The sequence below is a fragment of the Myotis myotis genome, unplaced genomic scaffold, assembly GCF_014108235.1.
Source record: "Myotis myotis isolate mMyoMyo1 unplaced genomic scaffold, mMyoMyo1.p scaffold_m19_p_4, whole genome shotgun sequence".
NCBI lineage: Eukaryota > Metazoa > Chordata > Mammalia > Chiroptera > Vespertilionidae > Myotis > Myotis myotis.
Window position 1 is genome coordinate 78,970,338 of NW_023416346.1, and position 72,089 is coordinate 79,042,426.

General features: G+C 42.7%; 1 protein-coding gene, 1 non-coding gene and 1 pseudogene across 3 annotated transcripts; 1 reads left to right on the forward strand and 2 right to left on the reverse strand.

The window, feature by feature from the left end:
• Positions 1–19,937: 19,937 nt before the first annotated feature.
• Positions 19,938–52,043, reverse strand: PBDC1 (polysaccharide biosynthesis domain containing 1). Of its 2 annotated transcripts, XM_036305693.1 has the most exons (7): positions 51,929–51,967; positions 51,773–51,838; positions 34,928–34,964; positions 34,393–34,452; positions 33,753–33,893; positions 21,763–21,874; positions 19,938–20,424 (listed from the first exon to the last, which is right to left on the reverse strand). In XM_036305693.1, exons 4-7 carry the CDS (start codon positions 34,438–34,440, stop codon positions 20,240–20,242), a joined length of 486 nt encoding a protein of 161 aa, XP_036161586.1. In that variant the 5' UTR covers positions 34,441–34,452; positions 34,928–34,964; positions 51,773–51,838; positions 51,929–51,967; the 3' UTR covers positions 19,938–20,239. The 2 variants fall into 2 exon arrangements, with proteins under 2 accessions (XP_036161586.1, XP_036161584.1); XM_036305691.1 differs by lacking the exon at positions 34,928–34,964 and having other exon boundaries at positions 51,929–52,043.
• Positions 52,044–59,627: 7,584 nt separating this feature from the next.
• LOC118654914 lies at positions 59,628–59,791 on the forward strand. Its single transcript, XR_004967156.1, has one exon. It is a non-coding gene; the product is annotated as a U1 spliceosomal RNA (small nuclear RNA).
• Positions 59,792–62,505: 2,714 nt separating this feature from the next.
• On the reverse strand, positions 62,506–65,181 carry LOC118654768 (annotated as a pseudogene).
• Between the last annotated feature and the right edge of the window lie 6,908 nt (positions 65,182–72,089).

Below are 72,089 nucleotides of genomic sequence, written 5' to 3' on the forward strand. Positions count from 1 at the left end.
CAGGAAGTTGGGAAAAGAGATAAAAGATATAAGCAAGTGGACGAATATACCGTATACATGGATTGGTAGAATCAACATCATTAAAATGTCTACCCAAGGTAATCTATAGATACAATGCAAACTCTATTAAAATACCAATGACGTATTTCACAGACTTAGAAAAAATACTCCCAAAATTTATATGGAATCAAAATAAAACCCCAAATAGCTGCAGCAATATTGAGAAAGAAAAAGTTGGAGGATTCACAATACCAGATTTCAAGTTATACTGCAAAGCCACCATAAAACAGCCTGGTACAAGAACAGGCATATAGAATCAATGGAAGAGAACAGAAAACTCAAATTCGCCCCAAGCCATTACACTCAATTAATATTAAGAAAGGAGGCAAGAGCATACATTGGAGTAGAAATAGTCTCTTCACTACATGGTGCTGGGAAAATTGGTCAGATACATGTAAGAAAATGAAATTAGAGCACTAACTTACAACATACACAAGAATAAACTCAAAATGGATAAAAGACTTAAATTTAAGATAGGAAACCGTAAAAACCTTAGAACAAACCATAGATAGCAAAATCTCAGACATCTCTCATAGCAATATGTTTACAGATACATCTCCTAAGGTGAAAGAAACTAAGGAGAAAATAAACAAATAGGACTACATCAAAATAAAAAGCTTATGCACAGCAAAAGAAACCACCAACAAAACAAAAAGAGAACCCACTGTATGGGAGAATATATTGGGCAATGATACATCTGATAAAGGGTTAATATCCAAAATATGTAAGGAACTCCTAAAATTAACAAAAGGAAGACAAACAATCCAATGAAAAAATGGGCAAAGGAACTAAATAAATGTTTGTTCAAAGAGGACAAACAGATGGCCAAGAAACATATGAAAAAATGCTCAAAGTCACTGATGATCCTAGAGATGCAAATTAAAATGAAAATGAGGTATCGCCTCACACCTGTCAGATTGGTTACCATCAACAAATCAACAAATGACAGGTGCTGGCAAGGATGTGGTGAAAAGGGAACCCTAGTACACTGCTGGTAGGAATGCAGACCGGTGCAACCATTATGGAAACAGTATGGACTTTCCTCAAAATTTTAAATATGCAACTGCCAATTGACCCAGTGATCCCACTTCTAGGAATATATCCTAAGAAACCTGAAGCACCAATCAGAAAGAATGTATGCACCCCTATGTTCATAGCAGCACAATTTACAATAGCTATTATCTAGAAACAGCCCAAGGCCCATCAGTAGATGAGTGGATAAAAAAGCTATGGTACATTTATAACATTGAATACCATGCAGCAATAAAAAATAAGAATCTCTTATCCTTTGAGACAGCATGGAGGGACCTGGAGAGTATCCTGCGAAGTGAAGTAAGTCAGTCAGAGAAAGACACATATCACATGACTGCACTCATATATGGAATCTAAGTAACAAACTAATGAACGGATTGGATCCAGAGAAATGGAAACATGGAACAGAGTGCACAATCTTGAAGGGAAGGTGGGAGAGGGTGGGTGGGTGGGAGGTAATCAACCAAAGACCTTGTATGCATATATGCATAACCCATGGACACAGAAAATAGGGAGCTGAAGGCCTCAAGGAGGTGGGGGGCTGGAAGGTGTCTATGGGGGGAAAAGAGGAACATATGTAATAATTTCAACAATAAAGAAGTATTAAAAAAAAAAAAAAAAGACTCCTAGCAAACAAAAGCCCGGGCCCAGAGAGCTTCAGAGTGGGGTTTTACCAAAGATTCAAAGAAGAACCAATACCTATACACCTCAAATCATTTCTAAAAATTTAAAAGGAAGGAACACTTCCCAGCTCTTTCTAGTAAGCCAGCATTATCCTAATTGCAAAACCAGACAAAGACACTGCAAAGAAAAAGAATTACAGGCCAATATTTCTGAAGAACATAGGCACTAAAATATTCAACAAATCAGAAAATGAGATCCAGCAATATATTAAAAAGATGATAAACTTTGACCAAGTGGAATTTATTCCAGGTATGCAAGGCTGGTAACATCTTTGAAAATCAGATAATGTGATACACCACTTAAACAGAAAAAAATCACATGATCATATCAATAGATGCACAAAAATCATTCAACAAAATCCAGGACCCATTTTTGATAAATATTTTCAGAAAAGGGGGAATATACCTCAATATAATAAAGGCCATATATGACAAATATACAGCCAGCATCATACTCAATGGGCAAAAACTAAAACCATTTCCCCTAAAACCTGGAACAAGACAGGGTTGTGCACTATTACCACTTTTATTCAACATAGTACTAGAGATCCTAACCACAGCGATCAGATAAGAAAAAAATAAAAGGAATCCAAATTGGAAAGCAGGTTGTAAAACTGTCATTATTCATAGATGACCTGATATTGTACGTACAAAACCCTGAAGACTCCACTAAAAAACTACTATATTTAATACAGGATTTTGGCAATGTAGCAGGATACAAAATGCCAGAAATTGTTGGCATTTTTTTTTAGCTTTTTTTTTAAATTTTTTCCCCTTTATTAAGATATTACAAATGTGTCTTTATACCCCCAATGTCTTCTCATCCCCCCAATCCTGTCCTCACCCTCACCCCCTGTTGTCCACATCCATCGCTTATGCTTATATGCATGCATACAAGTCCTTTGGTTGATCTCTCCCCCTCACCCCCACCAGCCCCTATCTTCCCTCTGACTTTTGAGCATCTAATCGATGCTTCTCTATCTCTACATCTGTTTTGGTTCATTGGTTTATGTTGTTCATCATAGTCCACAAAGGAGTGAGAGCATGTGATATTTATCTTTCTCTGACTGACTAATATCACTTAGCATAATGGTCTCCAGCTCCATTCATGCTGTTGCAAATGGTAGGAGTTCCTTCCTTTTTACAGCAGCGTAGTATTGCATTGCGTAGATGTGCCAAAGTTTTTTATCCACTCATCTGCTGATGGGCACTTAGGCTGTTTCCAAATCTTAGCTATTGTAAATTGTGCTGCTATGAACATAGGGATGCATATATCCTTTCTGATTGGTGTTTCTGGTTTCTTGGGATATATTCCTAGAAGTGGGATCACTGGGTCAAATGGAAGTTCCATTTTTAGTTTTTTGAGGAAACTCCATACTGTTCTCCACAGTGGTTGCACCAGTCCGCATTCCCACCAGCAGTGAATGAGGGTTCCTCTTTCTCTGCATCCTCGCCAGCACTTGTCATTTGTTGATTTGTTGATAACCATTCTGACAGGTGTGAGCTGGTACCTCATTGTCATTTTGATTTGCATCTCTAGGATGATTAGTGACTTTGAGCATGTTTTCATATGTCTCTCAGCCTTATGTATGTCCTCTTTCAAAAAGTTGTCTATTTAGGTCCATTGCCAATTTTTTCATTGGGTTGTTTATCTTCCTTTTGTTAAGTTGTATGAGTTCCCTGTAAATGTTGGAGATTAAACCTTTATCAGAAATATCATTGGCAAATATGTTCTCCAATGCAGTGGGTTTTCTTATTGTTTTGTTGATGGTTTCTTTTGCAGTGCAGAAGCTTTTTATTTTGATATGGTCCCATTTGTTTATTTTCCCTTTTGTTATACTGCAAATTACATAACTGTAGTTCTACAGGCCTACCTCAAAAAACAAGAAATTTGCTCCAAGGGTTTATTTTCCCTTTTGTTTCCATTGTGTCAATGGGGTTGTGTCAATGAAGAAATTCCTTTGGCATATATCTGAGATTTTGCTTCCTGTGGATTCCTCTAAAATTTTTATGGTTTCCCATCTTACGTTTAAGTCCTTTATCCATTTTGAGTTTATTTTTGTGTATGGTGTAAGTTGGTGGTCTAGTTTCATATTTTTTTTGCATGTGTCTGACCAAATTTCCCAGCACCATTTATTGAAGAGACTGTCTTGACTCCATTGTATGTTCTTGCCTTCTTTGTCAAATATTAATTGATCATAGTGGTTTGGGTCACTTTCTGGGTTCTCTATTCTATTCCATTGGTCTATATATCTGATCTTGTGCCAGTACCAGGCAGTTTTGAGAACAGTGGCTTTGTAATACAGCTTGATATCTGGTACTTTGTTCTTCTTTCTCAGGATTACAGCAGCTATTTGGTTTGTTGTTGTTTTTTTATTCCAGATGAATTTTTGGAGTTCTTTCTAGATCTTTGAAATATGCTGTTGGTATTTTAATGGGGAGTGCATTGAATCTATAGATTGCTTTGGGTAGTATGGACATTTTGATGATGTTGATTCTACTAATCCATGAACATGGTATGTTCTTCCATCTGTTTATGTCTTCCTCTATCTCTTTTTTCAATGTCCTGTAGTTTTCTGGGTAGAGGTCTTTTACCTCCTTGGTTAAGTTAATTCCTAAGTATCTTGATTTTTTTGGTGCAATGGTAAATGGGGTTGTTTTTTGAATTTCTCTTTCTGTAAGTTCACTTGGCGTATAAAAATGCCATAGATTTCTTGGAGTTAATTTGGTATCCTGTTACACACCAAATTCATTTATTAGGTCTAATACTTTTTTGATGGGAGTCTTCAGGGTTTTCTAAATACAGTATCATGTCATCTGCAATTAATAACAATTTTACTTCTTTTCCAATTTGGATGCCTTTTATTTCTTCTTCTTCTCTGATCGCTTTGGCTAGCACTTCCAGTACTATGTCGAACAGGAGTGTTGAAAGTGGGCATCCCTGTCTAGTTTATGTTCTTAGGAGAAATGGTTTTAGTTTTTGCCCATTGAGTATGGTGTTGGCTGTAGGTTTTTCACATAAGGCTTTTATGATGGTGAGGTATGATCCCTCTATTCCCACTTTGCTGAGCGTTTTTATCCGAAAAGGGTGTTAGACTTTGTCAAATGCCTTTTCTGCATCAATCGATATGATTATGTGATTTTTGTCTCTCAATTTGTTTATGTGACATATCACATTTATTGATTTGTGGGTATTGTACCAGCATTGCATTCCTGGAATAAATCCCACTTGGTCATGGTGTATGATCTTTCTAATGTAATGCTGGATCCGGTTGGCTAGAATTTTGTTGAGGATTTTAGCATCTAGGTTCATCAGGGATATTGGCCTGTAATTCCCTTTCTTAGTTGTGTCTTTATCTGGTTTTGGGATTAGGGTAATGCTGGCTTCATAGGAAGAGCTGGGAAGTGTGCCTTCCTCTTGAATTTTTTGGAATAGACTGAGAAGGATTGGCTTTAGTTCTTCTTTTAATGTTCGGTAAAACTCCCCTGTGAAGCCATCTGGTTCAGGGCTCTTGTTTGCTGGAAACTTTTTGATTACTGTTTCAATTTCATCAGTAGTTATTGGTCTATTCAGATTTTTTTTAATCTTCTTGATTTGAGTTTTGGAAGCTTGTATTTTTCTAGGACTGTGTCCATTTCATCAAGGTTGTCCAGTTTGTTGGAATAGGGGTGTTGTTCGTAGTATTTTTTGACAATCCTTTGTATATCAGTAGGGTCTATTGTTACTTCACCTCTTTCATTGTGATTTTGTTTATTTGGGTCCTGTTTGTTTCTTGGTGAGCCTGGCTATTGGTTCATCAATCTCGTTAATCCTTTCAAAGATCCAGCTGTTCGTTTCACTGATCTTTTTTGTTTGTTTGTTTGTTTGTTTTTTGTTTTTTTGTGTGTGGTTTTTTTTGGTCTCTATGTCATTTAATTCTGCTCTGATCTTTATTATTTCCTTCCTTCTGGATACCATGGGCTTTTCTTGTTGCTCCCTTTCTAACTCTTTGAGTTGCAGGGTTAGGTAATTTATGACTAGTTTTTCTTGTTTTTTGAGGTAGGCCTGTAGAACTATGAACTTCCCTCTCAGGACTGCTTTCATTGTGTCCCATAGATTTTGGATGGTTGTGTTTTCATTGTCTTTGGATTCCAGGATGTTTTTTATTTCTTCTTTGATCTCTCTGGTAACCCACTCATTGCTTAATAGCATGCTATTTAGCCTCCAAGTATCGGATTTTTTTTTTCAATGTTTTCATTGTAGTTGATTTCTGGTTTGATGCCATTGTGATCTGAGAAGATGCTTTATATGATTTCTATTCTCTTGACTTTGAAGAGATTTTGCCTGTGTCCTAATATGTGGTCTATCTTTGAAAATGTCCCATGTGCACTGGAGAAGAATGTATATTCTGTAGCTTTGGAATGAAATATTCTGAAGATGTCAATTAAGTTCATCTGATCTAGTGAGTCATTTAGGATTGCTGTTTCTTTGCTGATTTTTGTTTAGAGGATTTATCCAGTGGTGTCAGTGGGGTATTAAAGTCCCCTACCAATACTGCATTGCTATCAAACTCTCCCTTGATATCTTCCAGAAGTTATTTTATGTATTTGGGTTCCCCTGTATTCGGTGCATAAATGTTTACCAGAGCTATACATTCTTGTTGAATTGCTCCATTTACTATTATAGTGGCCTTCCTTATCTCTTATTATGACCTTTACTTTGAGGTCTATTTTGTCAGATGTAAGTATTGCAATCCCAGCTTTATTCTCATTTCCATTTGCCTGAAAAATTTCTTTCCATCCCTTCACTCTCAGCCTGTGTGAATCCTTTGTTCTGAGGTGGGTCTCTTACAGACAGCAAATATATAGGTCATGTTTTTTTATCCATTCAGCTACCCTGTGTCTTTTGATTGGAGCAATTAATCCATTTACATTTAATGTTATTATTGAAAAGGACTTGTTTGTGGTCATTTTAATTCTTAACTAGGGGCCTGGTGCACGAAATTCGTGCACTGGGGTGAGGGGTCCCTCAGCCCAGCCTGCCCCTCTCACATACTGGGAGCCCTCAGGGGATGTCCTAGCGAGGGATTAGGCCTGATCACTGCTACCCTTGGGGAGCGCGCCTCAGCCGCAGTCAGGCCTCCCTTTGTGGGAGGTGACCAGGCTGATCAGGGGAAGGAACCAGCCCCATCACCCCGCTGCTGCAGCCACTGCCAGTCACTGCAGCCAGCAAGTTTTTTTCATTAACATGGACTCCAGTCCCTTCACCATGAAAAAATGACAACTTTCTTTAGGCATTTTCAAGATGTGTCTTTCATATAATAATTATTTATTTATTATTATTTTTTTATCCTCACATGAGGATATGTTTCCATTGATTTTTAGAGAATGTGGAAGAGAAAGGGAAAGACAGAGAGAAACATCAAAGTGAGAGGAACACTTTGATTGGTTGCCTCCTGCATGAGCCCTGACCTGGGTCCTGGCCAGGGAAGAGCCTGCAACCTAAGTACATGCCCCTAGTCAGAATTGAACCCAGACCCTGACATCGGCAGGCCAAGGCATTATCCACTGAGCCAAACCAGCTAGGGCAGGATATGACATTTCTTAGCCCTCCAGCAGCGGACCTTTGTTTTTTTTCACCAGGAATGTGGTGAAAAACCCTAGATCACCGTTTTGGATTCTTATTACCCAAGTTACTAAGAATATTACCGGTGGCATAGAGGGAGCTTAGTCAATGAGTGTTCAGAAAAGGTGTTTCCTCTGTAGTTCACCAATCGCTGTCTTGGCACCCCTGGCCCAGGCCTGACGCCTCTGGCTCAGAATTCAGGCCTGGGCACGGGACCCCCATCACCCCTGATCACCAGCTCCGCCCCCCGATGAGGCCTGACGCCTCTGGCCAAGGCTTCTGGCCTGGGCAGGGACTCCCATCTCCCCCCCATCACTGGCTCCGCCCCCCGCCCCCCGCCCAGGCCTGACGCCTCTGGCGTAGGTGTCAGGCCTGAGCAGGGGACCTCCACCTCCCTCCGATCACCAGATCAACCCCTCACCCAGGCCTGACGCCTTGACCAGAGATGTCAACAGCCATCACACTCCAATAGCCGGATCAGGCCCTAGCCCAGGCCTGACGCCTCAGCCAGAGGCATCAGGCCTGGACAGGGGACCCCAAGACCCCTCCCAATGCCAGCTCCGCCCCCCACCCAGGCCTGATGCCTCGGCCAGAGGAGTCAACCTCCATCACCCTCCGATCACCAGATTGGCCCCTTGCCCAGGCCTGACGCCTCCGCCAGAGGTGTCAGGCCTGGACAGGGTACCCCCACCTCCCCCCAATCACTGGCTTCTGGGTGAATTCTGGGCAGCTTCTGGGGCCGGCCTGTGGACCACATTGGATCTGATCACTGGCAGCAGGCAGGCGGCTTCTGGGGTCACACATGGGGGCCTGGATGGTGGCTCTCGCGCTAGCGGCTGCGCTGTCCCACCCAGCCTGCAGTATGCAAATTAGCCGACATCTTTGTTGGTGGTTAATTTGCATATCATGCTTATTAGCCCAAAGGAGGCATAGCAAAGGTACGGTCAATTACCATGTTTGTCTATTATTAGATAGGCTGTTTGTGTTTCTTCCTGTCTTTCTGTTTCTTCTTTTTACAGCAGTCCCTTTAGCATTTCTTGCATTGCTGGCTTGGTGGTAATAAACTCTCTTAGCCTTTTTTTGCCTGTGAAGCTCCTGATTCCACCTTCAATTTTGAATGATAGCCTTGCTGGGTATAGTGTTCTTGGATTCATTCCCTTGCTTTGCATCACTTTGTATTTTTCATTCCATTCCCTTCTTGCCTGGTGTGTTTCTGTTGAGAAGTCAGCTTATATTTTAATAGGAGATCCCTTGTAGGTAACTTTCTGTCTCTCTCTGGCAGCCTTTAAGATTCTTACTTTGTCGATGATGTCTGCCAATTTAATTATGATGTGTCTTGGTGTTGGTCTTTTGGGGTTCATCTTGTTTGGCACTCTATGTGCTTCTTGGACTTGTGTAGTTTTTTTCTTGCCAGTATCAGGGAAGTTTTCTGTCATTATTTCTTCAAACAGGTTTTCTATTCCTTGGTTCTCCTCCTCTCCCTCTGGCACCCCTACTAAGCGAATGTTGTGTCATTTTGCATTGTCCCAAAGCTCCCTTAGGCTCTTCTCTTCCTTTTTAGGTTTTTTTTTCAGTTGTTCCTCTGTTTGTGTGTTTTTTCCTACGTTGTCTTCTAATTCGCTGATGCGGTCCTCAGCCTCTTGTAGTCTGCTGTTTAAGCCTTCAATTGTGTTCTTTATTGCAGCTATGTCATTCTTCATTTTTCTTGGTTCCATTTCATGTTGGTGACATTCTCATTCAGCTCCTTATAATTCTCATTGAGTTGTGTGTATTTGTCATCCAGCCATTTGAGCATCCTTATAACCATTACTCTGAATTCTTTCTCCAATAAGTTAGTAGCCTCCATTTCATTTAACTCCCTTTCTGGTGATTTCTCTTTTTCTTCCCTTTGTAGATTGCTCTTTTGTCTTCCCATGTTTTGCTGTAATGTTTTAATTGTAGTTCCGATTGTTTTGCTACCCAGTTTCTTTAGGGTGTGGTGCTACTGGTGTGACCTCTCAGGTCTCCTGGGTTTGGTAGTCTAGTGTAGCTCTCTACTTGAGCTATTTGGGTTCTCTTGATGTAGGCCTGTGAGCTAGAAAGGCGCAACAGAGGTGACTAGAAGTCAGCAGCCGTGGAAGGGGTGTCCCAATTTTTGCTGTCTTATGCCCTTGGTTGAAATCACGCATGCCCAGAGGTGATTCACAATGGCACCCAGGAATCGTCTATTGGGGCGGTAGGGCTCTGGAGGCCTGTGTTCTGGAAAGGCATGACTGGGATGTCCAGAGTTCTTTAGTTGTGGGGTGGGCAGACTTAGCTTTTGCTGCTGCCTCCGTGGTTGGATACATGCGATCCCAGCGGCAGTTCACAGGGGCACCTGTAGTTTGTTTGCCAGTAGGGTGTACTGACACACTCTGAAGGGCCCTGGCACTGAAGCCACTGGATTGCAGTGTCTGTGGGCAGGTATCCCAGAAGAGGGAATTCAGCGTTTCTACAGCCCAGCAGTGCACTCCTGTTTATTTAGGTACGTGACCAGCGGAGCTCACAGCAGGGCCACAGGGCTGCCTGTGGACATTGTTCTTGGGAGACCTGCATGCTGGAAAAGTATGCAACTTTAGTGTCCAGAGTTCTTCAGCTGTGGGGAAGGGAAACTCAGTTTTTGTTGATGCACCTATGGTGGATAGGCGCGTGTTCCCAGTGGTGGCACACAGGAGCACCTGCAGTGAGTTTGCTAACGCAGGTGCACTGAAGAACTCTGAAGGGCCCTGGCACGCTTAATCGAGGCGTCTTTGAGCAGGTATCCAGGATGGGTGAATTCAGAATTTCTACTGCCCCAGGGGAGTGCGTCCCTATTAGTCCAAGATTGGACCCAGCAGAGGCTCACTGCAGCTTCCCAAAGTGACCTGTGTATAGATGGGCTCAGGGGGTATGAGCAACTGTGGCAGTGCAGTTCGCTGGCGCTGAGCTCTGACGCATTCTGAGGAGCCCTGGCACTGAAGGGCCCTGGCGCTGAAATTGCGCAGCTGGGTGTGTGTGGGCAGTTATCCAGGCAGAAGGAATTCAGAATTTCTACTCGGGGGCAGTGCGCCTGTGTTTGCACAAAATCACACCCAGCTGGGGCTCTCTTGACTCCTAAGAGAAGTCTATGGAGTGGTGTGCCTTGGAGACCTGTGCACTGGAGACGCACGAATGAGGATGTCTGCCGCTGGGGAGGGGGAGGCTGCACTTACTGCTGCAGGCGCAATACACCTTCGGAGGTGGAGATCTCAGGGTCTGCGAGTCTGCGGGTGTGGCAGGAGGATTTTGGCTGGAGTGGCTGCCGGGTCACGGGCAGTGTCCCAGGCCTGTCTGGGTGGTGGTGTTGATGAGTTCCTAGAAGAGGCCACTCTCCCTTTTAAGATGGCGTGGGCTCCGTGCCCAAGTCCTGCAGACCAGGGAGTGCCCACAGCGGTGGTAGTCTCTCCCTGTCCCAGAGAGCCTGGTCTGCCAGCGTCTACTGTTCCTGCCGGATTTAACTGTCTCTTACTCACTCACACACACAACACACACATCCACTCATTCTTTCATCCCCTCACTCACTCACTTCCTATCCCTCGCCTCCGTCCTGCCAGCCACCAATTTTTTTCCTGATTTTTGTTGGCATTTTTATAGACCAATAATAAATTCTTAGAAAGAGAAATTAGAAAAATAACAGAGGCAGAGCTGCCTCAAACTGATTGTCAAACTGCAGCGGGAAGGCCAGGGAGGGTTGGGGGGCAGGAGGGAGGGGCGTAAGAGATCAACCAAAGGACTTGTATGCATGCATATAAGCATAACCAATGGACATAAGACACTGGGGGGTAGGGGAGGCCAGGGGATTGTCAAGGGCGGGGAAAAAAAAAGGCCACATATGTAATACCCTTTATAATACTTTAAGCAATAAAACAATAAAGAAAAAGAAAAAAGAAAAATAATGCCATTTACCACATCAAAAAATTAAGATACTCAGAAACAAACTTAACCAAGAAGGTAAAAGACCTGTACTCGGAAAACTATAGAACATTGAAAAATTGAGATAGAAGAAGATATAAACATGTGGAAAAAAATACCCTGTTCATGGATTGGTAGAATCTACATCATTAGAATGTCCATACTATGCAAACAATATATAGATTCAATACAATCTCTATTAAAATGCCAGTGGCATTCTTCATACACCTAGAACAAACACTCCAAAAATTCATATGCAACCAAAAAAAGACCCCATATAGCTGTAGCAACCTGAGAAAGAAGAACTAAATTGGATGGATCACAAGACCAGATATCAAAACATACTACAAAGCCACTATAAGCAAAACAGCCTGGTACTGGCACAATAACAGACAAATAGATCAATGGAACACAGTAGGGAACCCAGAAATCAACTCAAGCCATTATGCTCAATTAATCTTTAATAAAGGAGGCAGAGCATACAATGGAGTGAAGACAGTCTCTTCAATAAATGGTGTTGGAATAATTGGACAGCTGCATGTAAAAAAAAAAAAATGAAACTAATTCAGACGTTCTCCCAGGACCAAACTGGAGTAACAGCTAAAATACAAAAAAAAACTATCCTGAATAATCAATGGAAGACTAGCTGGAGAGAACCCTGATAACCAAGGACTGAAAGAACATCCCCATACAGACTGGTAGGAGGGATGGAGGCATGAAAGGGCTGACCAGGCTTCCACAGACAGCAACTAAAGTTCCAGAGAGATAGCTCAGCTGTGGGCGGATGCCACTGAGAACTCTGGGGTCTAATCCCCAAGCTGGGCTGCCCCACAGAGGGCACCAAAACTGAGAAGGGTACCCATATAACATCTGGCTTTGAAAAGCAGCAGGGTTGCTGTCATCCAGGGAGAAACAGTTGGAAATGCAGACCCCGTCTAAAAAGGCCAATGCACAAATTTCCTGTGGGGACACTCACCTGTGCTGCGGCAAAGGGAAGGCAGAGGGGACTGGAGCTGCGTAAGCAGAAGTCAGGATAGGGGGCTCTGAGGTTAGATCTCAGAAAGCAGACACCCCAGTTTCCTGTGCTAAGTCACTCACTCATGCTGCGGGGGTCATCTTTCTCACCCATACAATTGCCATACCAGGGACTCGGCCTGGGGGGAAGACAGTTACTAATCATATTGGAAAACACCTTGCCCCAAAGTGCAGAGTTTCTGAGAACCATTAAGAGACTGAGAATAACAATTAGCCTCCAGGCAGAAGCAACTGCTCCACCCTGTTGAAAACAACTCTTGCCACACTGTGGACAATTGCCTGAGGGCAATTCAGAATGAATCCTAACAGTCTATTGGCAGAGGTGCTCTCTGGAAGATTTTAGCCTCTGCCTAATCTAATTAGCCAGAAACAGCATTTGACACTGTCCTGCGCCAGAGATTGAGAGGCATAGTAAATATACCTCATAGAGTCACAAACCAAAAAAGGCAGTCAAAAGGAGGAGACAAAGAAACAACCCACAAATGAAAGAACAAGAAAATTGTCCAGAAGAGATAAATAAAATGGAGGTAAGAAACTTATCTGATATAGAGTTCAGAATAATAATGGTAAAGATGCTCAACATCATGAGAAAAGGTATAGTAACTATGAAAAAAGAAGAGTCAGAAATAAAGAATGATATAGCACAAATAAAGAAAACATTGGAAGGAATACACAGCAGATTAGGGGAAGCTGAGGATCGAATCAGTGAATTAGAAGACAGAATTGAAAAAATAATTCAATCAGAGAACCAAAAAGAAAGAAACAATTAAAAAACAGGAGGAGAGCTTAAAGGAGCTGTGGTAAGCCATGAAATGTAATAGTATTCACATTTTAAGTACCCAGAAGAGGCAGAAAGGGATAAATAGATAGAGAAATAGAAATAATGGTAGAAAACTTTTCTAACTTGGTAAAGGAAAAAATTATACAAGTTCAGGAGGCACAGAGAATCCCAAGCAAGAAGAACGTAAACAGGCCCACACCCAGACACATCATCATTTAAATGCCAAGACTAAAGACAAAGAGAATCTTAAAAGCAGCAAGAGAAAAGCAAATTGTTACCTACAAAGGAGCTATATAAGGCTGACACCTGATTTATCATCAGAAATTCTACAGGCCAGAAGGAAATGGCATGAAGTACCCAAGTTAATGGAAAGCAAGGATTTGAAGGGAGAGATAGACAACAATATAGTCATTTTGGGGGAATTTAACAACCTGCTAACTTCACTGGATAGATCTGCCAGACAAAACCTTAACAAAAGTGACTCTAAAGGACACACTGATCAGAGGGATTGAATTGACACTTATAGAACATTTGACCCCAAATCTGCAGAATATACATTCTTCTCAAGTGGACATGGGTCATTCACAAAGATAGGCCACATGTTAGGACACAAAACAGGTCTCTAAAAGTTCAAGAAGACTGAAATCATATCAAGCATCTTCTCAGATCACAGTGGAATGAAATTAGAAATCAACAACAGTAAAAAAAAAACTAAAAACATTCAAACACATGGAGCCTAAATAGTATGTTATTGAACAATGAATGGGTTGCCAACAAGATCAAAAAAGAAATCAAAAAATTCCTGGAAAAAAAAATGAAAATAAACATACAACAACCCAAAATCTCTGGGACACAGCTAAAGCAGTCCCGAGAGGGAAATTCAGAGATCTATAAGCCTTCCTCAGAAAACAAGAAATATTAATAATAAAGTATTTAACCCTAAAACTTAGAGAACTAGAAAAAGAACATCAAGAAAAGCCCAAAGTAGAACAAAGGGGGGAAAAAAGATTAGAGCAGAAATAAATGACATGGAGGCTTTTTTAAAAAACCAATACAAATAATCAATGAAATGAAGAGCTGGTTCTTCAAAAGGATAAACAAGATTGATAAACCATTAGAAAGAATCATCAAGAAACAAATGGGGGAAAAGGAGACATATGTAATACTTTAAACAATAAAGAATTTAAATTTTAAAAAAAAGGATCATCAAGAAACAAAGAGGACCCAAACAAATAAAATCAGACACAAAAGCAGAGAAGTAACTACTGACACCACAGAAATACAAAGGATTGTAAGAAAATTCTATAAACAACTATATGCCAACAAGCTGAACAATGTGGATGAAATGGACAAATTCTCACAAAAATACAATCTCCTGCAATTCTCCAGAGGGTAATCTCAATCTGTTGAGAGATTCTCATTCCTACAAACAACCCAATTAAAAAATTGGCAAAGGACCTAAATAGACACTTCTCCAAAGTGGATACACAGAGGGCCAAGAGACATATGAAAAAATGCTGAAAGTCACCAATCATCAGAGAGATGCAAATTAAAATGACAATGAGGTATCACCTCACACCTATCAGAATGGCTACCATCAACAAATCAACAAATGAGAAGTAATGGAGAGGATGTGGAGAAAAGGGAACCCTAGTGCAGTGGTGGTGGGACTGCAGACTGGTGCAGCTAGTATGGAGTTTTCTCAAAAAATTAAATATGGAACTGCCATTTGACCCAGTGATCCCACTTCTAGGAATATATCCTAAGAAACCCAAAACACTAAGCAGAAAGAATATATGCACCTCTATGTACACAGCAGCACAGTCACAAAAGCTAAGATCTGGAAACAGCCCAAGTGCCCATCAATAGATGAGTGGATAAAAAAGCTATGGTACATCGATACCGTGGAATACTATGCATCAGTAAAAAAGAAGAATTTCTTACCCTTTGAGAGCATGGAAGGACTTGTAGAAGAGCATGGTAAGTGAAATAAGTCAGTCAGAGAAAAACAAGTATCACATGATCTCACTCATAGGTGGAATCTAAGTAACAAACTGATGAATGGAAGTGGATCCAGAGACATGGAAGCATGGAACAGAGTGCAAAATCTTGAAGAAAAGGTGGGGAAGGGTGGGTGCATCAGAGGTAATCAACCAATCACGTTGTAGGCATATATGCATTGCATATGGACACAGACAATGGGGTGGTGAGGGCCTGAGCAGGGGGCGGAGGTGGGCTGGAGGGGATCAAAGAAGGGGGGGAAGGGGAACATATGTAATACTTTCAAATATAAAGAATTATTTTAAAAATTAAAAATAAATAATTTTTTGAAATTTAAAAAAGAATTTTAAAAAGATCAAAAGAGGATAAATATATTAATAATAAAACAGCAAAATGTTCACACTTATCAGCAATTACTTTAAATGTAAATGGATTAAATGCTTCAATCAAACGATATAGGATAGTGACTGGATGCAAAACAAGACCTATATATATGCTGTCTACAAGAGACCCACTTCAGATTGAAAGTCACACACAGACTGAAAGTGGAATAAAAAAGATATTTCATATAAACAGAAACAAAAAAACCTTGGGCAGCAACATTTATATGGGAGAAAATACCCTATAAAACAAAGGCTATAACAAGAGACAAGAACCCAGAAATTCCACTTCTGGGTATTTATCCAAAGAAACACAAAAGACTAAATAAAAAAAAGAAACATATATGCATCCGTATGTTCATTGCAGCATTATTTGCCATAGTGAAGATAGGGAAGTAACCCAAGTGTCCATCAATAGATGAATGAATAGCCCTGGCTGGTGTTGCTCAGTTGTTGCACACTGAAGGGTCTCGGGTTCGATTTCCAGACAAGGGCACGCACATGGGTTTCAGGTTCTCACATCGACATTTCTCTTTCTCTCTCTCTCTCTCTCTCTCTCTCTCTCTCTCTCTCTCTCTCTCTCCTTCTTTCTCTCCCTCCCTCCCTCCCTTCCACTCTCTATGAAAAGTAATAGACAAACCATCCTCAAGTGAATATAAAAAAAATTTGTTCGCCCAGCTGGCATGGTTCAGTGATTGAGCATCGACCTATGAATCAGGAGTTCACTGTTCAATTCCCACTCAGGGCATATGCCCAGGTTGGATGATCAATCCCCAGTGTGGAGCATGCAGAAGTCAGCCAACCAATGATTCTCTCTTATCATTGATGTGTCTATCCCTCTCTCCCTCTCCCTTCCTCTCTGAAGTAAAAAAATATATATTATAAGTAGATGAATAAAGAAGCGTCGCATCTTATCTAATAAAGGAATATGCTAATTGACCCTCACGCTGTCACAAAGATTGTGACGCCCACAGCCAATAAGGAGGAAATATGCTAATTATCGCCCCACCCTCAAAGATGGTGGTGCCCACAGCCACAAGATGGCGGGCAGGGGAGGGCAGTTGTGGGCGACCAGGCCAGCAGAGGGCAGTGTGGGCAACCAGGCCAGCAGGGGAGGGTAGTTGGGGGCGCCTGGGTCGGCAGAGGGCAGTTGTGGGCAACCAGGCCTGCAGGGGAGAGCAGTTGGGGGCAACAGGGCCGGCAGAGGAGGGCAATTGGGGGTGACCAGGCTGGCAGGGGAGGGCAGTTGGGGATGACCAGGCCGGAAGGGGAGGGCAGTGGGGGCGACCGGGCCAGCAGGGGTGGGCAATTGGGGGTTTTCGGGCCAGCAGGAGAGGGCAGTTGGGGGCAATCGGGCCAGCAAGGGAGCAGTTAGGTGTTGATCAGGCTGGCAGGGGAGTAGTTAGGGGTGATCAGGCTGGCAGGCAGAAGCAGTTAGGGGCAAGCCTGTGGGATCAGGCCTAAACTGGCAGTCAGACATTACCTGAGGGTCCCATATTGGAGAGGGCGCAGGCTGGGCTAAGGGACACACCCCAGTGCACAAATTTCGTTCACCGGGCCTCTAGTATTATATATATAGTGGAATATTACTCAGCCATAAAAAATTAAACATGCTACCTACAATAAGTAGGGATCTAGGGGTTATTGTGCTAACAAAATAAGTCACACTGGAAAAAAACAAATACCATATGATTTCACATATATGTGGGATCTAAAGAAAAAAATTAATGAACAAACAAAATATACACAAACTCAGGTACAGAGAACATTTTGATGGTTGCTAGATGGCAGCGGGGCTAGGAGAATGGGTGAAAAAGTGGAAGAGATTAAGAAGTACAAATTGGTAGTTACAAAAATCATGGAGATGTGGGGTACAGCACATGGAATCTATCCTATCTAATAAGAGAGAAACATGGAAATTAGCATATATCCGCTACCCTTCCCATTGGCTAATCAGCGAGATATGCAAATTAACTGCCAGCCAAGATGGTGGCCGGTAGCCAGGCAGCTTGAAACTAACATGAGGGTTGCTTGCTTCAGTGACGGAGGACTCCAACGTTCCCCGCCTGCCACTGCTGGGCTCTGAGCTGCTAAGAAACATTGTTATAAATATAGAAGCTAAACAAAACCCCAGAAACCTCTTTTCAGTCAGCCAGGATCTCAGAGCTGGAGTCGCAACAAAGTTTCAAATACAGAAAGTAAACAAAGCCAGAAGCCTGCTTTCAGCAGCGAGGTCTCACAGCTAAAGCCGGCTCTCAGCTCCAGTGACAGCCATAAATCCAAGAATAAAAAAAAAAAGGAAAAAAGGAGCGGTTGGGAGCTTCAGTCACCCGCCAGCCTGAAAACGGCCCTCAGCCCCTCACACAGAATGGCCAGGCACCCCAGTGGGGACCCCCACCCTGAAGGGGGTGTGACCACATGCAAACAGCCATCATCGCCTCATGCAGGCTGGCCAAGCACCCAAGCGGGACCCCCACCCTGATCCAGGACACCCTTCAGGGCAAACCAGCCGGCCCCTACCCGTGCACCAGGCCTCTATCCTATATAGTAAAAGGGTAATATGCCTCCCAGCACCGGGATCAGCGGAGCCGCGAGGCCTCCGGCACCAGGATCAGTGTGACAGGAGGCAGCACCCAAACCCCCTGATCGCCCTGTGGCTCTGTGTATGACAGGGGGCGGGGTCACAACCTCCCTATGTGCCCTGCTCTGTTCGTGACAGGGTGCGGCGCCCCAACCCCCTGATCGGCCCTGCTCTGTGCCTGATAGGGGGGAGTTCCCCAACCCCCTGATTGCCCTGTGGCTCTGTGTGTGACAGGCTGCGGCGACCCAATCCCCTGATCGGCCCTGCTCTGTGTGTGACAGGGTGCGGCATCCCAACTCCCCCCCCCCCACGGGCCCTGCTCTGCATGTGACAGGGTAGGGCCATAACCTCCCCATCGGCCCTGCCCTGAGTGTGACAGGGTACGGCGCCCCAACCTCCTGATCCGCCCTGCTCTGTGTGTGACAGGGTATGGAGCCCCCACCCCCCTGATGGGCCCTGCTCTGTTAGTGACAGGGGGCAGTGCTCCAACCCCCTGATTGGCCCTGTTCTGTGCGTGACAGGGGGTGGTGCCACAACCTTCCCATCGACCCTGCCTTGAGTGTGACAGGGGGCGGTGCCCAAACCCTCCAATCAGCCCTACCCTGAGCGTGACTGAGGGTGGCATCGCAACCTCCCGATCCCCCCTGCTCTGTGCATGACAGGGGGCGGCGCTCCAAATCCCCAATCAGCCCTGCTCTGAGCCCGACCAGGGGCTGCACCTAGGGATTGGGCCTGCCCTCTGCCACCCGGGAGCAGGCCTAAGCCAGCAGGTCGTTAACTCCCAAGGGGTCCCAGACTGCAAGAGGGCACAGGCCGGGCTGAGGGACCCACCTCCCCCCAAGTGCACAAATTTTTGTGCACCGGGCCTCTAGTATATATAAAAGCCTAAGCGACCATCAAAACCGAAACTGAAAGGATGACCAAACAGGCTATGTGGGGCAACCAGGCCTGCAGGGGGGTTAGTGAGAACCAACCAAATGACTGAGCAGCAGACAGCATGGGGCGACCAGGTCGGCAGGGGGGTTAGTGAGGGACAACCAAACAACTGAGCAGTAAGCTGTGTGGGGCGAACAGGCTGGCAGGGGGGAGGGGACAGTGAGGGACGACCAGGCCAGCAGAGGGGGGCAGAGATGGGCAACCAAGCTGACAGGGGGGCAGTTTGGGGGCAACAAGGCCGGCATGGGGGGCAGTAAGAGGCAACCAGGCCAGCGGCAGAGGAAGTTAAGGGAGACCAGACTGGAGAGGGCGGAGGCAGTTGGGGGCAACCAGGCTGGCAGGGGGAGGACTTGGGGGTGACCAGGCCAGCAACGGGGGCAGTTAGGGACAATCAGATAGGCAGGCAGGTGAGCAGTTAGGAGCCAGTAGTCCCAGATTGTGAGAGGGATATCCGACTGCCAGTTTAGGGCCAATCGCCAGGATCAGGCCTAAACCGGCAGTCAGACCAGTCAATCCCCAGAATCAGGCCTAAACTGGCAGTCAGACATCCCGCAAGGGGTCCCGGATTGGAGAGGGTGCAGGCTGGGCTGAGGGGACCACCCCCCCTGCACGAATTTCATGCACTGGGCCTCTAGTATAGTCTATAATAATGTAATGGCTATGTATGGTAACAGATGAGTGCTGGACTTGTCTGAGTGATTGCTACGTAAATTATATGACTGTCTGATCATTGTGTTGTGCACCTGAAACTAATATGGTATTGTATGTTGACTGTAATTAAAAAAAAATTTAAATAGAAACAAGCATAGATCATTTTATATATGCTATGGCATAGAGATTAAGGTGTCAAAAATTTTTAAATACCTTTTAAAATTTAATCAGCTATAGACAGTCATATGAACCAAAATAAATTTATTTACAAAATTTCGTACTTCACCAGTGAAGAATCAAGAAAAACTATACCAAGAAACAATGAACTATGACCCCACAAATAGCCTTTAAGCCAGTTCATACAACACAACAACCAGAGCAGCTCCTGATAATTAGGCTTCAAAAAAATATCCTTCTGCATGTCCTTGAATTGAACAAGAACATACATTTGACCACAGGATCTGTATAAGTAACATCACGGTACTTGTAGAATCAGTTGAGTCACAGTCTCTAGAGTATTATTCCCTTTCTACCTTACATAGATGTTTAATCATGTTTGTTGATTCCTTTGTTGGCTTCTTTTTCTTTTTCTCCTCCTTTGTTGGTTTTCTCTTTTTCTCCCCTGTTGGCTCCTTTCTCTTCTTCTTTGTCTTGAACACTGGTGTAAACTACTTTGTTATGGCCTTCCCGGTTCCGAGCAATTTCAATGGCAAAAAATTGTATCCTGGGGGCTGGGAAGTAAATAGAATTTATTATTGTCCTGGTCACAGTTTCTCTAAACATACTGGAAATCGACTGACAAAACTGAACTAACATGCAAAGTATTCAAATATAATCATAATTTTCAGAGATGTGAAATTCTAATCCTATAAAAAATAAGGCTAAAAATACTTAACTATCTTATCTCACAGTTATACAAGAATTAACCATGTGATCTTTTTAAAAAACATGTTTTATTGATTTCAGAGAGGAAAGGAGAAGAGATAGAAACATCGATGATGAAAGAGAATCATTGATTGGCTGCCTGCTGCACACCCACCCCCTCACCCCTACCAGGGATCGACCCTGAAACTTGGGCATATACCCTAACCAGGAATCAAACCGTTACCTCCTGGTTCATAGGTCATTGCTCAACACCTGAGTCACAGCAGCCAGAGAGTAACATAATCTTTAAAGATACCTATACATATAAAAAGCAAACATGCTAAGTGTCCTTCCCTACATCTGGGCAATGACGTCACATAGCAACGCCGGCTTCCTCTCCCTAGCTACGACTAGCCTCCTTACAGTTTCTTCAGCCCAGGAACATGACTTGCTTTATAACCAGGTGAAACACTTTACACTGTAACAACATGTCTGTGAAGCATTTTCCTGTGCCTCATCTCATTTGATCCACACAGAAGTCCTGGAGTAGGCAGATAGGAGACTCAGCGGAGTCCTATTTTCTTTTCATTAGCCGGAAAATGGAGATTTAGAAAGCTTAGAAACTTAACCCGACTGAAAAGGAGAAATGGTGAACCTTGAAAATGACTTCAGGTTTTCTCACTGTGCAGAATATAGTCAAACACTGCTGCAGTTAAATATTTTACCCTTTGTTCTCCCTGAGTGATCTACAATGATAATCTGATTCATGTTGATATTTACTGCTGTGTTGATGACAATGACCTGAAAGAGAAGTTGGGGTGCTTCACTGGGCTCGAAAAAGTTTAGCTAAATCAGAAAGCAGGTCTAATTTAGCAAGTTTGTTCTATATCTATAAAAGGCTAAGTTGACTTGCGCATGAATGATACATATAAAGCTCTCACTGGCACCAATCCACCATGTGTGATTCCATCTGTCATTGTCAATCGTAAATTTGGTTGACACTTCTATTAAAGAGAAAGGGCGAATAGCGATAATAAAATATTTATTCTCATTAATTTCCATTCCACGTGCACAAATTTGTGCACTGGGCCACTAGTAACAAATAAGATGAGCCCCAAATTAACCATCTCTATAAACTATTCATCAGTAAAATCAGATCTTCTATTCACCTTATACAGAAACAATTCCAGAGGCAATAAACTCACCAAAGATAGTGTTTTCCTCAGTGTAGCCTTGAGAACAATCCAGTCGCAGCAAAGTACCATAGTTGAAGTCTTCTATAACCCCATCAAACTTCAAACAAAATGGCCTCCACTTCTAAAAAAGGCAAAAAAGATGCCTCACCTGAATAATCCACCACAGGCAGGCTGGACAGGTCCCTGATAAACAAGGAAAGACAGTGGAAACTGCAAGAGCAGAGGCGAGAATGGGCTCTCCAAGCTCCCACAAACAGCAATTGAAGTGACAGAGAGATATCTCATCTATTTGGAGTCGCCACTAAAAACTCTGAGGTCTAGAATGTGCTGTTTGGAGAGAAACCAAGATGGCAGCATAGGTAAAAACCTGAAATTGCTGCCTCACACAACCACTTCAAAAATACAAATAAAAGACAAAACGAACATCATCCAAAACTACAGGAAGGCTGACTGAGTGGAAATTCTACAACTAGAAGGAAAGAGAAAAGCACACTGAGACTCAGAGGAGGTGCAGAAGTAAAGTGCAGAGGTATGGAGGCACACATGGAAAGGGCTGCCAACTGAGGAGGCGGTTGTCTTTTTCAATCGGGAGGGAGTCAAAAGCTCCTGACTGCTCTAAACTCCAGTTCCGGGCGAGTCAATGAGGACCCAGACTCATACGGGGAGAAACTGAACTGTCTGGCAGCAGGCGGAACTCGAGGGCGGCTTTCTCTCAGAGGTGCTTGCAGCGATTACCACAGAACACTGAGACCCGGGGTCTCTTAGGGCAGGGCTGAGGATCAGCCATAGCTGTTTGCTCCACCCTGTTGATTTCCTAAGACCGCACCCCACCCAAGCTGTGCACAGAGGCTTTTGCATATGAATGCCCTGGCCCTTTGCAATCTGAAAATTACCTAACAAACTGCAGCTGGGTCAGAGAGACCTAGAACACCCAAAAGAAGGCCCAAGGCCCCACAGAAGCTTGTATTGCTTCACAACTTAGCCTCATCTGGGCACCTACAAACCCCAAACAAGAAAGGGGAATCTGCAGATCTCTTCGTAGCTCCTGCTGGGTAGCCTCAGGCAGAGGTTAACTTAGCACCTCCTTAGATCCAAGAGCCAGTGTACCCAGTGGTCAGAGTGGGACCATCCAGATTACAACTCCTCAGATCCATAAGGGACACACTCAGGGGGCAGACTCAGTGAGCACCAAAGCCCCACTGAAGCAAGTCTTGCCCCATAATGCTGTCTCCAGCACAGAAGCTCTCCCACACCCAATTGGCCTGGAGGTCAATTCCTCCCAGTGATACCTACAACAATCAAGGTTTAACTACAACAAGATTGTGCACACAGCCCACAAGGGGGTGCACCAAGAGTGTCCACCTCAGGTAATTGCAGAGGCTGAGCCACTGGGCCCTATAGGACACCTAGCACAGAAAGCCACTCTATCAACACAGGGAAGCATAAAAAATGCAAAGACAAATAAATAGGTCACAAATGACAGAAATGGAGGAAAGCAAACTACTGGATATAGAGTTCAAAACCACACTTTTAAGGTTTTTCAAGAATTTTCTAGAAACCACCAATAAATTTAGTGAGACCCTCAATAAATCTAGTGAGACACTCAAGGATATGAAAAAGGACCAACTAGAAATTAAGCATACACTGACTGAAATAAAGAATATTATACAGAGATCCAACAGCAGACTAGAGGATTGCAAGAATCAAGTCAAAGATTTGAAATGCGAAGAAGCAAAAAACACCCAACTGGAAAAACAAAAAGAAAAAATAATCCATAAATATGAAGACAGTGTAAGATGCCTCTGGGACAACTTCAAGTGTACCGACATCCGAATTATGGGGGTGCCAGAAGAAGAGAGAGAGCAAGATATTGAAAACCTACTTGAAGAAATAGTGACAGAAAACTTCCCCTACCTGGTGAAAGAAACAGACTTACAAGTCCAAGAAGGGCAGAGAAGCCCAAACAAAAGGAATCCAAAGAGGACCACACCAAGACACATCATAATTAAAATGCCAAGAGCAAAAGACAAAGAGAGAATCTTAAAAGCAGCAAGAGAAAGAAAGTCAGTTACCTACAAGAGAGTACCCATAAGACTGTCAGATGATTTCTCAATAGAAACTATGCAGTCCAGAAGGGAGTGGCAAGAAATATTCAAAGTGATGAATAGCAAGAACCTACAACCAAGATTACTTCACCCAGCAAAGCTATCATTTAGAATTGAAGGTCAGATAAAGAGCTTCACAGATAAGGCAGAGGGTGGGGTGGGAACTGGGTGGAAGGGAACTATAGGGGGATAAAAGAGGAACAACTGTAATAATCTGAACAATAAAGATTTAATTAAAAAAAAAATTCTGAGGTCTAAAACCCAAGCTGCATCCCCCAGCAGAGAGCACCAGCACTGAGAAAAGTGCCCACATAACATTAGGCTCTGAAAAACAGTAGGGTTGCTGTCTGCCAAGGAGAGTCAGGCACCCTCTTAAAGGGCCAAAGCACAAAATTTTGTGTGCAGCCAATAGAGCAGTGGTTCTCAACCTGTGGGTCGCGACCCCTTTGGAGGTCGAACAACTCTTTCACAGGGGTCGCCTAAGACCATCCCACATATCATATATTTACATTATAATTCATAACAGTAACAACATTACAGTTATGAAGTAGCAACGAAAAGAATTTTATGGTTGGGTCACAAAATGAGGAACTGTATTCAAAGAGCCAGAAAGTTGAGAACCACTGCAGTAGAGGGAGGACAGAGTAGACAGGAGCTGTGTGATCAGAAGCCAGGGATGGGGCACACACCTCAGTTTCCTATGCTGAGTCATTCTCTCACACTGTGGAGGACATCTTTCTCAGGCAGACCTTTGCCATCCAGGAAGTTTTTGCCTTGCAGGGGGGAATACAGTTACTGCACCCTATTGAAAAACCCCTTGCTCCACACTGTGGAGTTTATGAGGACCATTAAGAGACTAAGAATAACAATTAGCTCCAGGCAGAAGCAATTAACACATCCTGTTGGAAAACTTCTCACCCCACTTGTGGACCATTGCCTGAGGCTACTTGACTGAATCCCATCAGTCTGCAGGCAGAGGCAGGTCTCTGGAGGCTTTGAGTCTTTGCCTAATCTAAGTAGTCAGAAACAGTTTGACACTGTCCTGCACTAGAGATTGGGAGGCGTAGCATATCTACCTAATACACAGTCACAAATCCAAACAGAGAGCCAAAATAGGGAGATAAAAAAACAACCCCCAAGAAGAAAGAATTCTTCAGAAGAGCTAAATGAAATGCAGATAAGAAATTTATTAGACATAGAGCTCAGAATAATGATGGCAAAGATGATCAATGGCATAATAAAAGATATAATAACTGTGCGGAATGATATAGCACTAGTAAAGAACATAATGGAACGGAAACACAGCAGAAGAGGGGAAGCCAAGGATCAGATAAATGAAATGGAAGATAGGGTAGAAAAAAATCATGCAGAGAACTAAAAAGAAAAAACAATTAAACAACAGTACATCTTAAGGGAGCAGTGGTTAACCATGAAACTGAACAGTACTTGGATAATAAGTTGCCAGAAGGAATGAAAGTGAGCAAGGAATAGAGAACATGTTAGATGAAACGAAGGCAGAAAACTTCCTTAATCTGGTGAAGGAAAAAGAAACACAAGTTCAGAAGGCAGAGAGAGTCCCAAGTAAGACAAACTCTAACCCAGCCATGCCCAGGCACATCATCAATTAAATGCCAAAAATTAAAGACAAAGAGAGAATCTTAGAGACAGCAAGAGAAAAGCAATATGATACCTATAAAGGAGCACCCATAAGACTGACACCTGATTTCTCATAAGAAATTCTACAGGCCACTCTCACAGCCAGTTGGCCTGGAGGTCAAATCTCCCCCAGTATTACCTACAACAATCAAGGCTTAACTACAACAAGACTGCGCACAAAGACCACAAGGGGGTGCACCAAGAAAGCATAAAAAATGTGGAGACAAAGAAACAGGACACAAATGACAGAAATGGAGGATATAGAGTTCAAAACCACACTTTTAAGGTCTCTCAAGAACTGTCTAGAAGCCGCCGATAAACTTAGTAAGGCCCTCGAAAAGACTGGTGAGACCGCCGATAAATACAGTGAGATCCACAAGAAATCTAATGAGACCCTCGATGTTGTGATAAAGAACCAACTAGAAATTAAGCATACACGGACTGAAATAAAGAATATTATACAGACTCCCAAATGCAGACCAGAGGAGCGCAAGAATCAAGTCAAAGATTTGAAATGCAAAGAAGCAAAAAACACCCAACCGGAAAAGCAAAATGAAAAAAGAATCCGAAAATACGAAGATAGTGTAAGGAGCCTCTGGGACAGCTTCAAGCGTACCAACATCAGAATTATAGGGGTTCCAGAAGAAGAGAGAGAGCAAGATATTGAAAACCTATTTGAAGAAATGACAGAAAACTTCCCCTACCTGGTGAAAGAAATAGACTTACAAGTCCAGGAAGCGCAGAGAAGCCCAAACTAAAGGAATCCAAAGAGGACCACACCAAGACACATCATAATTAAAATGCCAAGAGCAAAAGACAAAGAGAATCTTAAAAGCAGCAAGAGAAAGAAACTCAGTTACCTACAAGGGAATACCCATACAACTGTCAGCTGATTTCTCACCAGAAACTTTCAAAGCCAGAAGGGAGTGGCAAGAAATATTCAAAGTGATGACTACCAAGAAACTACAACCAAGATTACTTTATCCAGCAAAGCTATCATTAAGAACTGAAGGTCAGATAAAGAGCTTCACAGATAAGGAAAAGCTACAGGAGTTAATCACCACCAAACCAGTATTATATGAAATGCTGAAAGGTCTCCTTTAAGAAGAGGAAGAAGAAGAAAAAAGTAAAGATACAAATTATGAACAACAAATCCATATCTATCAACAAGTGAATCTAAGAATCAAGTGAATAAATAATCTGATGAACAGAATGAACTGGTGATTAAAATAGAATCAGGGACATAGAAAGGGAATGGACTGACTATTCTTGGGGGGGGAAAGGGGTGTGGGAGATGCGGGAAGAGACTGGACAAAAATCGTGCACCTATGGATAAGGACAGTGGGTGGGGAGTGAGGGCGGAGGGTGGGGTGCGAACTGGGAGGAGGGGAGTAATGGGGGGAAAAAAGAGGAACAAATGTAATAATCTGAACAATAAAGATTTAATGAAAAAAAGAAAAAACAAGCACCAAAAAAATAAATAAATAAATAAATAAATAAATAAATAAATAAATAAATAAAAGAAGAAAGAAAAAAGAAACTCTACAGGCCAGAAGGGAATGGCATAAAGTACTCAAGGTAATGGAAAGCAAGGATCTGAAAAAAAGATTACTATGTGCAGGAAGGCTATCATTCAAAATAGATGGTGACATAAAGACCTTCCCAGACAAAAAAGGCTAAAGGAGTTTATCACCATCAAGTCAGCATTAAAAGAATTGCTAAAGGGACTCCTATATTGAGAAGAAATAGAGAGAAACCTAGGTATACAGAATTAAAATGGCAATAAATCAGTACCTACCAATAATAACTTTAAATGTAAATGGATTAAATGCTCCAATCAAAAGACATAGGGTAGCTGAATTGTTAAAAAATATAACCCAATATATGCAGTCTACAAGAGACCCACCTCAAAAGAAGACACATAAAGGATGAAAGTGAAGGGATAGAAAAAATTTTTCCATGCAAATGGAAAATAAAAAATAGCTGGGATAGCAATACACTTACGTGACAAAATAGACTTCAAAACAAAGGCCATCACAAGAGACAACAAAGGTCACTATATAATACTAAAAGGATTGATCCAAGAAGAGGATATAATCCTGTTAAACATATATGCACCCAATGTAGGATCACCCAAATATATAAAATAACTTCTACAGAACTTTAATGGAGAAATTGACAACAATAAAGTCATAATAGGGGACTTTTAAACCCCGTTGACTTTACTGGATAGACCTTCCAGACAAAAAATTAACAAGAAACAGTGACTCAAGGACACACTGGATAAGATGGATTTAATTGACATTTATAGAACATTTCACCCCAAAGCTGCAGAATACACATTCTTCTCAAGTGCACATGGATCATTCACAAAGATAGACCACATGTCAGGACTCAAAACAAGTTTCTGCAAGTTAAAGAAGATTGAAATCATATCAAGCATCTTCTCAGATCACAGTGGAATGAAATGAGAATTTAACTATAGTAAAAAAATACCCAGAAACATTCGTACACAAGGTGGCTAAATAGCATGTTATTAAACAATGAGTGGTTTACCAATGAGATCAAGAAAGAAATCAAAAACTTCCTGGAAACAAATGAAAATGAACATACAACAACCCAAAATCTCTGGGACACAGCAAAAACAGTATTAAGAGGGAAATTCATAGCACTACAGGCCTGCATCAAAAAAAAAAAAAAAAAAAAAAGGAGAGAAATTAATATTAAAGTATTTAACCCTACAACTTAAATAACTAGAAAGAGGACAACAAGAAAAGCCCAGAGTAAGTAGAAGGAAGAAAATTATAAAGATTAGAGCAGAACCCTGCCTGTGTGGCTCAGCAGTTGAGCTTCGAGGCAGGAACCAAGAGATTGCCAGTTTGATTCCCGGTCAGGGAAGATGCCTGGGTAGCGGGCTTGATCCCCAGTGGGGGACATACAGGAAGCAGCCGATTGATGATGTTTCTCTCTCATCGATGTTTCTATCTCTCTACCCCTCTCCCTTCTCATCTCTCTCTCTCTGTCTCTCTCTCTCTCAAAATCAATTTAAAAATTTTTAAAGATGTATTTAAAAAAGATTAGAGCACAAATAAATGACATAGAGACTAAAAAAAACAATGCAAAAAAAAAAAATCAATGAAACCAAGAACTGGTTCTTTGAAAGGATAAGCAAGATTGATGAACTGTTAGCCAGACTGATCAAGAAACAAAGAGAGCCATAGCTAATCTGGCTCAGTGAATAGAGCATCGGCCTGTCAACTGAAGGGTCCCAAGTTCGATTCTTGTCAAGGGCACATGCCTGGGTTGGGGTTTGATCCCCATTAGTGGGCATGCAGGTGACAAACAATCGATGATTTTCTTTCATCATTGGTGTTTCTATATCTCTCCTCCCCTCCTCTCTCTGAAATCAATAAAAATATTTTTTAAACAGCCGAAACTGGTTTGGCTCAGTGGATAAAGCATCGGCCTGCGGACTGAGGGGTCCCGGGTTCGGTTCCGGTCAAGGGCATCTGCCTGAGTTGCGGGCACATCTCCAGTGGGAGATGTGCAGGAGGCAGCTGATCGATGTTTCTCTCTCATCGATGTTTCTAACTCTCTATCTCTCTCCCTTCCTCTCTGTAAAAAATCAATAAAAATATATTAAAATATATATATATATTTTAAAACAATTTTTTTAAAGATACAAAGAGAGAGGACCCAAATAAGTAAAATCAGAAATGAAAGTTGTGAAATAACAACTGACATCACAGAAATACAAAGGACTGTAAGAAAATACTATGAACAACTATATGCCAACAAGCTGGACAATGTGGATGAGATGGACAAATTCCTAGAAAAATACAATCTCCCAAAACTGAATCAGGAAGAATCAGAAAACCTGAATGGGCCAGTAACAACTGATGAAATAGAAGCAGTAATCAAAAAACTCCCAGCAAGCAAAAGCTCTGGTCCTGATGGCTTCACAGGGCAGTTTTACCAAACATTCAAAGAAGAACTAACACCTGTACTCCTCAAACTATTCCAAAAAATTCAAGAGGAAGGAACACTTTGAAGCTCTTTTTTTGAGGGAGGCCAGCATTATCCTAATTCCAGAACCAGAAAAAGACACTACAAAGAGAATTACAGGCTAACATCCCTGATGAACATAGATGCTAAAATCCTCAACAAGCCTGGCCGGCGTGGCTCACTGGTTGAGCATTGACCTATGAACCAGGAGGTCATGGTTCGATTCTGGGGCAGGGCACATGCAAGAGTTGTGGGTTTGATCCCCGGAGTGTGTATAAGGAAGCTGAACAATGATTCTCATTTTGTTGTTGCTGTTAATCTTCACCCAAGGATATTTTTCCTTTAATTTTTAGGGAGATTAGAAGAGAGCGAAACCAATCAATGTGTCAAGAGCATGAGCCCTTCACAAGAGAGAAAATCAATGTGAGAGAAACACATCGACTGATTGTCTCCTGCAAGAGCCCCGACCAGGGCCTGGCCTAGGGAGGAGCCTGCAACCAAGATACATTCCCTTGACCAGAATCGAACCCAGGACCCTTTGGTCTGCATTCTGACACTCTATCCACTGAGTGAAACAGGCTGGTGCCAATAATTCTCTTTCACCATTGATGGTCCTATCATTCTCTCCTCCCCCGCTTCCTCTCTGAAATCAATAAAAATATTTAAATAATAAAAAAATAAAATCCTCAACAAAATATTAGCAAATCAAATCCATCAATATATTAAAAAGATCATATACTATGACCAAGTGGGGTTTAGTCCATAGATGTAGGCTGGTATAATATTTACAAATCAATAAACATGATACATCATATAAACAAAGATGCCTTACCTAACTAATGCAGGAGGCTGGTGAAGTCAGACCCAGAGAGGGTCTTCTACTTTCTCAGTAAGGAAAATAACCATAGTAAAAAAAAACTAGGTTTCTTTTTCTTTTTTAATATATTTTTATTGATTTCAGATAAGAAAAGAGAAGGAGAGATAGAAACATCAATGATGAGAGAGAATCATTGATCGGCTGCCTCCTGCATGCCCCCTCCTGGGGATCAAGCCCACAACCCAGGCATGTGCCCTTCACTGGAATCAAACCCTCAGTCTGCAAGCTGATGCTCTATCCACTGAACCAAACCAGCTAGGACTGATTGCTTCTTTCATTAGCAACAAGTTTGCATTCTACCTATTGTGTCTTTAGACTGATATTTCCCAACATGAACAATACTTTTACCTGACAAAGTACTTAAATCCTTTACTACAGAACCAAACTTGATTTCTTATCCTATCTAATAAAAGAGAAACATGGTAATTAGCCGTACCTCCGCTACCCTTCCCATTGGCTAATCAGGGCTATATGCAAATTAACTGCCAGCCAAGATGGCGGCCGGCAGCCAGGCAGCAGGAAGCAAACATGAGGCTTGCTTGCTTCAGTGACGGAGGACTCCAACGTTCCCCGCCAGCCTTGCCAGCCTCTGAGCTTGCAGTTTGAAACATTGTAACAAATATAGTAGCTAAACAAAACCCCAGAAACCTGCTTTCAGCTGGCCAGTATCTCAGAGCTAGAGTTGATACTGTGTTTCGATTATAGAACCCAAACAAACCAGATACCTGCTTTCAGCAGCTGAGGCCTAAGAGCTGGAGCCAGAGCTAAAGCTGGCCCAGAATAAAAAAGAAAAAAAAAAGAAAAAAAGGAGCGGTTGGGAGCTTCAGTCACCCACCAGCCTAAAAACAGCCCTCAGCCCCTCACCCAGACTGGCCAGGCACCCCAGTGGGGACCCCCACCCTGAAGGGGGTGTGACCAGCTGCAAAGAGCCATCATCCCCTCATCCAGGCTGGCCAGGCACCCCAGTGGGAACCCCCACCCTGATCCAGGACACCCTTCAGGGCAAACCAGCTGGCCCCCACCCATGCACCAGGCCTCTATCCTATATAGTAAAAGGGTAATATGCCTCCCAGCACCGGGATCAGCGGAGCTGCGAGGCCTCCCGGCACCGGGATCAGCGTGACAGGGGGCAGCGACCAAACCCCCTGATCGCCCTGCGGCTCTGTGTGTGACAGGGGGCGGGGCCACAACCTCCCTATCGGCCCTGCTCTGTTCATGACAGGGGAAGGAACCCCAACCCCCTGATCAGCCCTGCTCTGTGCCTGATAGGGGGGAGCTCCCCAAACCCCTGATGGCCCTGCGGCTCTGTCTGTGACAGGGTGTGGCGCTCCAACCCCCTGATCAGCCCTGCAGGGTGTGGCGCCCCAACCCCCCCCCCCCCAACGGGCCCTGATCTGTGTGTGACGGGGTAGAGCTATAACCTCCCCATCGGCTCTGCCCTGAGTGTGAGAGTGGCGGTGCCCCAACCCCCTGATCGGCCCTGCTCTGTGGGTGATAGAGGGTGGTGCCCCAACCCCCTGATCCGCCCTGCTCTGTATGTGACAGGGGGCAGTGCCCCAACTCCCTGATCAGCCCTACTCTGCGAGTGACAGGGGGGAGCTCCTCAACCCCCTGATGGGCCCTGCTCTGTGCGTGACAGGGGGGAACTCCCCAACCCCCTGATCGACCCTGCTCTGTGCGTGACAGGGTACGGAGCCCCAACCCCCCTGATGGGCCCTGCTCTGTGCATGACAGGGGGCAGCGCCCCAACCCCGATTGGCCCTGCTCTGTGTGTGACAGGGTGTGGCGCCGCAACCTCCCCATTGACCCTGCTTTGAGTGTGACAGGGGGCAGTGCCCCAACCCCCCAATCAGCCCTACCCTGAGCGTGACTGAGTGTGGCATCGCAACCTCCCAATCCGCCCTGCTCTGTGAATGACAGGGGGCGGCGCCCCAACTCCCCAATCAGCCCTGCTCTGAGCCCAACCAGGGGCTGCACCTAGGGATTGGGCCTGCCCTCTGCCACCCAGGAGCATGCCAAAGCCAGCAGGTCGTTATCTCCCGAGGGGTCCCATACTGCGAGAGGGCACAGGCCGGGCTGAGGGACTCCCCCTTCCCCCCTCCCCCCAGTGCACAAATTTTCATGCACCGGGCCTCTAGTTTTTAATAATCCTCAACTTAGGATATTTTTTCCATTGATTTTTTTTTTTCTTTAGAGCATGAAATGAAGGGGGAGAGAGACAGAGAAAAACATCGACATGAGAGAGACATATTGATTGGTTGCCTCCCGCATGAGCCTCAACTAGGAACCAGGGATTGAACCTGCAACCGAGATACGTGCCCTTGACTGGAATCGAACCTGGGATCCTTTAGTCTGCAGGCCATCCACTGAGCCAAACCGGTAAAATGGAGTTTTTGTTTTGTTTTCAGTTATTGGCTAAATGACTATTCATCCCCACTGAAGCACAAATAAGACAAAAGAAGTCAAGAATTTGGCCCAGTCACAAAGTTAAATTGTAAGAAAGAAATCTATTCAGTAGAGGCAATTTTCCAAAATCAGTTAACATCCTGATAAGAGTTAAAAGTTTACATTCTTCATCAGCCAAGGGCCTACTCTCAGGGAAATTTTTTCACAATTATAAGAGTTATAGTGCTCTATAAAAGTACAAGCTAATCAAGTAAACAATGGGAAACACAAGTTTTAGCATGACCTGTGATAATGTCAACTTAAATCCAGAGAATCCAAACACCTCCCTGTACCCTATTTGCCAATCTTCCTTCCAAGTGTTCCAGTTAAACTACTCACATAGGTAAATTTATTCCTCCACTCTTGAAAGGGCTGGGTGGTTAGGAATGAAATAACCAAGTCAAAAAGGTAGAAAAATAGATTCAATGAACATATAAAAAAAACATAAACCAGGAAAACAGTCATTTCATAATTTACTTATTGGTTGATCTATCTATATAAACGGGGAATATGCTAATTAGCCGAGCATCACGACCGCTCAGGATGAGCTGCATGCGCAGATGGGCAGGAGGGGACTGCGTGCCACCCCCACCCCAGCGGCCGCGGGGAGGCTGGGGCTGGGGGCAGGCCAGAGTGGAGACACAGCACACAGGAGCACCTGCCCCCACCCCAGCTGACACAACGTGGTGGCCCGTGCTACTCAGGCCAGGCGCAGGTCATGGCCCCTGGCGGGGTGCCTCCTCATGCGATTTCAATCGCGCACAGGGCCTCTAGTAACTACATTAAGAGCCCTGGTTCTTTATTTGTTTTCCTCAAAACACTCCCCTCCAGTTTTAAATGCATAAAAATGTATTTATCATCAATAATTGTTGGTCAGATGCTAGGCAATATTTAAGAGAGAAAATTCTTACCTCTTTAGCTGATACTGATTTAAGTTCTTCTGGATCCAATATATCTATCCTGAGTTTCTCAAAATTTTTCCGAAATTCAGAATAGATTTGGTCATCCACTTTGGTGAGTTTCAGGAACTGTGGGTCAACTGATGAAATCAGCTGCCAGACAATAAGACAACATACATATGCTAGTCTCTAATTTACTACACTTCTATCCCCCCTTCCTCGAAAAACTTTTCAGGGCAGAAGAGTTCATTAGGAAATATAAAAACAGCTTAGGTTCAAGATGAAATCATGACATAGTTTTAAAGGGTCATAATATTCTAGTCCATTTCACCAATTCAAATGCTTTTGGCCTTGGCACTGCCTGGATATTGCCCTCTATGGTTCATTCATTCAGTCAACAAACATTTATTAATCGCCTACTATGGGCCCAGCACCCTTTTCTCAGTTAGCAACAGAAATATGGAAAAAGAGGCTCAACTCATCATTGTCAAGACAAAATTCACTTCCACACCCCTGTTCTCTGTGGGTAAGATTTTACAGTAATAAAAATTATCTCCAAAACACAATTGTTTAAATTGCTGAGAATAGTGATTAGCAGAAAAAGAAACAGTACATGTTTAATTCTGCTTAATAATGACGACAGACAACTCACTTTGTAGTAGACTTCAGCATGCTGCATTGCTCTCATGGCCCATGCCATCTCAATATCAGGCTGCAAAGGAGTAAAAAATGCCAGGTCAGGGACATTAAAAATGGTGTCAAAGTAAGTAGATGCTGCACGAACATGCTCCCAAGGCCATATGAAAATTACAACTAAAATACAGAAAAACTTCCTGAATAATCACTGGAAGATTCACTAGAGAGAACCCTGATAACCAAAGATGGAAAGTAGAGACTGCATACAGACTGGGAGGAGGGGCAGAGGCACAAAAGGGCTGGCCAGGCTTCCACAGAGAGCAGCTGAAGTTCTGGAGAGATATCTCAGCTGTGGGGGGATGCCACTGAGAACTCTGAGGTCTAATCCCCAAGCTGGGCCCCCAAGCAGAAAGCACCAGAACTGAGAAGGGTACCCATATAACATCTGGCTTTGAAAAACAGCAGGGTTGCTGTCAGCTAGGGAGAGACAACTGGAAATGCAGGTCCTCTCTAAAAGGGCCAATGCACAAATTTCTTGTGGAGATACTCACCTATGCTGTGGCAGAGGGAAGGCAGAATGGACTGGAGCTGTGTAAGCAGAAGTCAGGATAGGGGGCTCTGAGGTTAGAGCTCAGAAAGCAGACACCCTGTTTCCTGTGCCAAGTCATTCCCTCATGCTGCAGAGGTCATCTTTCTCACACATACATTTGCTACACAGGCAACTTTGTTGATCCACCCTATTGGAAAACACCTTGCCCCCCCCCCACCCCACCCCCCCACCCCCCGGCCACAATGCAGAGTTGCTCAGGCCCATTAAGAGACTGAGAATAACAACCTCCAGATAGAAGCAACTGCTCTACCCTGTTGAAAACAAATTTTTGCCATGCCTGTGGATGACTGCCTGAGGGCAATTTGAGACAAAATCCTATCAGTCTGTAGACAGAGGCAGTCTCTGGAGGCTGTGAGTCTCTGCCTGATCTAATTAGTCAGAAACAGCATTTGACACTGTCCTACACCAGTTATTGAGAGACTTAGCAAATCTACTTAATACAGAGTCACATACCCAAACAAGCAGCAAAAAATAAGGATACAAAGAAACAACCCTCAAATGAAAGAACAAGAGAATTTTCAAGAATAAGAGCAAAATGCGAACAGAACCTGGCTGGAGAACCTAGCAAGAGAACATGGCTACAGAACCTGGCTAGAGAACCTCGCTATGCTGATCAACTAAACGCTGCCTCCGTGTCCTTCATTCTTCACCGACTCCATCCACACCTTTGGGAACCCCTAGACCTTCTGGGGTTGGACCCCAACATATGGCACCCGAACAGGGACCCTTAGGTAAGCCCCCCCCCCTCACTCGGGACAGATAGGACTCCACCGTAGGAAGAGGGTGGATAGTCTTCGCCGACTCCGTCCACACCTTTGGGAACCCCTGGAACAGGATTCCCCTAGGTAAGCCCCCCTATTGAGAACCCCCAAACTTGGGACGGATAGGACTCCACCAGGGTGCTGCAGACCCCCCTATAGAGGATAAATAGGGTAAGAAGGTGGATAGTACAGAACTTAGATCAAGAAGATGTGCTATACTGAGTCCAAAGAAAGAAGACTCTGTATTGATCTTTAGATTAAGAAGTGCCATACTGCCGAAACCGGTTTGGCTCAGTGGATAGAGCATCGGCCTGCGGACTGAGGGGTCCCGGGTTCGATTCCGGTCGGGGGAATGTACCTGGGTTGCGGGCACATCCCCAGTGGGAGGTGTGCGGGAGGCAGCTGATCGATGTTTCTCTCTCATCGATGTTTCTGACTCTCTATCTCTCTCCCTTCCTCTCTGTGAAAAATCAATAAAATATATTTAAAAAAAAAAAAAAAAAAAAAAGAAGTGCCATACTGAGTCTAAAGAAAAAAGACTCCATATTGATCTTTTAACACATATACTTGCTAACAGAGGAGTTAAGGTTACTCCCAGTCAGACGGAACGTTTTATACAAGAAGTATGTCCATGCTTTTCTGAGGAAAGAAAGGTAAATGTAAAGGCATGGGAGAAGGTAGGCCCAAGGAGCCTTATCCTTAACCCCACTGCAGCCTTTCCACTCCGGGACAGTGCAGGATTGGCAAGCTCTCCCTGGGGTGATAGATCAGGACTCAGGTAATAGCGGAAAGCGCCAATCCTACTCTTAAAATGGATACAAGAGAGCATTTGGGTTTTTCTCTTTAATGCCTGCTTTGGATATGTTAAAATTTTTAAAAACACAATGCAGAGGGTTGTACAGCAGCCAAAAGGCATCGGGCCTCCTATACAATAGCCTCTGCCAACTCAGTCTGGTAGGAGGATGTACAAACCAGACAGGAGTTTTACCAGATCTGGTGATGATGTGGGGAAGAGGTTGTGTTTTGTATCTTTCCAGAAGGAGCAGCCTCTGCCTCCCTCCTGGGGACCGTCACCCCTGGGAGGCCGAGTTAGCACACCTGGCCAGTGCCCGTCTGCAGCAGATGTGCAGCCCTGAGCTGGAACCACCTGTCCATTGGGAAGATCACAAGTGCCTCCTTTTTGTCTGTCCTCCTTTTTGTTTTTGCCCCACATCTCCTTTCCTTTTTCTTTCTTTTTTTTTAATCTGACTACTTGTTTGCTGGTTCTTTGGCCTTTCTCCTTCTCTCCTGAACACAGCCTTTTCTAGAATCTCCCTACCCTACTGTTCCAGGAAGGGCACCTCCCTTTTCTGCCATGACTGGGGTGTCTGGTATATGCCTCATATGTGGAGTTGTCTTGTGCCAAGAGCCTGAAATCCTGGGCTGAGAAAGCCCTGTCCCGGGACTACATGCTGACAGGCCATTCCTCCCTTGTCCTGTATTGGCCCCTCTTGCCCTTGTGTCAAGAGGGACCCTCTTCTCACAGTCCATTTGCAGGCGAGGGGAGCCCAAGGCAGGTGCTGGGCGTGGAGGCCATGGGGGCATAGGCTACCAAGGAGACAGAACTGAACCTCTTGCAGGGGGGTGCTGCCCCTCCCTCAGTCGCACACCTCACATCACCCTGCTTGGCCCCGGAGGATGGCTGGTTAGCCAGAGATTCCTCAGGGAAGGAACAACCTAAGATAGGCACAGTCGCAGAGGGGCCATCAGGAGACAACTTGGGGGTCAATGGAGGTGGGGCACAGACCCTCACCCCCCCAACTTTGCAGAGGCCTGAACCCTCACCCCTTCTGAGGGAGTCTCCTGCCCCCATGGCTGCTTTGCTTCCCACACCGACCTCAGATCGGGACCCAGGTAAAGACAGAGACTGGCTGACAGCAGCTGCCCTCTCACTGCAACAGGACTTGTTTCCCATTTCTACCTTGGACCACAGGGAAAGGGGCAGCTGAAGGAAAGGGCTGTGTCAGGATGCTGCCTTCTTCCCTTTCTTTTCCCTCTTTTTTCTAAACATTTCCATGCCTTGTAGTTCTTTCACTTTCTCTTCTTTTTCTCTCTACTACCCTCCATCTCTTCCTCCTCCTCCTCCTCCTCCCCGGTATCATCCATATCAGCCGACACAGAGGGCACAGCTAACTCCTCCCTGGATGCCCACACCACCATCAAGCACTGCCCTGATGGACCCATGATCCAGCCCTTCAATGCGCTGACACTTCAGGAAGCCCGTCGCCAATGACGCTGCCTGCTAGCCAGATCAACAAGGACAACCAGGCCACCGACTTGGGGACAGCTGAAATCCTTGACTGAAGAGGCCAGCAACCTTCTACAAGGCTCTGTGTGCACTCCATCCACTATGTTTATTGCTATGTTCGCTATCATTGCTTGTCAGTCTTCTTCCGAGTCTTAAACAACCCAATCCGAGAGGTGGCCGCTGATTTACATGCGCTATCATTTAAAAAATAAAAAAGGGGGGATTTGCTGGAAGCCAGTCCATCCTTGCTGCTTGACACAGTCGCTGCAGGGAAGAAACATCTGCACAGCATATGTTACAAGGGACCTGGCGTATATGACATACTGTTCTTAATATGTTTGCTCCCCTTCTTGGCGCTGTGTGTTTTAACCAAGGTCACCTCTCTGAGAAAGGTTGTTTCCCCAGGTAGGGATTTTTCCCTGAAGTTAGGGAGGGAATAAAACCCCTTAACTAAGTGTCAGGTGGGTAGTTAATCACTTTAACTATGAACAATCACGCTTAAGCTACATACTCTTTACTCCCTGGAATGGAGATAAGAAACGCCCTAACCTTTGGAATAGAAATTGATACAGAGGGGCCTTGACTTACGAGTTTAATTTGTTCAGTGACAGAGCTGGTAAATCAAATTACTCGTATGTCAAATCAACAGTGAATGAGTGAGACACGTGATGCTGGGCTGATGTTGTGGCATTCACTGTGACGTTCGCTGCGCCAACTAGCGGTAGGGTATCTGAAGCTGGCTTGTAACCCGAATTTTAGCTCATAACTCAAAGCAAAAAATTGACCGAGAGACGGCTTGTATCTTGAAAAACTCATTAGTCGGGACACTCGTAAGTCAAGACACCACTGTAGGATTAAAATCAACTGGTATAAATACAGATGTAACAAGACAATAAAAAACAGAACCTGGCTGGAGAACCTCGCTATGCTGATCAACAACAACAACAACAAAAAAGAGCAAAATGCAATGGAGATAAAAAATTTACCTCATCCCTAGCCAGTTTGGCTCAGTGGATAGAGTGTCAGCTTGTGGACTGAGGGCTCAATCCCCAGTTCCCCAGTAGAAGGAGTGCAGGAGGCAGCCAATCAATGACTCTCTCTCATCATTGATGTTTTATCTCTCTCTCCCTCTCCCCGCCTCTCTGAAATGAATAAAAATATATTTTTTTAAAAAAGAAATTATCTCATACAGAGTTCAGAATAATGATGATAAAGATGCTCAACAACATGAGAAAAGATATAGTAACTATAAAAACAGAAATAAAGAAAGACATAGCACAAATAGAGAACACAATGGAAGGAATACATAGCAGATTAGGGGAAGCTGAGGATCAAATCAGTGAATTAGAAGACAGAGTTGAAAATATCACTCAATCAGAAAACCAGAAAGAACAAACAAAAACAGGAGGACAGCTTAAGGGAGCTGTGGGACAATGTGAAACATAACAATATTAGAATAGAAGGTGTGCCAGAAGAGGGAAAAAGAGAGAAAGGCATAGAGAAGGTTTTTGAAGAAATAATGGCAGAAAATTTCCCTAACTTGGTAAAGGAAAAAGTCACACAAGTTCAGGAGGCACAGAGAACCCCAAATAAGAAGAACCCAAACAGGCCCATGCCCAGACGCATCATAATTAAAATGCCAAAAATTAAAGATGAAGAGAGAATCTTAAAGGCAGCAAGAGAAAAGCAAACTGTTACCTACAAGGGAGCTCCAATAAGGCTGAAACCTGATTTCTCATCAGAAACCCTATAGGCCAGAAGGAAATGGCATAAAGTACTCAAGGTAATGGAAAGCAAGGCTCTGAAACCAAGATTACTATATCCAGGAAGGCTATTATTCAAAACAGATAGTCAAATAAAGAACTTCCTGGACAAAAAAAAAAAAAAGGCTAAAGGAGTACATCATCACCAAGCAAGCATTACAAGAAAGGCTCTTGGAGGAACCAAGATGGCGGCATAGGTAAACGCCTGTACTTGCTGCCTCCCACAACCACATCAAAATTACAACTAAACTATAGAACAACTATCATCCAGAACCACAGGAAGGCTGGCTGAGTGGAAGTACTATAACTAGAGAAATAAAGAAAAAAGCACACTGAGACTGGTAGGAGGTGCGGAGATGCAGAACCGGCTGGTCCAGCACCCAGGTGTACCACTTTTTTAATCAGGAGGGAGATCACCTCTGCAGAGGCCACCTGGAGGCGCAAGGAGTCCCAGACCAACACCAGACCCCCAGCCCAGGGCTCAAGAGCTGGGGAAAGAAGTCCCTATGGGCAGTAAGAACTACGAACTGTAAAAACCAGTGCGGTTTGGGGCTGAGCGACACACAGGCTGCAAGAGACCCAGCTGCTCCTCTTAAAAGGCCGGCACTGCGAACTGAATTTACTAGTACAAGTTCCAGCTTGCTCTGAGATCCAGTGCTGGGCGAGGCTCTGGGGGACCCAGACAAATATAGGGAGAAACTGGACTGTCTGGCATTGGGGCAGGAACGCGGGGGTGGCTTTCTTTCAGATGGAGGTGCTCTCAGCAGTCATTGTTCACCCAGTACAGGGCTGACTGGCAGACATTTCTGTTCGTTCCACCCTGGGGATTCCTTGAGATCTTGTCCCACCCATTTTACAACCCCATGCAAGCTGTGCTCAGCGGCTTTTGCATAAGAATGGCCTGTCCTTTATCAGCCTAAAAGCTGTCAAACAAGCTGCAGCTGGGTCAGGGAGCCCCAAAGCTATCAATAAAAGGCCCAAGACCAGCACCAGCCTGCCTTGCTTCACAGGTAGGCCTCGTCTGGACACTACCAAACCCAATACAAAGAGGAAGAAACTGAAGATCTCTCTGTAGCTCCTGCTGGGTGGCCCCAGGCAGTGGCTAACTTTGCACCTCCTTGGAGATCTAAGGGCCAGTGTGAGACCATTCCAGATTACAACTCTTCACATCCATAAGTGACACACTCAAGGGGCACACTCAGTAAGCACCAAAGTCCCACTGAAGCAAGTCCTGCCCCATAAGGGTGTCTCCTGCACGGAAGCTCTCCCACTTTAGTCATGGCTGGTCCCCACAGCCAATTGGCCTGGAGGTCCATTACTCCCAGTGATACCAACAGCAATCAAGGCTCAACTACAACAAGACTATGCACACAGCCCACAAAGGGGTGCACCAAGAGTGTCCACCTCAGGTGATTGGGGAGGTTGAGCCTCTGGGCCCTATAGGACACCTACTACACAAAGCCACTCTATCAACTCAAGGAGACTAGCAGCTACCTAATACATAGAAACAAAAACAGGGAAGCAGCCAAAATGCAGAGACAAAGAAACATGTCACAAATGAAAGAAATGGAAGAAAGCAAACTACTGGGTATAGAGTTCAAAGCCACAGTTATAAGGTTACTCAAGAATCTTCTAGGAACCTCTGAGGAACTTAGTGAGACCTTCAAGGATCTTAGAATGCCAAACAAAATGGAAAAGGGCCAGTCAGAAATTAAGCATACACTGATTGAAATAAAGAATAATAAACAGGGATTCAACAGTAGACTAGAGGATCCCAAGAATCAAGCCAATGATTTGAAATACAAGGAGGCAAAAAACACCCAACCAGAAGAGTAAAAAGAAAAAAGAATCCAAAAATATGAAGATAGTGAAAGGAGACTCTAGGACAACTTCAAGCGTACCAACATCCGAATTATGGGGTACCAGAAGAAGAGAGAGAGCAAGATACTGAAAATCTATTTGAAGAAATAGTGACAGAAAACTTCACCTACCTGGTGAAAGAAATAGACTTACAAGTCCAGGAAGCGCAGAGAACCCCAAACAAGAGGAATACAAAGAGGACCACACCAAGACACATCATAATTAAAATGCCAAGGGCAAAAGACAAAGAAAGAATCTTAAATGCATCAAGAAAAAAAACAGTTAGTTACCTACCAGGGAGAACCCGATACAACTGTCAGCTGATTTCTCAAGAGAAACTATGCAGGCCAGAAGGGAGTGGCAAGAAATATTCAAAGTGATGAATAGCAAGAACCTACAACCAAGATTACTCTACCCAGCAAAGCTATCATTTAGAATTGAAGGTCAGATAAAGAGCTTCACAGACAAGAAAAAGCTAAAGGAGTTAATCATCACCAGACCAGTATTATATGAAATACTGAAGGGTATTCTTTAAGAAGAGGAAGAAGAAGAAAAAGATAAAGATAAAAAATTATGAACACAGTGATAATACATATCTATTAACAAGTGAATCTAAAAATCACATGAATGAAAAGAATAAACTGGTGAATTGAATAGAATCATGGGCATGGAAATGGAACAGGCTGATGATTCTCAAAGGGAAGGGTGTGTTGGGGGTGCGGGAAGAGATTAGACAAAGATCTTATATGCATGTATGCAGTACCTATGGACACAGAAAATAGGGTGGCAAGGACCTGGGGTGGGATGGGAACCGGGTGGTGGGGAGCTATGGGGGGAAAAATGAGGGACATCTGTAATAATCTCAACAATAAAGATTTTAAAAATAAAATAAATAGCTATAATTCCCTATAGACAGTCTAAAATGTAAAACCATTAAACATGTCAATTCTTTAAAAAAAAAAAAGAAAGAAAGAAAAAGAAAGAAAGGCTCTTTAAAGGGACTGCTGCAATGAGAAGAAGAAATACAGAGAGAAACCCAGGCATACAAAATTAAATGGCAATAAATAAGTACCTATCAATAATGACCTTAAATGTAAATGGATTAAATGCTCCAATCAAATGACATAGGGTAGCTGAATGGATACAAAAACATGACCCAACTATATGCTGTCTATAAGAGACCCACCTCAGAACAAAAAACACACACAGGATGAGAGTGAAGGGTGGAAAAGAATTTTCCATACAAATGGAAAAGAAAAAAAGCTGAGGTAGCAATACTCATATCCAACAAAATAGACTTCAAAATGAAGGCCATTACAGGACACAACAAAGGTCACTACATATTACTAAAGAGATTGATCCAACAAGAGGATATAAACCTGGTAAACATATATGCACCCAATATAGGAGTAACTAAATATATAAAACAACTTCTACAGGCCTTTGAGAGATTGACAACAATAAAGTCATAGTAGGGGACTAACCCTGCTGACTTTACTGGATAGATCTTCCAGACAAAAAATCAATAAGGAAACAGTGACTCTAAAGCAGCGGTCTACAACCTTTTGGACCTCACAGACCACTAGTGGTCCGCGGACCACCGGCTGGTGACCGCTGCTCTAAAGGACACACTGGATCAGATGGATTTAGTTGACATTTACAGAACATTTCACCCCAAAGCTGCAGAATATACACACTTCTAAGTGCACATGGATCATTCACAAAGGTAGACCACATGTCAGGACTCAAAACAAGTCTCTACAAGTTCAAGATTAAATCATATCACGCTTCTTCTCAGATCACAATGGAATGAAATTAGAAATCAACTACAGTAGAAACACCCAGAAACATTCAAACACATGGAGACTAAATAGCATGTTATTAAACAATGAATGAGTTACCAACAAGATCAAGGAAAATATCAAAAACTTCCTGGAAACAAATGAAAGAAAATGAACAAACAACAACCCAAAATCTCTGGGACAAAGTAAAAGCAGTCCTGAGAGGGAAGTTCATAGCACTACAGGCCTACCTCAAAAAACAAGAAATATCAACAATAAACTATTTAACACTACAACTTAGAGAAGTAGAAAGAGAACAGCAAGAAAAGCCCAGTGTAAGTAGAAGGAAGGAAATAATAAAGATCAGAACAGAAATAAATGACATACAGACTAAAAAAAAAAATACAAAAAAAATTAATGAAACCAAGAGCTGGTTCTCTGACAGGATAAACAAAATTGATGAACCGTTAGCCAGACTCATCAAGAAACAAAAGAGAGAGGACCCAAATACATGAAATCAGAAACGAAAGTGGAGAAGTAACCACTAACAACACAGAAATACAAAGGACTGTAAGAATATACTATGAACAACTATATGCCAACAAGTTGGATAATGTGGATGAAATGGATTAATTCCTAGGAAAATACAATCTCGCAAAATTGAATCAGGAAGAATCAGAAAACCTGAATAGGACAATAACAACTGATGCAATAGAAGCAGTAATCAAAAAACTCCCAGCAAGCAAAAGCCCTGGTCCTGATGGCTTCACAGGGCAGTTTTACCATACATTCAAAGAAGAACTAACACCTGTACTCCTCAAACTATTCCAAAAAATTCAAGAGGAAGGAACACTTCCAAGCTCTTTCTATGAAGCTAGCATTACCCTAATTCCAAAACCAGATAAAGACACTACAAAGGAAGAGAATTACAGGCTAACATCTTTGATGAACATAGATGCTAAAATCCTCAACACAATATTAGGAAATCAGATCCAGCAATATATTAAAAAGATCATACACCATCACCAAGTGGGATTTATTCCAGAGATGCAAGGCTGGTACAATATTTGCAAATCAAAAAATGTGATATAGCAGATAAACAAATTGGAAGACAAAAATCACATGATCATATCAATATTGCAGAAAAAGCATTTGACAAAATCCAACACACATTTTTGATAAAAACTCTCAGCAAAGTGGGAATAGAGGGAGCATATCTCAACATGATAAAGGCCATATATGACACACCTACAGTGAACATCATACTCAATGGGCAAAACTAAAACACTTCCCCTGAGAACAGGAACAAGACAGGGATGCCCGCTTTCACCACTCTTGTTCAACATAGTCCTAGAAGTCCTAACCACAATGATCAGACAAAAAGAAGAAATAAAAGGCATCCAAATTGGAAAGGATGAAGTAAAACTCTCATTATTCGCAGATGACATGATATTGTACACAGAAAACCATAAATACTCTACCAAAACACTACTAGATTTAATAAATGAATTTGGCAATGTAGCAGGATACAAAATCAATAACCAAAAATTGATGGCTTTTTTATACACCAACAATGACCTCTCAGAGAAACTAAACAAGAAATCCCATTTACCACTATAACAAAAAAGATTAAAATACTTAGGAATAAACTTAACCAAGGAGGCAAAAGACCTGTATTTGGAAAACTACAGAACGTTGAAAAAAGAGATAGAAGATATAAACAAGTGGAAGAATATACCGTGTTCATGGATTGGTAGAATCAACATCATTAAAATGTCCATATTACCCAAAGCAAACTACAGATCAATGCAATCCCTATTAAAATATCAACAGCATATTTCATAGATGTAGAACAAATACTCCAAAAATTTATATGGAACCAAAAAGACCTCCGAATAGCCACAGCAATCTTGAGAAAGAGGAACAAAGTTGGAATAATCACAATACCAGATTTCAATTTATACTAAAAAGCCACCATAATCAAAACAGCCTGGTACTAGCACAAGAACAGGCATATATGTCAATAGAAAAGTACAGAGACCCCAGAAGTCGACCCAAGCTACTATGCTCAATTAATATTTGACAAAGGAGGCAAGAGCATACAATGGAGTTAAGACAGTCTCTTCAATAAATGGTGTTGGGAAAATTGGATACATGCAAAGAAATGAAACTAGACCACCAACTTACACCATGCACAAAAATAAACTCAAAATGGATAAAGGACTTAAATCTAAGTTGTGAAACCATAAAAATCCTAGAAGAAACCATAGGCAGCAAAATCTCAGACATCTCTCATAGCAATATGTTTATGGATACATCTCCTAGGGCAGGAGTGGGCAACCCCTGGCACGCGAGCCAAACATGGCACGCCAGTAACTTTTGCTGGCACGCGAAACCCTCTCTTATAATCTTCTATTTACAATTTTTTTCTTAATATCGACTTTTTTATTTTTCAGATAAACTCAGTGTAGGTGCATCTTAGATAAATAAATAATTTTATGTAACAAGTTATCTTAAAGACCATAGACATGGATTGACAAGAGAGGAGAAGAGCAATTTCAATAGTGTCGAAAACGAACTATTGAAGACTTGGAATGCCATTCCAGAAAATTTTTTCTGTTTAAAAAACTTTGCAACAGCATTACTCTCCATGTTTTCATCCACATACGCTTGTGAATCTTTGTTCTCAGTGATGAATTTTGTTAAGTCTCATAATAGGAGAAAGAGAACAGCAAGAGAACAGTAAGTAGACGGATGAAAGTAGTAGCTAGTGCATATCTCTGAAGGTCACAAAATATAAACCTGATGTAAAAATCTCTGTCATCAGTGATGCAGCAGCAAAAGTCCCACTGATAATATCAAACGGAGTCATAAAGTTTTCTGTCAGACTATCAGTGTACATGTATACATTAAAAAATAAATGTATTTTTCATCATCATATACTGTGTTTTTGTCACTCAAATGAATTTTATTATTTCTTCAAGGTTCTTCACATACGTACACCTTAAGAGATATCAAGTAGGTGTAACATGTTCTCAAAAAATTAGGGTTGGCATGCAGAAGAATTTTGAGTTAGAGATTTTGCTGGTTTTGGCACGCACTCACAAAAAGGTTGCCACCCCTGTCCTAGGGCAAAGAACTCAGGAAAAAATAAACAAATGGTACTACCTGAAAATAAAAAGCTTCTGCACCTCAAAAGAAACCATCAACAAAACAAAAATGGAGTCCACTCTATGGGAGAATATATTTGGTACTGATACATCTGATAAGGGGTTAATATCCAAAATGTATAAGGAACTCATAAAAGTTAACAGAAGGAAGACAAACAATCCAATTTAAAAAATGGGCAAAGGACCTAAATAGGCACTTCTCCAAAGAGGACATACAGATGGCCAAGAGACATGAAAAAATGCTCGAAGTCACTGATAATCTGAGAGATGCAAATTAAAAGGACAGTGAGGTACCTGTCAGAATGGCTACCATCAACAAATCAACAAATGACAAGTGCTGGCGAAGATGTGGAGAATAGGGAACCCTAATACACTGCTGGTGGGAGTGTAACCATTATGGAAAAAAGTACGGTGTTTCCTCAAAAAATTAAGGACTTGTATGCATGCATATAAGCATAACCAATGGACATAAGACACTGGGGGGTAGGGGAGGCCGGGGGAATATCAAGGGGGGGATAAAAGGAGACATATGTAATACTCTTTGTAATACTTTAAGCAATAAAAGAAAATTTAAAAAAAATTGAATTTGGATCTGCCATTTGACCCAGTGATCCCACTTCTAGGAATATATCCTAAGAAATCTGAAACACTTTCAGGTCAGTGGGTGCCCATGATCTTTCCATTTTATGGGTCCACCCTTCTTTAGGGACTCAGAGCCATCTGCATCCAAGTAAAGCAGTATTTTTATACTTGGCAGTATTGACATTTTAGAACAATGTTTTGTTGTGGAGACTATCCTATGCATTGTAGGATGTTTAGAAGCAGTATAGGTCATTTACTCACTAGATGATGGAAGTATGACGACCAAAAAATGCCTTCAAAAACTGTCTGGGGATAAAATTGCTTCTCTTTGAAAACTGCTGAGTTATAGGATGGGGAAAGAAAGAGAAGTAAAAGCTCATCTCCTTTTTATTGATGGATAATTTACATATATAAATGGACAGATCTTAAGTGTTCAATTCAATGAGTTTTGACAATTACACCTGTGTAATAATCACCATCCAAAACAAGATGTGAACAATCTCTCTTCTCCAGAAAATCACTGGTGCTCTTCTCTGGTCAATTCATCATCCCCTCCTAGGCAACTGCTTTGTAATTCTATTACTATAGATTAGCTTTGTCTATTCTTGGACTTTATGTAAATAGAATTACACAATATGCAAAAAAAAAAAGAAATCTGAAACACTGAATCAAAAAGAATGTATACATGGCCTATGTTCATAGTAGCACAATTTACAATAGCTAAGATCTGGAAACAGCCTAAGGGCCCATAGTAAATGAGTGGATAAAAACCTGTGATACATCTGTATCTTGGAATACTATGCAGTAGTAAAAAAGGAGAAATCTCGCCCCAGCTGGTTTGGCTCAGTGGGTAGCGTGTCAGCCTGCAGACTGAAGGATTCCAGGTTTGATTCCAGTCAAGAGCACATGCCCAGGTTGCGGGCTCCATCCCCAGTAGAAGGCATGCAGGAGGCAGCCAATCAATGATTCTCTCTCATCATTGATGTTTTCTATCTCTCCCTCCCTCTCCCTTCCTCTCTGAAATCAATAAAAAAAAAAAATATTTTAAAAAAAGAAACTAGAAAACAGCCACAAGGGAGATGCTACTTAAAAATAAATCTTGCCGAAGCTGGTTTGGCTCAGTGGATAGAGCGTCGGCCTGCGGACTGAAAGGTCCCAGGTTCGATTCCGGTCAAAGGCATGTACCTGGGTTGCGGGCATATCCCCAGTGGGAGATGTGCAGGAGGCAGCTGATCGATGTTTGTCTCTCATCGATGTTTCTAACTCTCTATCTCTCTCCCTTCCTCTCTGTAAAAAATCAATAAAATATATTTAAAAAATAAATAAATAAATCTTAAAAAAAAAGAAGAATCTCTTACCCTTTGATTCAGCATGGAGGGACCTGGAGAGAATCATGCTACATGAAATAAATCAGTCAGAGAAAGACAAGAATCACATGATCACACTCATATGTGGAATCTAAGGGATAATAAACTGATGAAGAGAATGCATCCAGAGACATGGAAGCATGGAACAGAATGTGGAATCAAGGGAAGGTGGGGAGGATAGGTGGGTGGGTGGGAAGTAATCAACCACGGACCTTATATACATATATGCTTGGCCCATGGACACAGACAATGGGGCCCTGAGGGCCTGGGGGCGGGGGGGGGGGGCGCGCTACAAGGAGTCAATGTGGGAAAAAGGGGGACATATGTAATACTTTCAACAATAAACAATTGCCCTAACCGATATGGCTCAGTGGATAGAGCATCAGCCTGCGGACTCAAGGGTCCCAGGTTCAATTCCGGTCAAGGGCATGTACCTTGGTTGCGGGCACATCCCCAGTGGGGAGTGTGCAGGAGGCAGCTGATCGATGTTTGTCTCTCATCGATGTTTATACCTCTCTATCCCTCTCCCTTCCTCTCTGTAAAAAATCAATAAAATATATTTAAAAAAAAAATAAATAAATCTTTAAAAAAAAGAAGAATCTCTTACCCTTTGATTCAGCATGGAGGGACCTGGAGAGAATCATGCTACATGAAATAAATCAGTCAGAGAAAGACAAGAATCACATGATCACACTCATATGTGGAATCTAAGGGATAATAAACTGATGAAGAGAATGCATCCAGAGACATGGAAGCATGGAACAGAATGTGGAATCAAGGGAAGGTGGGGAGGATAGGTGGGTGGGTGGGAAGTAATCAACCACGGACCTTATATACATATATGCTTGGCCCATGGACACAGACAATGGGGCCCTGAGGGCCTGGGGGCGGGGGGGGGGGGGGCGCTACAAGGAGTCAATGTGGGAAAAAGGGGGACATATGTAATACTTTCAACAATAAACAATTGCCCTAACCGATATGGCTCAGTGGATAGAGCATCAGCCTGCGGACTCAAGGGTCCCAGGTTCAATTCCGGTCAAGGGCATGTACCTTGGTTGCGGGCACATCCCCAGTGGGGAGTGTGCAGGAGGCAGCTGATCGATGTTTGTCTCTCATCGATGTTTATACCTCTCTATCCCTCTCCCTTCCTCTCTGTAAAAAATCAATAAAATATATTTTTAAAAAAACAATAACTATTTTTAAAAAAATAAAAATAAAAAAAAACTACCCATGCCTGGACACCCCTTGAAATGCAAAAAAAAAGAAAGAAAGGGGGGAAAAAAGCCAAGTCAGAAATCTCCCAATCCTGCCACTAGAGAAAAAATTAAGGAAGCCTTTGTATGCTCAGGAGATCTACCAAACCTGGTGTTACTGTCAAAGGATAAAAACTGGACTAATGGGTTTGGGCAATAAAATAATTCTCCTATCCTTATGACAAACAAAAAGCTACCTACACAGTCTAATAAATAGAATGAGCCAGGGACTATCTTTTCCTGGAAGCTAATGAAAGTGTTAGAAACTAAATAAAACAGTAGATAACATTCTCAAGACTGAGTTAGGCCCTATTTAGAGTGTTGTCTCCAATAGCCAAGGTTGTGGCTTAGATCTCTGGTTAGGGCATATATAAGAATCAACCAATGAATGCAAAAATAAGTGAAACAACAAATTGGATGCTCTCTAAAACCAATCAGTAAATTAAAAACATTTTTAAAAGATTGAATTGAATCACTGCAAAAGTGAAATAATAAATACACATATACAACTGAACCCTTGAAACAACAAAATAAAATAATAGAAGTGAAATTACTCTTCACTTTTAAGAGTGTGGCATTTCATAATCATCACTTGTTTATCTGATAGCCAATTTCCCACCCTATAACACTTAGAAATGAAACAGTATCATGAAGCAGGTTAATTTATAAATACCCTTTACCAAGCACCCACCACCGCGGTTCTCAACCTGTGGGTCGCGACCCCTTTGGGGGTCAAACGACCCTTTCACAGGGGTCGCCTAAGACCATCGGAAAACACATATATAATTACATATTGTTTTTGTGATTAATCATTATGCTTTAATTATGTTCAATTTGTAACAATGAAAATACATCCTGCATATCAGATATTTAATTACGATTCGTAACAGTAGCAAAATTACAGTTATAAAGTAGCACGAAAATAATTTTATGGTTGGGGGTCACCACAACATGAGGAACTGTATTAAAGGGTCACGGCATTAGGAAGGTTGCGAACCACTGCATTAGAATCTCCCACTCAAACTGGAGGGATCTATTTCACTGACCCCAGAAGAAGCCCTTTGCAGTTTTACCTCCAGGCTCTTTGACTAATTCATGTCCTTTGTCCGCCTACACTTTGAGGATTCAATTTGAGATCCACTATCATAGTGAAGTCTTCATCTACTGTCTAGGTTCTGTATGTTTATTCTTAAACTGTTTTGTATCGTATGCCCTGATCCACTCACCTAGCCTACATCACATTCTTATTTGAGTGTTACTACTGTTCTCATATCCTTGTGTTTTGTATCTCAAATACATCATGGGCCCTAGCCAATTTGTCTCAGTGGCTAGAGCCTCCGCCTGTGGACTGAAGGGTCTGAGGTTCGATTCCAGTCAAGGGCACATACCTCAGTTGCAGACTTGATCCCCGCCCTGATCTGGATGCATGTCGGAGGCAACCAATGGACATGTCTCTCATATAGATGTTTCTGTCTCTCCCTCCTTTCCACTCTTAGGTGAGGATTAACAACAACAACAAAACAAAAATATCCTTGGGTGAGGATTAACAACAAAACAAAATAAAACAAAACCTCACATACATCATGTGCTTCCTCCTTAAAAATCTAAACAAGACACACCATAAGCCATTACAACTTTACTGCACAATGGAATCACTCGAGGGCCTTTAAAAATATGGATATCGGGCTCTCAGCCCCAGATATTCTGATTTAATTGATATGGATTGCGCTCTGGACATCGGGATATTTAAATGCTTCACGCGGGATTCTAATTTGCAGGGAACTACTTCCATTGGTATTAGTCCTCCGTTTGTGGATCAAAAGGATTAGAATGAGCTGAAAGGCGCGATTTTGTAGCAGAGATGGTCTACATAAGATATCAGGGCAGGGGGTTACAATTTCGTGGAGGCCCTGCAGCCATCACAGACTAGGTGAATTGGAGCTGTGTCTGAGTCATACTCACGTCGTTGCCGTAAGACTCAGCTGGGAGAGAAAGTGCATGTGCCACTGATACCAGTTCCCCGGAAACCTGGGAAGAAAAAAGGAGGAGGAGAGGAGGAGTTCAAAGCTAGAGCCAGCTCGACTTCCCCATTCACCCGACCCCAGAGCAGTGCCTCACCGGCTTTTCAGTTTCACCAGTCGCCTCCATGTTGCAGCTAACAAAGCGCTGCTCCACTTCCCGGAAATGACTTTACGTGAGCTCTTTCCGTTATCGTTGGGAAGGGAGGGCCGGGCTAGAAAGGCTTTCACTTGCCTGCGCCTGCGCTTGCGCCTGCGCGCACCCTCCCTCGCCTGGAGGCGGTAGTCCCTGGCCCCTCCTCAAAAGTGCTGCATTGTTGCTTGTCTGGGCTGCTAGAGGGATCTGAGGTGCTTAAATGCTCAGTAATATCTGTGATCATGGGAAAAACCTGAGTTAAAATAATGCAGCTTTCGGTCCCATTGCACTGAATATTGGCAGAGAATCGAACTCACACTCTCTATTTGTGAATGCAGGCACAAACAGTCTGCCGCACCGCTGGCTAAAAGGTGTAGTGAGCCTGGCCAGTGTGTTTCAGTGGTAGAGCATCAACCTATGAACCAGGAAGTCACCGTTGGATTCCCAGTCAGGTCACTTGCCCAAGTTGCAGGCCGATCCCCTCTCTCTCATCATTGATATTGATCTTTCTATCTCCCTCTCCTCACTTCCTCTCTGAAATATTTATATATAATTTTTTAAGAGTGTAGTAATATATGAGCAGAGGTGATTTGTATGCTAAATATTAAGAAGTTAAGACTTCACCCTGCCCTAGCTGGATTAGCTCAGTGGATAGAGCTCCAGCCTTCAGACTGAAGGGTCCCAGGTTCAATTCCCTAAGGGTACATACCCAGTGCGAGATCAATCCCCAGTGGGGGCGTGCAGGAGGCAGCCAATCAATAATTCTCTCTCATCATTGAATCATTGATCTCTCTCCCTCTTTCTCTCTCTCCCCCTTCCTCTCTGAAATCAATGAAAATATATTTTTAAAAAAGACTTACCCTAAAAGCAATAGCAAGCTACTGAAGGCCTTTTAAGTAGACAAACCTCACAATCAAACAAGTTCTAAGAAGATCACTGTGCATGACAAAATTGCGGAAGGCAAAATTGGAGGCAGAAAGACCAACTTAAAGGCACTGGGTAATGCAAACCTAAGCCAAGGTGCTGGCAGTTAAGGTGAATTTTGAGAATTAATAAGGGAAATGCAATCAATAGGACTTTTTGATTTATTGGATATGGAGGATAATAAAGAATTAGGATTCCAGAATTACTTCCAGGTTTCAGAATAGAATTCAGGGATGGATGTCATTGAGCTAGAAAACACAACAGGAATGATGAGTTTAGTTTGAGGCGGTGTGTTTGAAAAATCTGGGATACTTACATAGAGTTGACTAGTCAGAGGGAGATCTGATCAGAAATATAAATCTGACAGCTGATACTTCAGGTTTAATTCAGCTATCTAAAGGAAACTGCAGAACTCTAAAGACACAAAGATCCTCAGGCCAGGGACAGAACTATTTATGAAGAAAAAAAGGCAGGAAAAAAATAAAGAAAAGGCTGCAAAAAGAGTTGTCAGTCAGCAAAGAGTCTCACAGAAGCCAAAGAATAAGAGAACTTCCAGGAAGAAGTGGTGAACAGTCTCTAATACTCTGGGTTGAATACACTAAGTCCAGAAATATTAAGAGGTCATTGACAACTTTAACAAGAACAGTTTTGGGCCCTGGGCAGTATGGTTCATTGGTTAGAGCAGGGGGTCCTCAAACTACGGCCACTCGGGCCACATGCAAATACAAATATTGTATTTGTTCCCGTTTTGTTTTTTTACTTCAAAATAAGATATGTGCAGTGTGTATAGGAATTTGTTCATAGGTTTTTTTTTAAACTATAGTCCGGCCCTCCAACGGTCTGAGGGACAGTGAACTGGCCCCCTGTTTAAAAAGTTTGAGGACCCCTGGGTTAGAGTGTCTGCCTGTGCTTGGAAAGGTCTCTGGTTTGATTCTAGGTCAAGTGTGGTACCTGGGTTGCAGGTTTGATCCCCATCCTGGTGGAGCACGAGCGAGATGTGTTTCTCTCACATCACATCTCTCTCTCTCTCTCTCTCTCTCTCTCTCTCTCTCTCTCTCTCTCCCCCCCACCTCCTTTTCACTTTCTCTAAAAAAACTCTAATGGAAAAATATCCTCATATAAGGATTAACAAACAAATAAAGATCAGTTTTGGTGGAACAGTGAGGACAGAAGTCAGAGGACAGTGGTTTCAAAAGAAAGTGAAAGTTGCCCTAACAGGTTTGGCTCAGTGGATAGAGCATCGGCCTGCAGACTGAAGGGTCTCAGGTTCAATTCTGGTCAAGGGCATGTACCTTGGTTGCAGACAAATCCCCAGTAGGGAGTGTGCAGGAGGCAGCTGGATCAATGTTTCTCTCTCATTGATGTTTCTAACTCTCTATCCCTCTCCTTTCCTCTCTGTAAAAAATCAATAAATATATTTTTTTAAAAAAAAAAAAGGAAGTGAGAGTTAAAGGACAGATGACAATGACCATAGAATGTTCTTGCAAACTAAAAAGAAACATTAGATCCAGGTACTTTTTTCAATTGTGGTAAAACACACATTAACATAGAAATTTACCACCTTAACCATTTTAAGTGTTTGTTCAATAGTGTTAAGTACCTCCATATTGCTGTGCAATAGACATCCAGAACTTTTTTATCTTAAAAACTGAAACTCTCCAGAACTGGTTTGGCTCAGTGGATAGAGCGTTGGCCTGCGGACTCAAGGGTCCCGAGTTCGATTCCGGTCAAGGGCATGTACCTTGGTTGCGGGCACATCCCCAGTGGGGGGTGTGCAGGAGGCGGCTGATCAATGTTTCTCTCTCATTGATGTTTCTGGCTTTCTATCTCTCTCCCTTCCTCTCTGTAAAAAATCAATAAAATATATTTTAAAAAATTAAAAACTGAAACTCTACACCCAATAAACAATTCCCCATTTTCCCCTTCCCCCAGCCCCTGGCAACCTCCATACTACTTTTTCCTATAATTTAACTACTTTAAATACTTCAAATAAGTGGTATTTGTCTTTCTGTGACTGGCTTATTTCAGTTAATATAATGTCCTCAAGGATATATACACACACTTTGAATAATTATAATGGCACTGTTTATTAAAATACATTTCATTTTCAAAATTGAGCTATCAGCTGTTAAAGTGTATATACATTTTTTGAGAGATAGATACCCATGTTGCTGCCAGGACACAGTATTTCCTTTCTTTTTTTTTTAAGACTGAATAATATTCCATTGTATGGCTATGCTACATTTTGCTTATCCATTCATCTATCAATGAACATTTGGTTTGCTTCCATGTGATGACCCACGTCCTGCATGGTTCAGGGTTAGGGATCTGGAGAAGGGCCGTGCACAAATGACAGAGATGAGACAAAAAATAATAATGTGGAAATATCGGGGTCCAGGTAGGAAGCCCAATGCAAGGAGAAGGACTTCCACTTCTGCACAGGCCTTGCCAACCTTATATTCAATTTTGGATACACATCTATTAGTCAGACAGGCAATTGTGGTAACAGACAGACTATCTTAAAGGTCAGTAAATATTAGAAAGATTTACTCTGAGACTATTTGGTCACGAAATTGCTTGAGCCCCCATTGTCTGGACTAAACAATCGGTGCATAACTCTGACCATTGCCAGGGCTCAAGGTTCACCAGCATTCTGGGCTCCTTGCTTACACTTCTCTGATAATGAAGACAATGGGTGGCTTCCACCTTTTGACAGTTTTGAACATGGGCATTCAAATATCACTTTGAGACCCTGCTTTCAATTCTTTTGGATTTATATCCAGAAATTAATTTTTTAAAGAACTTCAGGGACTTCTTAAATTATTATTTTAAGTTTAGAGAAATTTAAGTGTACTGGAGAATTGGCCTTATACAAAAAGACTGTTCTGGAAGGTGAGCAAGGTGTGTATCAGAGAAATTGAGGTGTTCCCTCCAGATGTTTTTTGTTTTCTCTATAAAGCATTGAAAGGGCCGAAACCAGTTTGGCTCAGTGGATAGAGCGTCGGCCTGCGGACTAAAGGGTCCCAGGTTCGATTCCGGTCAAGGGCATGTACCTGGGTTGTGGGCACGTCCTCAGTAGGAGATGTGCAGGAGGCAGCTGATCGATGTTTCTCTCTCATCGATGTTTCTAACTCTCTATCTCTCTTCCTTCCTCTCTGTAAAAAAAATTAATAAAATATATTTTTAAAAAAATAAAAATAAAAATAAAAAACTAAAGCCTTGAAAGGGCAGCTAAGAGCAAGAAGGAATGTTAGTCTTGTCTTGAGAAGTTCTGCATAGAAGCTTGGAGAAGATGGGAGAACAATTTAACAAGGAGTTAAGGGGATATTTGCAGAGACCAGGAATTGTGTCCTCACAAGATTGAAAAAGCCAACTGCTTTTGTACCACCAAACAGCAGGAGATAAAACTTTTGCCCACAGCCTTTCACTTTGCCATACAAGGGGAACAGCTCAGGCACAGGTATTAGAATGAGTATTGGCCTTCACACCCACACCTCTTATTTCAGATGGACTCAAAGTAGAAGTTTTAAGCAACATATGAAAAATGACTTAATGAATAAATCTTGAACCCTGAATCCAAATACACATTATTGTCAAGCATCCATTCAACATGTACAATAAATATAATCTGTGATAAGCTAGAAGCCAAACTTGGCATAAAATAGGATGTCTTTGGGCAATGAGGTCACTGAGATAGATATTAAACATGAATTGAGTAGCAAAATAGGTAGAGAGTGTTCGGGGATGTGATTCTTTTTTTTTTTAATATATTTTATTGATTTTTTTACAGAGAGGAAGGGAGAGAGATAGAGAGTTAGAAACATCGATGAGAGAGAAACATCGATCAGCTGCCTCCTGCACATTTCCCACTGGGGAAGTGCCCGCAACCCAGGTACATGCCCTTGACCGGAATCGAACCTGGGACCTTTCAGTCCGCAGGCCGACGCTCTATCCACTGAGCCAAACCGGTTTCGGCAAGGGGATGTGATTCTTATCAACTGTTTGGCTATTGGATTATAGACATGAAAACACACTTGGTTGGCCTTGAAACTTGAAACCAAAAGTTGAGAGAGAAAAAATAAAATTGGCACTCTCATCAGAAATCATGTGAGAAAGTAATCTGTGAAAGCAAAATACCTGATTCACAAAGTGTAACAGGTAAAAGAGATGGCCTGTGCCATCTTGCTGGAGTTGTTGGTAATCATATACCAGGACTGTTTTGTAGTCAGAAGGAACTGCAATAGTCCATGGATGCCATCCTGGCCAACCTGACACAGTGGTTATAGGAATTGACACAATGTGCTCCCTTTTGACACAGGAACTTGTAAATACCCAAAATTTTGTTCTGTCTTGGGGTGCAGTGGACAGGAGGGGGTGACATCATGACACTGATGCCACCTATACCTCTACTTCACTGAAAGATAGAGCCATTCACTAATCTCCTCAAGTCCTTCACAGCTTTGTGCCATCTCCATAGTCCTACCTCCATCGAGGTTTAGTGTTCCAAAGGGTTCTCTGTTAAGAACTATCTTCCCTGCCAGGCTGGCCATGAACTCTAGCTACTGCTCTTTTGTAGCTGATGAACAGATTTGCTTCTCAGGTAGGAAATATCAAGGAACACCATTTAGTATCCATAATACCAGGTAGTGATAAATTTAGATCTTAAATTCAAGTCTTAATTCCTTCTTCTTTCCACAGGGTCTCTCTCTCTCTCTCTCTCTCTCTCTCTCTCTCTCTCTCTCTCTCTCATTAAATGGGAGGGAAAATACCTAACTTGTAGAGTTATTCTGAAATTAATTATGTAGGGTGAAACATAACCTAACTTAGGAGAGCTGCTCAATTTATGGAAGCTATGCTTTTATATACTACTAGAGGCCCAGTGCACAGATTCGTGCACCAGTGGGGTCTCTCGGCATGGCCTGTGCTCTCTCACAATCCAGGACCCCTTGGGGGATGTCAGTCTTCCCGTTTTGGCCCAGTCCCCACAGGCCAGGCTGAGGGACCCCACTGGTATACAAATTTGTGCACCGGGCCTCTAGTATGCATATAAGATATTTTGTTAATCTCTTCCCATCCCCCCCCAACCCTTCCCTCTGAGATCCATCAGTCTGTTCCATGTTTCCATGCCTGTGCATTGAGCATGTGCCCCCTGGTGATCAGTGTGCATCATAGCTACAGGTCAAACAGTCGAATGGTCAAACAGTCGGTCACTTAGGCTTTTATATATATAGACTAGAGGCCCAGTGCACAAAAATTTATGCACTGGCGGGGGGGGGGTATCCCTCAGCCCCACTTGTGCCCTCTCACAGTCTGGGACCCCTCGGAGGATAACAACCTGCTGGCTTAGGCCTGCTCCCGGGTGGCAGCGGGCAGGCCCAATCCCTAAGTGCCTGCCCCGCAGCCCCTGGTCGGACTCAGAGCAGGACCGATTGGGGAGTTGGGGCACTGCCCCCTGTCATACACAGAGCAGGGCGGATCGGGAGGTTGCGATGCCACCCCCAGTCACGCTCAGGGTAGGGCCAATTGGGGGGTTGGGGCACTGCCCCCATCACACACAAGGCAGGGCCAATGGAGAGATTGTGGCGCAGCCCCCTGTCACACACAGAGCAGGGCAGATCACGGGGTTGGGGAGGTACCCCCTGTCACGCACAGAGCAGGACAAATCGGAGGGTTGGGGCGCCGCACCCTGTCACACACAGAGCAGGGCCGATCAGGGGGTTGGGGCACCGCTTCCTGTCACTCACTTAGCAGGACCAATCGGAGGGTTGGGGCACTGCCCCCTATCACACACAGAGCAGGGCCCATGGGGGGTTGGGGCGCCACACCTTGTCACACACAGAGCAGGGCCGATCAGGGGGTTGGGGAGCTCCCCCCTGTCATGCACAGAGCAGGGCTGATCAGGGGGTTGGGGTGCCATCCCCTGTCATGCACAGAGCAGGGCCGATCAGGGGGTTGGGGAGCCATCCCCTGTCATGCACAGAGCAGGGCTGATCAGGGGATTGGGGCGCTGCCCCCTGTAACCCACAGAGCAGGACCGGTCCGAGAGTTAGGGTGCTGACCCCTGTCACCCACAGAGCAGGGCCAATCTGGGGGTTGCGGCGCCACCCCCGTCATGCTGCTCCAGGGGCCGGGAGGCCTCTCAGCTCCGCTGATCCTGGGGCCGGGAGGCCTCTCAGATCCACGGAACCCGGGGCCAGGAGGCCTCTCTGCTCCGCTGAACCCAGGACCGGGAGGCCTTGGGGCTCTGCTGATCCGGGGCCCTGAGGCCTTGTGGCTCCGCTGATCCCAGTGCCGGGAGCCCTCGCTCCTCCGCTGATCCCCGGGGGTGAGGCCTCGCTGCTCGGCCACTTCTGGGCTGTTTGGCTTCGCTCCACCGCTTGGAGCCTGCGTATGCAAATTAACCGCCATCTTTGTTGGTGATTAATTTGCATATCACCCTGATTAGCCAATAAGAAGGGTAGCGGAGGTATGGTTAATTACCCTTTTTGTCTTTTATTAGATAGGATTAGTAAGTAGCTATATAAGAAACAATGGGCTGCTTCTACTGCCACCTGCAACACAACTGAAAGTCAAAAGTCCTGCATGATTTGTGCCAGGAACCATGAGACCATTCAGGCTCTTTGTCCAGAAAAGAAAAGAAAAAAAAATACAGAAATGTCTTATAAATGAATGGAATCTACAGAATATGGGATGGGATGGGTCCCATCAACAGAATTCACAGATAAAATCTGCTATCTCTATACTTACCTGGCAGGGGAGATACCATGATCATGAAGGTGGTTTTCCCAGGGCCAGGCTTATCCATTGTACTCCAGATATGCTGACCCCTGTGATTTCTCCAAATGTGGAAAACTCAACTATATAACTTGTGGTAGTGGAGGATTGCGTTTGCGTACTCCCCTGTTTTTTTTTTAAAAAAAAATCTGCTATCTTCTAATTCCTAGAAGAAAGGGCCATTCATATTCATACCCTTTCCCTTCTCATTTCTGCTGTACCTAGTGTGCCAGGGAATTGTGTTGCATATTGTATGATAAGCAGACTAGGCCCCATAAAGCAGACCTGAGACTAAGAGAGGCCTCCCATTATATGGCTGCATGTTATTTTGCAATCCTACCTAAGATGTATTCTTATCTGAGTGTAGAGACTCTGGTGTATTTTGCAAATGGAGTTTGGTATTACAAGAGTTTCCTTTTTAGGTATCCCACCTTCAATGTGGCACCATCTATTTACCCTTAGTGGGGTTTGTATTCCATTTAGTTTATACTTTATCTCCTTGTCTGCCTTATTTCTTATATGCAGCATATTCTTTGTGAAATTTTTCATTCATACTCCAATATTTGTTGATAGCCTACACAGAGCTATGCCCATATGTAGCTAAGTCCTAGATGTATAATAATGAATAATGCATGGTATCTTCTTACAAGACACTCATCCTAGTGAGAGATCTTGTTACATTAAAAGTAATTATTTTAGCCTGACCAGTGTGGCTCTGTAGTTTAGCATCGACCCATGTACCAAGAGGTCACCAGTTCAATTCCAGATCAGGGCACATGCCCAGGTTGTGAGCTCAATCCCTAGTAGGAAGCTTACAGGAGGCAGCTGATTGATGTTTCCCTCTCATTGATGTTTCTATCTCTCTCTTCTCCTTCCCCCTTCCTCTCTCTCTAAAAAATCAATAAAAATATTTTTTAAGTGATCATTTGTGGGGGCAGGTGAGGGGTTGAGTGGGATCACTGGGGGATAAAAGGGGGGTAAAAGGGGACATCTTTAATACTTTGAACAATGAAGATGAAAAGTACATTTACACAATGGAATACTATGCAGCTATAATAAAGAAGGATCTCTTACCCTCTCTGAAACCAAGAAAAAAAATATTTTTAAAAGGTGATCATTTTAGACCTGGCAGGTGTTTAGCTCAGCAGTTAGTGTCCAGCCTGTGCATTGAAGGGTCTTGGGTTCAATTCCAGGTCAAGGGCAAATACCTAGGTTGCAGGTTCCATCCCAGGCCTGTGCGAGAGGCAACCAATTGATATGTCTCTCTCACATTGATGGTTTTTTATCTCTCTCTCTCTCTCTCTCTCTCTCTCTCTCTCTCTCTCTCTCTCTCTCTCTTCTTCCGTCCCTCCCTTCCACTCTCCCTAAAAACCAATGGAAAAAAATATCCTCAGGTGAAGATTAACAAAAAAAGTGATAATTTTTTTAAAAAGGACAGTAGTAATTGAAATGACAGAATTTCTAAGGAATAATAGAGTTGCTGACATATGTTAGAGAAGTTCCATGATTACTTGTTGGATGAATGGATAAATGACAATACATCCAGCCCATTAAAAGACTGAAGAGGGTTCTAAGCTATCCTTGGCACATAATACTAGTATACTCTGCACAACTTCTGAAGTGAACACACCTTGGGTTAAGGTTGGAAACTTCTGACGCCTTAAGTTCCTAGGAAAACCCTAATAATTTTTATTTAATATTGTTCTCAAATATAAGTGTAGGGAAATACTCTGCTAACTTGTGGATCTTTTTTAACTAACTGGTGTATCTTGATCACATGGGACTTGGACTATCTCATACCAATCTGTGTGTGTGTGTGTGTGTGTGTGTGTGTGTGTGTGTGTGTGTGTATGCCCACACACCTGCCTATGAGTGAATATATGTTTAAGAGAGACAATGCCTCCCAGACACACAAGGGTTGGTTGAAGTTATCTGAAATGTGGCCAGATTTCAAATCACCTCCTCCTTGGAAATTGCCAACCTTATGATCCTGTTCAGTCTTAGAGTCATGACAATATACTAGTAAGGTTAAAGTATGTCATGTTTTATTTCAGATCAGGCAGGTTTCTGAAGCACACTCAGCTGAGCCTTGGTTGCAGCACATCAAAAGTGGAGGTTACAGTCACACTTGCCTTGCTTAGTTGTTTTAATGATGGAATTGTATAGTAAGTGAATGTATGAGCTCTTAGCACAGGGTCTGGTACCTAGTAAATGCTCAGTATATTCTAAATAATCTAGAATGCCATGAACTTTTCAGGCATAGCTCAGAGTGAGGTTCTGAGATTATTTTCTGCAAAAGGTTCCCTTGTTCCACATTTGCTAAGGGAGATGGAGACCTAAAATGAACAAAGGGAAGAAATAGGCATCAATTAACCCTGGTACTTGTGGGCTCAGCTGCAATGTCCTGCTGTTGTAGTGAGCCAAGGCTGTCACATTGGTTGGGCATAGATCTGAGTCATACCTGTCTTACTGTGCCATAGCTTTTCATCAAGGGAAGCTCTGATAGCTCCACGAAGAAAGCACAAAACCAGAAATAATTATATGTATGCATTTGGGACTTTGGGTTTTAGAAGCAAAAGTCCTGGGTTTCTAGAAAAAAGAATAAACTGAGCATGTGCTTGCATAGTCACTCTTCTCTCCTTCCCTTTTCTTTTTTTTTAACTGTCTGAGTCAAAGATATTTATTTATTCTTTTGCCAAACATAACCACTGATTTCCATCTACAATCATTTTTAAGGTAAGAAACAGCAGGTGCACGGAAGTATGAGCACTGGCCTAAAGCCACGGATGTGACCCTCAGCTGGGATGTGGGGCTGGGCACCAGCAGACTCAGGGACAGAAGCTCTAGTGGGCCTTCTCCAGGAAGGCCCTGCAGCACCTCAGACACTGCTGGTACATGGTCTCAAAGTTGGACTCATTCATGTAATAGGGGTCTTCAATAATGGGCTATTTCTGGGGATCATAGCTCCCAAGTAGTTCAATTTTAGCTTTGCTATTATTGACATGATGACTTTTTCTAGTCAATATCAGATTGCTCTCATCTATACACAGCATATAATCAAATGTGGCAAAGTCTTCCTAAGTAACCTGCCAGACAATGTGATTCATGGGAACACCATGTTTCTTCATGCAATTCTGCCCTCAATAATCTGGAGGGTTTCCTACTTTGTACGTGGAGGCCGCTGCACTTTCTTTCCTCCACTTATCTGAAATGTTTTGATCAGTTACAAGTTTTCTTTATTTTTTATTTTTTGGGTTGCAAAGGGGACTTTTTTATTATTAATTAAATCGTTATTATTCAGATTAATGCATTTGTTCCTCTTTTTTCCCCCATAACTCCCCTCCACCCAGTTCCCACCCCACCCTCCTCCCTCACTCCGCATCCACTGTCCTCATCCATAGGTGCACGATTTTTGTCCAGTCTCTTCCCACATCCCCCTCACCCCTTTCCCCCCAAAGAATAGCCAGTCCACTCCCATTCTATGCCCCTGATTCTATTATAATCACCAGTTCATACTGTTCATCAGATTATTCACTTGATTTTCAGATTCATTTGTTGATAGATGTGTATTTGTTGTTCATAATTTGTATCTTTACCTTTTTCTTCTTCTTCTTCTTCTTTCAGGATACCTTTCAGCATTTCATGTAATACTGGTTTGGTGTTAATGAATTCCTTTAGCTTTTTCTTATCTGTGAAGCTCTTTATCTGACCTTCAATTCTGAATGATAGCTTTGCTGGATAAAGTAATCTTGGTTGTAGGTTCTTGGCATTCATCACTTTGAATATTTCTTGCCACTCCCTTCTGGCCTGCAAAGTTTCTGTTGAGATATCAGCTGACAGTCATATGGGTACTCCCTTGTAGGTAACTGAGTTTCTTTCTCTTGCTGCTTTTAAGATTCTCTCTTTGTCTTTTGCTCTTGGCATTTTAATTATGATGTGTCTTGGAGTGGTCCTCTTTGGATTCTTTTTGTTTGGGGTTCTCTGCGCTTCCTGGACTTGTAAGTCTATTTCTTTCACCAGGTAGGGGAAGTTTTCTGTCATTATTTCTACAAACAGGTTTTCAATATCTTGCTCTCTCTCTTCTTCTGGCACCCCTATAATTCAGATGTTGATACGCTTGAGGCTGTCCCAGAGGCTCCTTACACTATCTTCGTATTTTTGGATTCTTTTTTCATTTTGCTTTTCTGGTTGGGTGTTTTTTGCTTCTTCATATTTCAAATCGTTGACTTGATTCTTGCAATCCTCTAGTCTGCTGTTGGGAGTCTGTATAATATTCTTTATTTCAGTCAGTGTATGCTTAATTTCTAGTTGGTCCTTTAGCACCACCTCGAGGGTCTCATTAGATTTCTTGTAGATCTCATTAAGTTTATCAGCAGTTTCTAGAAAATTCTTGAAAAACCTTAAAAGTGTGGTTTTGAACTCTATATCCAGTAGTTTGCTTTCCTCCATTTCTGTCATTTGTGTCCTTTTTCTTTGTCTCCGCATTTTTTATGCTTCCCTGTGTTGATAAAGTGGTTTTCTGTGCTGAGTGTCCTCTAGGGCCCAGTGGTTCAGCCTCCCCAATTACCTGAGGAGGACATTCTTGGTGCACCCCATTGTGGTCTTTGTGCACAGTCTTCTTGTAGTTAAGCCTTGATTGTTGTAGTTATCACTGGGAGGAATTGACCTCCAGGCCAATTGGCTGTGAGAATCAGCTGTGTCTGCAGTGGGAGAACTTCAGTGCTGGAGGCACCCCTCTGGGGCAAGACTTGCTTCAATGGGGCTTTGGTGCTCACTGAGTCTGCCCCCTGAGTGTGTCCTTTATGGTTTCACAGAGCTGCAAACTGGATGGTCCCACTCTGACCTCTGGGCTTCCTGGCTCCTGGATCTCTAGGGAGGTGCTAATCTAGCCTTTGCCTGAGGCTATCCAGCAAAAGCCTCCCTGTTGGGCTTGGGCGGGGCGGGTCCCACAGGGTCAACAGGGCGGGGCTAGCAGCTATGGCTGCTCTCAGTCTTGCCCTCAGAGGCTCTGCTTCTCAGTGTCCCGGTAATCGCTGTAAGCCCCTTGGAGAGAAAGCTGCCCTAGGGTTCTGACCGATGCCAGACAGTCCCGTTTCTCTGGTATGAGTCTGGGTCCCTGGAGACTCGCTCGGAACTGGAGCTCAGAGCCTGAGACTCCCTCCTGATTGAAAATGACAACTGCACCCTCAGCCGCCAGCCTGCTCCTCATGCACATCCGCACCTTAGTATTTTACTTCGGCACTGCGCCTCCTCTGAGTCTCGGTATGCTTTTCTCTTTCCTTCTAGTTGTAGAATTTCCACTCAGCCAGCCTTCCTGTGGTTCTGGATGATGTCCGTTCCGTCTTATAGTTGTATTTTTGGAGTGGGTGTTCGAGGCAGCAAACTCCGGTGTTTACCTATGCCGCCATCTTGGTTTCTCTCCCAGTTACAAGTTTTCTGAAAACTGCCTCAGGAATAGGTGATCAGCAGATGTTACCCACACACATGAACAGCACCGACTTCGGTGCCTGCTCAGCCATCTTCACGCACAAACACGGAGGTGCTCACACACTCTCCTTCCCTTATCTTTATTCTCAGTCTATCTATCTATCTATGAGGCAGCCCTGTGGTGTAGGACTGAAACTCAAGACCCGAGGTCTTGGATTTCAACCAGCTGACCCCAACTTATTTGGACATACCATTCTGAAGACAACAGTTTCCAAAGCTCAAAAGGATGGAGCTTGGTTAATACTTGCTTAGAAAATCACCTGAGAATGCCAGGTACTGAAGGTTTTGCCTCCTACCAAACACCTCCAGCTCATTTTCCCTTTTCTGTGGACCTGAAACAAAAAGTGAAAAAATACAAAAATACCAGTGCAAGGCTGCCCATGCCATAAAACTCCAGGAAAGAAAACTACAAAGAGAACTTTAGACATATAAACATACACTGAGTGGCCAGACTATTATGACTGGCCAGATTATTTTTTTGTTTGTTTGTTTGTTTTTGTTTTGTTTTTTGTCTTTTTTGTTGTTTTTTTATTGCTTAAAGTATTACAAAGGGTATTACCTATGTGCCCTTTTTTTTCCTCCGCCCTTGACAATCCCCTGGCCTCCCCTACCCCCCAGTGTATTATGTCCATTGGTTATGCTTATATGCATGCATACAAGTCCTTCGGTTGATCTCTTACCCCCTCCCTCCTGCCCCCTAACCCTCCCCGGCCTTCCCGCTGCAGTTTGACAATCTGTTTGAGGCAGCTCTGCCTCTGTATCTATTATTGTTCAAAAGTTTATAATAGTCTCTATTATCCATGAATGAATGAGATCATGTGGTATTTTTCCTTCATTGACTGGCTTATTTCACTTAGCATAATGCTCTCCAGTTCCATCCATGACGTTGCAAATGGTAAAAGTTCCTTCTTTTTTACAGCAGCATAGTATTCCATCGTGTAGATGTACCACAGTTTTCTAATCCATTCATCTACTGATGGGCACTTAGGCTGTTTCCAGATCTTAGCTATGGTGAATTGTGCTGCTATGAACATAGGGGTGCATATATCCTTTCTGATTGGTGTTTCTGGTTCCTTGGGATATATTCCTAGAAGAGGGATCACAGGGTCAAATGGGAGTTCCATTTGTAGTTTTTTGAGGAAATTCCATACTGTCTTCCATAGTGGCTGCACCAGTCTGCATTCCCACCAGCAGTGCACAAGTGTTCCTTTTTCTCCACATCCTCTCCAGCACTTGTCGTTTGTTCATTTGTTGATGATAGCCAGTCTGACAGGTGTGAGATGGTACCTCATTGTTGTTTTGATTTGCATCTCTCGGATGATTAGTGACTTTGAGCATGTTTTCATATGTCTCTTGGCTTTCTGAATGTCCTCTTTTGAAAGGTGTCTATTTAGATACTTTGCCTATTTTTTGATTGGATTGTTTATCTTCCTTTTGTTCAGTTGTATGAGTTCCCTATAAATTTTGGAGATTAGGCTCTTATCAGATATGACATTGGCAAATATGTTTTTCTACACAGTGGGTTTTCTTGTTGTTTTGTTGATAGTTTCTTTTGCTGTGCAGAAGCTTTTTATTTTGATGTAGTCCCATCTGTTTATTTTCTCTTTAGTTTCAAGTGCCCTAGGAGCTGTATCAGTGAAGAAATTGCTTCAGCATATGTCTGAGATTTTGTTGCCTTTGGATTCTTCTAGAATTTTTATGGTTTCCTGTCGTACATTTCAGTCCTTTATACATTTTGAATTTATTTTTGTGTATGGTTTAAGCTGGTGATCTAGTTTCATTTTCTTGCATATATCTGTCCAATTTTCCCAACACCATTTATTGAAGAGACTATCTTGGCTCCATTGTATGTTGTTGCCTCCTTTGTCAAATATTAATTGAGCATATTGGTTTGGGCCGATTTCTGGGCTCTCTCTTCTATTCCATTGATCTATATGCCTGTTCTTGTGCCAGTACCAGGCAGTTTTGAGAACAGTGGCTTTGTAGTACATCTTGATATCTGGTATTGAGATCCCACCTACTTTGTTCTTTCTCAGGATTGCTGCAGCGATTCAGGGTCTTTTTTTATTCCAGATGAACTTTTGGAGAGTTCGTTCTAGATCTATGAAGTATGCCATTGGTATTTTAATGGGAAGTGCATTGAATTTATAGATTGCTTTGGGTAGTATGGACATTTTAATGATGTTGATTCTACCAATCCATGAACACGGTATGTTCTTCCATCTGTTTATGTCTTCCTCTATCTCTTTTTTCAATGTCCTGTAATTTTCTGAGTAGAGGTCTTTTACCTCTTTGGTTAAGTTTATTCCTAGGTAGTTCAATTTTTTTGGTGCAATGGTAAATGTGATTGTTTTTATAATCTCTCTTTCTGAAAGTTCACTATTGTTGTATAGAAATGCCTCAGATTTCTTGGGGTTAATTTTGTATCCTGCTACATTGCCAAATTCATGTATTAAGTCTAGTAGTTTCTTGATGGAGTCTCTAGGGTTTGTATTTATAATATCATGTCATCTGCAAATAAGGACAGTTTTACTTCCTCTTTTCCATTTTGGATGCCTTTTATTTCTTCTTGTTGTCTAATTGCAATGGCTAATACTTCCAGTACTAGGTTGAACAGGAGTGGTGAGAGGGGGCATCCCTGTCTTGTTCCTTTTCTTAGGGGAAATGGTGTTAGTTTGTGTCCATTGAGTATGATGTTCGCTGTGGGCCTGTCATGTATGGTTTTTTGTTATGTTGAGGTATGATTGTTCTCCTCCCACTTTGCTGAGAGTTTTTACCAAAAATGGGTGTTGGGTTTTGTCAAATGCTTTTTCTACATCAATTAATATGACCATGTGGATTTTTTCTTTCTATTTGTTTATGTGATGTATCACGTTTATTGATTTTGGGATTTTGTACCATCCTTGCATCCCTAGGATAAATTCTACTTCGTTATGGTGTATGATCTTTCTGATGTACTGCTGGATCCGATTTGCTAAGATTTTGTTGAGGATTTTGGAATCTACGTTCATGAGGGATATTGGCCAGTAATTCTCTTTCATTGTGTTGTCTTTACCTGGTTTTGGTATTAGGGTGATGCTGGCTTCATAGAATGAGCTTGGACGTGTTCCTTCCTGTTGGATTTTTTGTAGTAGTCTTAGGAGGATAGGTTTTAGTTCTTCCTTGAATGCTTGGTAGAACTCCCCTGTGAAGCCGTTTCGTCCTGGGCTTTTGTTTGCTGGAAGTTTTTTGATGACCGCTTCAATTTCTTCCATAGTTATTGTCCTATTGAGATTTTTAGATTCTTCCTGAAGAGTTTTGGAATTTTGTATTTTTCTTGGAATTTGTCCATTTCCTCCAGGTTGTCTAGTTTGTTGGAGTAGAGCTGTCCATTGTATTTTTTAACAACCACTTGTATTTCTGTGGGGTCTGTTGTTATTTCGCCTCTATCGTTTCTGATTTTGTTTATTTGGGTCCTTTCTCTTTGCTTCTTGGTGAGCCTGGCTAGAGGTTTGTCAATCTTGTTTATCTTTTCAAAGAACCAGCTGTTTGTTTCATTGATTTTCTGTATTGTTTTTTTTGGTCTCTAAGTCATTTATTTCTCCCCTAATCTTTATTATCTCCTTCTTTCTGCTCACTCTGGGGTTTTCTTGTTGCTCTCTTTCTAATTCTTTGAATTGTAGAGTTAGACGATTTACTACCATTTTTTCTTGTTTTTTGAGATAGGCCTGTAGAGCTATAAACTTCCCACTCAGGACTGCTTTCACTGCGTCCCATAGGTTTTGGATTGTTGTGTTTTCATTGTCATTAGTTTCCAGGATGTTTTTAATTTCTTCTTTGAGCTCATTGGCAACCCAATCAATATTTAAGAACATGCTATTCAGCTTCCAATTGTTTGAGTATTTTGGGTTGTTTTTATTGTAGTTTATTTCTAATATTATGCCATATTGGTTTGAGAAGATGCTTTTTATGATTTCAATCTTCTTGAATTTGAGGAGACTTTGCTTGTGACCCAATATGTGGTCTATTTTTGAATCTGTCCCGTGAGCACTTGAATAGAATGTATATTCCACAGCTTTGGGGTGAAGTATTCTGAAGATGTGTATTAAGTCCATCTGATCTAGTGAGTCATTTAGGATTGCTGTTTCCTTGCTGATTGTTTGTCTGGAGGACTTATCCAGTGCTGTCAGTGGTGTATTAAAGTCCCCAACTATGATTGTATTGTTGTCGATCTCTCCTTTGATATCTTCCAGGAGTTTTTTAACGAATTTCGATGCTTCTGCATTGGGTGCATATATGTTTACCAGGGTTATATCTTCTTGTTGTATTGATCCCTTTAGTATTATGAAGTGGTCTTCCTTATCTCTTCTTATGGCCTTCACTTTGAGGTCTATTTTTTCCGATATAAGTATTGCTAACCCAGCTTTCTTTTCCTTTCCATTTGCCTTAAATATATTTTTCCATCCCTTTACTTTCAGTCCGTGTGAGTCCTTTCTAATGAGATGGGTCTCTTGTAGACAGCAGATGTGTGGGTCATGTTTTTTTATCCATTCAGCCACTCAATGTCTTTTGGTTGGAGCATTTAGTCCGTTTACGTTTAAAGTTATTATTGAAAGGTACTTGTTTGTCGCTATTTCTTTTTTTGTGTGGCTGTTTTCTTTCTGAGCTTTTTATTTCTTCTTTTTACACCAGGCCCTTAAGCATTTCTTGCATTGCTGGTTTGGTGGTGACAAACTCCCTTAGCTTTTTTTTTGTCTGTGAAGCTTCTTATTTCCCCTTCAATTTTGAATGATAGCTTTGCTGGATAGAGTATTCTTGGATTCAGTCCTTTGTTTTGCATCACCTTGTTAATTTCGGCCCATTCTTTTCTGGCCTGATACGTTTCTGTTGAGAAATCATTTGGTAATCTAATGGGAGATCCCTTGTATGTAACTTTCTGTCTCTCTCTTGCAGCCTTTAAGATTCTCTCTTTGTCCAGAACATTTGCCATGGTAATTATGATGTGTCTTGGTGTGGGTCGTTTCGGGTTCACCTTGTTTGGGACTCTCTGTGCTTGTGTAACTTTTTTCTTCCCCACCTCAGGGAAGTTTTCTGATATTATTCCTTCGAATAGGTTTTCTAATCCTTGTTCATCTTTCTGTTGTTCTGGCACCCCTATTATTCATATGTTGTTTCATTTCATGTTGTCCCAAACTCCCTTAGGTTCTCCTCCTGTCTTTTAATGTTTTTCTCCAATTGCAGTACAATTTGGGTGTGTTTTGCTTCCTTGTCGTCTAATTCACTAATTCAGTCCTCCGCTTCTCCTAGTCTACTGTTGATACTTTCAATGGTGTTTTTTATTGCAGCTATATTGCTCTTCATTTCTTCTTGGTTCTTACATAATTTATTGATTTTTCCATCTGTTTCTTCTTGCTTCTTGCATAAGTAGTTGATTTTTTCATCTGTTTCTTCTTGCTTATTGCATATGTTGTTAATTTTTTCCTCCATCAGGTTTATGCACTCTAGGACCCTTATTCTGAATTCTTTTTCTGTCATGTTGCATGCCTCTGTATTACTTAGCTGCTTTTCTGGCGAGTCCTCCTTTTCTTTCCTTTGTGGGTTTCTTTGTCTACCTATGTTTGATCTCACTGACATATCTAGACGTTGAATCATTCAGTGGCTGCTCCTTGGGTGACAGTGGCTCCTTGGGCTGTGGTTGCTCCTCGGGCGGTTGTGGTAGCAGCTGCTCCTCAGTTGGCAGCAGCTTCTCTGGAGGGTGCTCTTCACAGCTGTGGTGGCTCTTCTGGCTGGTGGGGGGAGGCTTCACATACAGCTGCTGTTCCTCAGACAGAGAGTGTGGTGCTCAGGAAGCTGCTGTTGCTTGGATCTGCTGCATTGATTTAAAGGCACAAAATACAACACAACAAGGCACCACGTACCAGGCACTGAACACAAATATATTCATGATATTAATAACCCCAAATAAAGGTGACCACCTGAATTAAGAGAATTAGGAAGAAAGGAGACAAAAAGACAAAAAGAGAAAAGAGAAAAAGAAAAGAGTAGTAGGGGGGGAAAGGAGTGCAAAAATGAAATTGGTAAAAAGAAGGGGTGGAAAAAGCGAAAAGAGAGAATAAATTATAAGAGGGGAAGAGACTATATGAGGAGAAAACTCCGATAGAACCGCCACTAATCCCAACAAATTCCAGCAACAGCTCCCTGGAGTTGAATTCAAACTAGAAACAACCAATAATATCAAAAGAGGCAAGGGAAAACAGGAGCACAAAAATAACCAGGGGGGGGGGTGGAAGGAGGGGAAAAACCAGCAGAAAAAAAAATAAAAAGAAAAAGCAAAACAACCTCATAACCAGTCCTAAGACCCACACACACACACACACACACACACACACACACACAAACAAACAATATACTCAACAATCAAGCAAACAGCAACAAAACAATAGAAAGATGAAAGAAGAGAAAAAATATTTTTGGATAGTGAAGAAAGATAAGGGATATGTGTATAAGGATTTAGAGCAGTGGATTGGAAATAGGATATATAAGTAGGGTGAAATTTTTGACAAGAGGTAAACAGAAGGAATACGGAAAATCTAAAGCAGGAATAGGGCAAGAGAAACAGGACAACAAAAGGGGAAAAGTGAGGGAGAGGCTTTTAGCATATAGGTAAAATTGAGGTAGGGAAAATTGATGTTAAAGGAATGATGAAAATAGAATGGAGAACACTAATCCGAAAATAAAATAAAGAGAAAATAAAATGGCACTTTAAAAAATGGTAAAATGGTAGCAGTAATAATACTGGTTAAAAATAAAAATGTGAGGAGAACCAAGATGGCGGCATAGGTTAACGCCGGAGTTTGCTGCTTTGAACAACTACTTCAAAAGTGAAACCAAAAAACGGAAGGGACATCACCCAGAACCACAGGAACGCTGGTTGAGTGGAAGTCCTACAACTAGGAGGAAA

What these genes read in the sequence shown, in the direction of transcription:
- PBDC1 (XM_036305691.1), bottom strand. Translation starts at nt 51,958, where the DNA reads ATGGAGGCGACTGGTGAAACTGAAAAGCCG. An exon ending in CTGGTGAAACTGAAAAGCCG is followed by an intron (nt 51,839 to 51,928) that starts GTGAGGCACTGC and finishes TTTTCTTCCCAG; the next exon opens with GTTTCCGGGGAACTGGTATC. An exon ending in CTGAGTCTTACGGCAACGAC is followed by an intron (nt 34,453 to 51,772) that starts GTGAGTATGACT and finishes ACTCCTTTGCAG; the next exon opens with CCTGATATTGAGATGGCATG.